This window comes from Sander lucioperca, chromosome 5 (assembly GCF_008315115.2).
Source record: "Sander lucioperca isolate FBNREF2018 chromosome 5, SLUC_FBN_1.2, whole genome shotgun sequence".
NCBI classification, from domain to species: domain Eukaryota; kingdom Metazoa; phylum Chordata; class Actinopteri; order Perciformes; family Percidae; genus Sander; species Sander lucioperca.
Window position 1 is genome coordinate 18,821,270 of NC_050177.1, and position 70,038 is coordinate 18,891,307.

At 39.9% G+C, this 70,038-nt stretch overlaps 3 long non-coding RNA genes across 3 annotated transcripts in view; 2 read left to right on the forward strand and 1 right to left on the reverse strand.

Moving 5' to 3' along the window:
• Nucleotides 1-4,842, forward strand: part of LOC116048433 — a 16,057-nt gene extending 11,215 nt beyond the window's left edge. Inside the window, exon 3 of the long non-coding RNA XR_004104632.2 lies at nucleotides 4,831-4,842. This is a non-coding gene — a long non-coding RNA (uncharacterized LOC116048433). The remainder of the gene's footprint in view (nucleotides 1-4,830) is intronic.
• Nucleotides 4,843-50,280: 45,438 nt separating this feature from the next.
• On the forward strand, nucleotides 50,281-59,259 carry LOC116048431. The gene is made up of 3 exons (XR_004104630.2): nucleotides 50,281-50,551; nucleotides 56,502-56,511; nucleotides 59,248-59,259. It is a non-coding gene; the product is annotated as an uncharacterized LOC116048431 (long non-coding RNA).
• Nucleotides 59,260-68,954: 9,695 nt separating this feature from the next.
• LOC116048429 lies at nucleotides 68,955-69,583 on the reverse strand. The gene is made up of 3 exons (XR_004104628.2): nucleotides 69,513-69,583; nucleotides 69,376-69,435; nucleotides 68,955-69,276 (listed from the first exon to the last, which is right to left on the reverse strand). It is a non-coding gene; the product is annotated as an uncharacterized LOC116048429 (long non-coding RNA).
• Between the last annotated feature and the right edge of the window lie 455 nt (nucleotides 69,584-70,038).

The following is a 70,038-nucleotide window of genomic DNA, read 5'->3' on the forward strand; positions in this document are numbered from 1 at the left end:
CATAGTAAACAAATTGCAAACTTTGTTTTACCATGATGCAAGTATCATTAATCAATCTATTTTAACAGGTGAAAAACAGATTTGAGCAACAGTGACACACAGTTTTGAGCAACAGTGACACTCAGCTTTAATCAATTGCATTGGTTCAAGAAACTGTACATGGCAAAGTAATTTAAAATCTTAACAAAATACAAGACCACAGCTTAGGTTGAGTTCAGGTTGAGTAATATTCTGAGTTGCTGTAAGAGACACTTATGGCCCGCACCTGAATGGTGGTGATAGTCTGAGTCTGTGCTGCTGTGTTGGGTTCCCATCTCACTTGAGTCCTCATCCTCATCATCAAAATAACCTGTGTAATCCATGTATGGCTCTGTGAAGCTGTCCTCGTGGGAAGTAGGCTCTATATCCAACTCAATATCACCAAAAACCTCACTAATTACTAGTAGAATTTCTCTTGCATGTCGTGCTCTGAATACTGGAAGGTTGCTAATAATGTAAGCCAAATCAAATATGTGTTCGCTGTGTTCTACCACTGCCTCAATAACTTCAGTGCTAAATCCTATACAGGCTGACCTGCTAGTGAAGAGACAAGCAGTGTCTAAAAAACTAAAAGAGCTCCTGTACTCCTCCAACATATCCCGGACTAAGGTTCTATCATCATCTGTTGAAATAAATAATGATGGGGAACATTGACAGTGCCTTATCTTTGACCTCCTTCACTACCCAGTCCATGCAGCTGAAGTCATTGGAAGGAACCTGTGTCAGTCCAAGCCTGATGTTTGTCCTGTTTGGGCTCACAGCTACGGTGGCCGACAGGGGCAAACGCCCTGCAACTTAAGAAAACACACGCAAATAGACAAAACACAAGCACATTAAGAAAACAACTTCATTAATTTGACAACACATGTGCAGCATTCAGCAAATGCGCTGCAAATACCACAACACAACCAAATACATAAATGCACTGCAAATAAAAAACGATGCAAAAAGAAAAGCACGCAAACCCCGAAAAAAGAAGCGATGCAAAAAGAAAAACAACTTCATTAATTTGACAACACATGCGCAGCATTCAGCAAACGCGCTGCAAATATCACAACACAACCAAATACATAAACGCACTGCAAATACACACAACCAAATACATAAACGCACTGCAAATACACACAACACAACCAAATACATAAACGCACTGCAAATACACACAACACAACCAAATAGATAAATGCTCTGCAAATATGAAACGATGCAAAAAGAAAAGCACACCAACCCAGAAAACAAATGCAACAAAAAAACGCTGCATCCAGATTACACAACGGAAGTTCTCCAGGCCTCTAGAGGGAGCAGCTAGTGGAACAGCTGGATTTTCGACCTCACGGGGAGAGAGGGAGAGAGAGAAACTGCATAAACTGCATAGACTGTAAATATTAAATCTATGTTTGAGATATGTTTTCTCTCGTTTGGTGGGTGTGTCTCGGCTCAGGTCCCAGGTGATACTCAATCAGCAGAGACGTCTGTAAACTCGTGGTGATAAAACATTTAAAACTGCATCAGCGTTTAACGTTGACGTTTGTTTAAGCCATATGAGAGGGTTTAATTTCGAGGTCCGAAATTACTGAAGTGTAGGCCTCCTCAAGTGTAATATTGTGATTATACAACAACGGTTACCAACAAAATAAGTGATCAATCTGTATTCATATTGTGGAGAAATTCGCTCTTGAAATACAAAAAACTGACAGGATTTCTAGTCCCTCCCTGTTAGTAAACCAGCCAATTTACCGTGGGATTTATCAAACTGAATAAATCTCGTTCGCACATATAAACACAAAACTGCTTTGCTAACTCCAACGTGTTGTAAGTAAGACATCTGCTGAAAAAGTTATTGTATTCATCAGCATGATTGCCGTACTGTTTAGTTCACAAACACCCAACACACCAAAGTACAAACACATAGCGGACCAGACGCAAGCTTTTATTTTGAAAAGCCGAAGCTCGGGGACAGCACCAGCCGGGAGGGCATGAGACGGGAGCATAGACTGTATATTAATAACATATTATGTTATTAATAATAATAACAATAATAATAATAATAATATGAATTTAATATCGGTTAATAACGGTCAAAAATATAGCTGTTCCACTAGCTACTCCCTCTAGAGGCCTGGAGAACTTCCGTTGTGTAATCTGGATGCTGCGTTTTTTTGTTGCATTTGTTTTCTGGGTTGGTGTGCTTTTCTTTTTGCATCGTTTCATATTTGCAGCGTGTTTATCTATTTGGTTGTGTTGTGTGTATTTGCAGTGCGTTTATGTATTTGGTTGTGTTGTGTGTATTTGCAGTGCGTTTATGTATTTGGTTGTGTTGTGATATTTGCAGCGCGTTTGCTGAATGCTGCGCATGTGTTGTCAAATTAATGAAGTTGTTTTTCTTTTTGCATCGCTTCTTTTTTCAGGGTTTGCGTGCTTTTCTTTTTGCATCGTTTTTTATTTGCAATGCGTTTATGTATTTGGTTGTGTTGTGGTATTTGCAGCGTGTTTGCTGAATGCTGCGCATGTGTTGTCAAATTAATTAAGTTGTTTTCTTAATTTGCTTGTGTTTTGTCTATTTGCGTGTGTTTTCTTAAGTTGCAGGGCGTCTGCCCCTGTCGGCCACCGTACACAGCCACTTCAGTTGCATTCTCCATATGCAGCAGCTTGGTCACCCGGCGTCTGTTCTTGGTATCAGCAGATGCTGTCAGCGCTAACACAGGTGTACCTGAAAGACAAAAAAGCAAACACACATAATAAGAAAAGGTAGAAACACGATGGATGACTACAGAGCTTCACTGCTTTGGCCCCCAATAACCATTTTTTTTCCATATATGTTTATTAAAATGTCAAAGATAAAACAAGAACACATATGACAGAAGCAAACATAACCTACATACAACATAAACATACATTTGGCTCACACATACATTTAAATTCAAATTTATACAGGCGAGAGATTCAGGAGTCATCCTATACAAATAAAATAATCAAGTAAAATAAAAGTAAAATAAACCAAGTGTACATTGCAGTGCATAATACGTTCATATAGTTAAAGAAAGGTACACAGAGACAAAAACATGTTAATTAAATGCTGGGACGTCATTTACGAGGCAGAGCGTTCTCAGCTATGATACAAACCCTCTTGCAAGAATGGTAGAAATATTTAAACCAACATATGACAAAAAAGGGTTCCCATGTTTTACGAAACACATCATCTTTGCTGTGTAGTTTACACGTCAGATAGTCCAAAGCAATATATTCAATATATTCATGGGATGGATGGAACTTTATCTGTTATCCAATTTAAGAGAATACACTTCCTGGCACAGAAAGCAAGTGTTTGATGGAATTTTCTTCTAACTTTATCAGTAATGGACAAATCAGATATGCCAAGTAACAGACATAAGGGATTATTATTTCTATTAGTAGATAGAATCTTATTGATTTCCTGCCCAATGACCTGCCAGAACCGCTGCACTTTTCGACAATACCACAATGTGTAAGACTACCAGTTTCTATTTTACACTTGGGGCAGAGTGGAGATGAATTAGAGTTGAATTTATGGCGTTGAGAGGGAGATATATGGGCCCTGTGTAGGAGCTTCAATTGCATGGCTCTCACTCGGTTACAAACACACAGCGTTTTTGCACTCTTCCAAGCATCACTCCAACCATCATCTGATATATTAACATTAAGTTCTTTTTCCCATAAGCCCTTCAGAAAATAGGGGTTTGTGGTGTTATATCCCTTAAGGATATTATAGAATAAACTGATAGACTTACCGGATTTCTGTAAAAAGAGCTGTCTCTCTACATGTGTAATATTTTGACACTGAGGGATTGTAGTATCCTTTGTAACGAAGTTTCTTACTTGCAAATATCGAAAGAAGTCCTGTTGCTGAATGTCATATCTCCTTTTCAACTGATTAAAGGACATCATGGTAGAACCTTCCAGTAGTTTGTGTAAAGTAGATATTCCTTTATTTACCCAAATCCGGAAGTTATTGTCCATCACTCCAGGAGGGAAATCAGGGTTATCGCATATTGGAGTAAAGACAGAGGTGAATCGAGATCTGCCCTCTAATTTTCTAATGGCATGCCATGCCTTAACTGTAGAAATTGTAATTGGGTTGGTACAAGCAGACTTCAAAGATGTATTTTTCCTAATAAACAAAAGATTACTTAAAGGGTATCTGGACATTGAACTTTCTACATCCAACCAGAGAGATGTGGCCTCACCACACAGCCAGTCAGCTATAGTACATAGATGAACACTCAGATGGAATTTTCTAATGTCTGGGAGATCAACACCCCTTTCTGTGGAAGACAGACATAATGTAGCTATTTTGAGGCGTAGTTTCTTCTTAGACCATATAAAGGAACTAAACCAGCTATTTAGCTGCTTGATGGTCTTATGGAGGAACATAACTGGGAACATTTGTATTGGGTAAAGTAGCCTGGGGAGGATGTTCATTTTCAGCAGTGCAACACGGCCTAGCCAGGAAATTGGGAGCATGTTCCATCTCTCAAGGTCCAACCTTATACATTCAAATATGGGTGGGAAATTTGCTTTATACAATTGGTCAAAGGAAGATGTTATACGTATTCCCAAATATACAAAACTTTCTGGTGACCACTTGAAAGGAAGATGGAGTTTTGGGTATTTGTTTCAGACTGCCTAGTGGCATTACTTCCGATTTACTGTAATTTATCTTGTAGCCAGAAAAAGTACTAAATATATTGATGGTCTCAATAAGGGCTGGGATAGATACCTCGGGCTTAGTCAAGACAATCAAGACATCATCAGCATACAGAGTAATCTTGTGCTGTCTCGTGCCAATGGTGAGACCGTGTTTATTTTTATTGCTCCTGATTGCCTCAGCGAGAGGCTCAATCGCCATGGCAAAAAGCAAGGGCGACAGAGGGAATCCTTGCCTTGTACCTCTTAAAATTTGGAAGTTAGAAGAACACAACCCGTTTGTAAGCACTGCTGAGAGGGGATTCGTATAGAGTAGCTTTATCCAGTTTATAATTTTTTCACCCAAGCCAAATTTATGTAGTATGTAAAACAAGTATGGCATTTCCACGCGGTTGAATGCTTTCTCCGCGTCCAGAGAAAGCACCAGACCATTCTAAGACCGCTGTTGAAAATCTTGGATTGTATTTAGTAATCTGCGCATGTTATTGTATGAATTGCGACCTTTGATGAAACCAGTTTGGTCGTCATTTATAAGAATAGGGAGTAAGCTTTCTAGTCTTGTTGCTAATATTTTAGAGAGGAGCTTCAAATCAGCATTCAACAGGGAGATGGTGTATGATGCAAAGTCCTCTGGGATTTTGCCCTTTTTTAAAATTAGAGAGATATGCGCTTCTCTCAGAGACTGCGGTAAAATACCTTTCTTAAAAGAGTCATTAAACATATTTAGAAGAGGGTCAATCAATAAGTCATGGAACTCTTTGAAGAATTCACTACTGAATCCTTCTAGACCCGGAGCTTTGCCAGATTGTAACCCTTTAATAGCATCAAGAACTTCCTTCTTAGATATAGGAGCTTGGAGAGATGTTTTCTGGTCAGCAGATAAACTAGGAAAGTTGAGAGAAGAGAAAAAAGCATCTCCCCCAGTAAAGTTTTTCTAATGTTAAGATCTATCACTTTAGAGAAAGACTTAGTCAAAAGATTACTTGGATATCCAGGTGGGTTATAAATATTCATTACAGCAATTTCTTCCCCGTAAAGTACGCCTCTCACTATCACATAGCAACCCACTGAGTCTTTTGTACAGTCTAGAAGTTTGAATGGTAAATTTCTCTGGATTAAGATGGCCACACATCTACTCCTTGAAGTGAAGAATGAAAAATAAACCTGTCCAAAACCTCCCTGTTGTAATTTCAGATGTTCACTGTCATTTAAGTGTGTTTCTTGCAACAGTGCTATGTCAACACATTCCCTTTTAAGATAAGTTAGAATATTTTTCTATTTGACAGGTGTATGAACACCATTCACGTTCCAGGTGCATAACTTCAAAACTGACATAGTTACTGACTATGAAATAAAATAATGCCTGAACACATATCGCCCGTAAAGTAGTCTATAACAGAGTGAGCCAAATAGAACCAGAACATAACACAATAACGGTTATAACAGAAAACAGTGTATCTAAAGCACACTTTGCCGAACATTGGCATTAAACATAGACACTGTCCTACTCCTACACTAACAGGAGCTCGAGTGAGAGGGTTCTCTAGCAACAAAAGAAAGACGTCCATCCGGGGGGTCGGGAGGCATTGCTTATGTGAGCCTACAAAGCTAACAAACTCAGTACTTTAGATACTGCACAAAGTATGCCCATTGTCTAAATGTAGCACATAGTAAAAGTCTGACTAATCAGCGATTCAGCATGAAAAACTTACAGAGTAATGTTCACACATCGTCACGGAGGGCCTCCTTCAGTGACTGGACGTATTTCTCCACCGCGGCTGGGTCGTGGAACACCTTGGTGGATCCGCGACAGGTGACTCTCAGAGACGCAGGGTAGATTTGCCTGTAGTCAGCGCCGAGTGCTCTCAGCTGCTTCTTCACTGCATCGTATCCCTTCCTCCTGCGGAGAACGGATGCGGAAAGGTCCTGAAATATCATCACCGTTGCGTCTTCATATTTCAGCGCTTGATTTTTCCGTCCCATCTCCCACGCCGCATTCATTACTCGCTGTTTATCTTGGTAGTTATGGAACCTAACCAGCACCGGTCGTGGTCTCTAGGTGGAGGTGGGCTTCGGGGCCAGTGAGCGGTGAGCTCTCTCCAACTTCACTCGACCCGACTTCGCTTCAATGTGAAGGATTTCAGGGAACCAGGTCTCGAAGAACTGAGTCGGGTAATTCCCCTCAGCCTCTTCTGGAAGTCCGACGATATGGATGTATTTTTAAGAGCTCTGATAGTGGGCTTAGCTTTTTGTCGATAACTCTGGAGATGTTGGCTGTAATTTCACTCACATCTTCATGAAGTGTCAGTAAACTAGCATCTGCACCGGTGTCGGCTACGGTGCTAGCGCCAGCGTGGGCATCGTCTGTCTGTTGGCTATGCTCAGAGTCAACATCATCAACAGCTTTGCTTTTCTTACGTGGCATGGCCTAACATGGCACACATTCCCTCCTTTAAATTGTTTTATCTTAACTTAACAACTTACATTTTTTAAATTATCCACTCTGAGACTATATATTTTATAAGAAACCTAGTGCAAAGCGGTAGATGATCTTCATACTTTGAGATTTTTGGTGGATACTATCTTGGCCTACTTCGTCTGCTTAAGCCTGAGGATTTCCTAGCAGAGCAAAGGACCAAAGCAGCAACCAAAGTAATGGAGAGGAGTTGGTGTCGCTTCCCCAGGTACAAGATCTAATGAGTCAACAAAGGGATCTGTTCATGCAACTTCTGCAGCAGTAAGAAAGCAACTTCAAGACTGTTGTGAAATTACTGTTGAACAATGTGAACACTTGGATTGACAAATTGACCAGGGAGACACAGGAGCTGAGAAGCAGCCTGCAATTCTCCCAGAAGGACATTGATGATCTAACAAAGAAAAATGACAAAATTGAGTCAGAGAGAACAACTGCTTGTGCTGAAACCAAAACAATGCAGGGGAAATTGGCAGAGATGACTGAGAAAGCGGACTACTTGGAGTGTCAAACAAGAAGGAATAACCTTGTTGTGGATGGCATTCCTGAGGCCCAGAATGAAAGCTGGAAGGAGACTGAAGACAAAGTCAGGTGTGTGATCAATGAGAAACTTCACCTGGACAGTAGTCAGATGGTGATTAACGTGCACATAGGACTGACAATCCATCCGGATATTCTGGAAAGAGACCTAGGGCTATCATGATCAAATTCCTCAGATACAAAGATAAAATGGCTGTTCTGGGAAAGGCTAAGGATCTGAAAGGCACCAACATCTATGTGAATGAGGCCTACACTGAAGCTGTCAGGCAAAAGTGTAAGGAACTCATTCCAGCCATGAAAGCTGCCAGAGAACAAGGTGACATAGCCTACATCCGACATGACAAGCTTATTGTCCATCCCCCTGCCCAAAAGCATAAGGATTAGAATGGCACCAATGGCCAGGAGCTGGAGCGAGAGACTAGTCCTCTGGTTTCCTTAACTTGAGCTCATATAGACTGAACTGAACTACATTGTTTATGGATAGTAGGCCCATTGATGATAAGCATCTCTTTCCTGTTTCAAATGGTCTTGTTATGGCCCATTTGAATGTCTGCAGCATCAGAAATAAGTTACATGAACTTAACTATCTGATTACAGAAAACACCATTCATATCTTGGCCATATCGGAGACCCATCTGGATGCTACTGTTCTTGACACAGAGATTTCCATTGATGGCTATAATATTTTTAGAAGGGACAGGAACAAACATGGGGGTGGCATAGCATTATATATCAGAAATAACTTTCCGGCAACACTGTGCTCTGAGTTTATCTCTGATAGTTTAGAATCTCTATGGGTCAAAGTGCATCTTCCTCACCTTCCGCACCGTGCTGATCGGCTGCTGCTATAGACCTCCTGGGACTGATGTGCAATATCTGAATGATTTATGTGTGTTAATTGACAGAGTTACAGATGTGAATGGTGATATTTTTTTACTTGGGGATATGAACATAGACTGGTTTGCGAATCAATGTCCAATGAAACAAAAGATAGTTTCATTGATCGATGCTTGTAATCTGTCGCAGATGATCTCTCAACCAACAGGAGTCTTTACTAACAGTGCTGGCCATATTTCTGCCACTTGCATAGACCATATTTACACACATATTCCTAAATGCTGCACTAAACTTCTTGATCTGTGGGTTTTAGTGACCATAATATTATAGCAATTACCAGGAAAACTAAAATTCCTAAATGTAAGGTCAATATAGTACATAAAAGGATGTTCAAGAAATTCATTCCGGAAAGTTTTTTGGCAGATGTTGGTGATATTGATTGGACTGATGTGGAGTCTGACGTCTCCTTAAATATCTTTATGGAAAGCTTCATGAAGATTGTCGATAAGCATGCCCTATGAGAAAGTCTATTGTAAAAGCGAGACCAGCTCCATGGCTGAATGAGACTATAAAGAGCCTCATGAAGGAAAGAGATGAAGCCAAATCTACATTAGTAAAGTCTGGATTAGTGGTGGACAGATTCAAGTACTGTCAACTGAGAAATCAGGTTACAAAACTGAATAGATCGATGAAAAAAGAATATTACATGCAAATAATAAATGCTGTAAAGCAAGATAGTAAAAAGCTCTGGAAAACCCTTAATGAAATAATGGTGAGACGGACAACTGGAGGGGCTTCCTTTGTGGAATCAGAAGGCATGTTTCTGACCAAACCATCTGATATAGCGAATTATTTTAATGATTTCTTCATAAATAAGGTCCATGCACTAAGGCAGAATATGGACAATATTGATTCTAATTATCTAAAGCTCATAAAAATGATGTGATGTTAGACAAGAGGTGCACTTTCCAGTTTGGAGGAGCGGGAAGTAAGGAAGTTGTTTAACTCCCTGCCTGAACACAGCTCTGTGGGTGCTTACATGCTGGACAGCAAAGTACTTGGCCTGGCAGCTGACTATGTTTGTGGTCCGTTATGTCAAATAGTAAATGCATGCTTAATGAAAGGTGTTTTTCCCACTATCTGGAAAGAAGGTAAATTATTCCCTTACCTAAAGATGGGAGACTAGCACTCACTGGGAAGAACAGTAGACCTATCACCATTCTCCCAGTTCTTAGTAAACTGATGGAGAGAATAGTCTACTCACAAATACAGGAATAATTTGACTGTAACGGCTTGAACATAGATTTCCAACATGCTTATAGACATAACCATTCAACTTGTTCCGCCCTTACAGTAATGACAGATGACTGGCTCAAGGAAATGGATAATTTAAAGATGACTGGTGCAGTTTTACTTGATTTTAGTGCGGCATTCAATGTCATAGATCAAAATCTACTCATTGTAAACTAGAATGCTATGGATTTAGTCCAACCACCATCTAATTTATGAAGAGTTATCTCACAAGTAGGACGCAACGGGTTTATTACACTGGCAGCTGGTCTCACTCTAAAGTCTTGGACCCGCAAGGGAGCTGCCTGGGACCACTCTTATACGCCATTTTCACAAATGATTTACCATCAGTTTTGTGTAAAGCAACTGTACAAATGTATGCTGATGATTCCACATTGTATTATGCTGCAAAAACTGTCAGTGAACTGGAAATTGTTTTATCAGCTGAGTTAAATATGTTTTTTGATTGGATAAAACAAAATATGTTGGTACTGAACATCTCGAAAACCAAATCAATTATCTAAAAGATCGTTTCTTGGGAAACTCATCTAAACCAAAGATGAGTTTGAACTTGTCTGGGGAACCTATAGAACAGGTAGATAAAGTAAAATTACTAGGCACAATAATAGTCAGCTGTCATGGGCAGAACATATTGATACCATAGTAAAGAAGATGGGTTGTGGTATCTCTATGGTGAGGAAATGTCTTTCTTATGTCCCTACACACATCGTGGGACAGGTGGCTAAATCTTTAATTTTATGTCACCTGGATTATTGTGCACCTGTATGGTCATCTACATATAAAGGTCAACTAAAGAAATTACAAACTGCCCAAAACAGAGCTGCCAGGTTAGTATTACATTGTCCCATAAGAACAAACACTATCAGTATGCACTGTCGACTCTCATGGTTAACAGTAGAGAACAGGCTGGTTTTCAATACAACTACATTTTTCAGAAACAGTCTTTTTTTCTCAACCCGTTTTCTTATATAACCAAATTGTTAGGTGTGATCAGGTTCATTCTCATTTGACTAGGTCAGCTGATGATGGCCAGATGATGTTACCACGCTCAAAATCAAATGCTTTAACGAGAACAGTTATTTATCGTGCTGTTAGTGCTGTCATCTTTAGGACAGGAATACCGGTTTAGCTACTTAACGGAGGAATAAACACACATGTTCATCTTTTGGTGTATCAACCAGAACGGGGGAATGTCCTCTCTTCTTTTTATTCTGCACATGCGCAGTTGTACATCTCTCATAGGGCATGACTGTACCAGTGTAAGAACACAATTTAACAACATATTATATGTTAACACGTGCCATCAATCATTGGAATAATTGCCCACTGAATATACGTAAAATGAATAGCAAAGTCTCTTTCAAATACCATCTGAGAATGCACTATTTAAAATTGTGAGTAGTGAATGGACATATTTACTGTGTGAATGTAATAATGAACGTAATACTGTAATAACTTATTCTGAATAATTTCTGATGTTTATAATGATGTCTACAATGTTTTACTGCTTTTAGATTATCATTGTTAAGTGATTCTTTTTTCCTTTTTGTTGTGGACCCCTGGAAGACTTGCTTGTCCCACTTTGGTGACAGCTAATGGGGATCCTTTTAACAATAAACAATAAACCCAGGGTTTCCCAATCCAGCGGTGCGCGTGTTCACATAAAAGAGGCAGTGTTTGCACAGCACGACCAATCGCAAACATCTACCAGAGCTACATATTTTATATAATTCTACATAAATATGAAGAACACAGACACGGTTTTACAGGCAAAACGCAATACAGTTGCTGCTTCCTAAAACAGGAAGGAAAGCTGGCAAAAAATAGCCGACGCTGTAGATGAGTAAATCACAATGCTTATCAATATCACATCCTCATCGGTCAGGCACAAGATCTGACCATAATTACACTTTTGCTTTCCATAAACGTCGTTTCTTTAGCCTATTATTTCAGTTGCAACCTGGCAGTGGTAAGCGATCGTGAGAGCAAATAAAAAATATAAAAACATAATTCAAACCGAAGTGCGCATTGGCAACACACGGCTCAACAAGCCGACAAATAGCCTATACGTATTTCCCTGCGCTGAAAATTTATAGGCTATCTTTCATTAAAAATACCCATCAGGGAATGTTAACGGGGTTGTCGGTCTCTAAGTGTTTTAACTTTTCTGAGCTCTCTCTCTCCACCGGATCTTCTAAGAATGGCGACGCCGTTATCAATCGAGTATTGATTGGTCAGTAGGTGGCGCTTTTACACCGGTTGATCTCTAATCTCCAACATAACCTGCTCCCGACCAGGTTAGGTGTTCAGCATAAGTTACCACGGCGGTAACAACTGATCCACTGCAGAAAACCTGAAGTTACCTCGTTAACGCCAAATCTCGCTTCGTAGTACAGGCCTCTGATAACGCTCATCAGCTCTGGGTAGAGAAGGGTCATATTGAAAACGGGCAGGGCTATGGTTCATCAGTAGCACAACTGGGAACCAGAGTATTAAGCATTACCAACTCTTACTGTTTACTGCTGGGAAACTACAAATCTATGAGGTGTTTTGTACTTATTTCAATCAACATTATTTTAACATAGAGTATTATTTGTTTCATAACAGCCATGCCATTATTGACCATCACAATATTTACCTGTGGAGATTCCTCTGGAGGTGTGGCTGCCTGTGCATCTGGCAGATGTTCATCAGGTGCTGTTGTTTGTGCATCTGGCAGATGTTCATCAGGTGCTGTTGTTTGTGCAACTGGCTGAGGGGGCTGCAGGTGTGGCTGCCTGTGCATCTGGGGGTAGGGGTAATTGTCTTCATCCAGCACATGCACAGGGCTCAGTGGCTGAGTTGTAATCTGCACATCATGTTACAATTTGCTCCTAGTTTGGACCCCAGAAGCAGATTCAGACTCAGGCACAATGGATTGGCGTTAGTAGTTTTATTTTATCTCAGTACTTGCAAGTAAGAGAGTAAAACAAGGTGGTGAGGTGGCAATCCTGGTGAAAGCAGATGGTGTCTGGCGGTGGGGAATTTGTGGCAGGCAATGGCAGAGGATCAGCAGGAAGGCAGGCTCAGCTTAAACAGGTGCTGGAGACGGAAGAGACACAGGTGAGGTTATTTTCAGCAGAGTCACAACAACAGGTCAAAGTCAAATTCTTCACTGGCGTTTTAAGCATGAAGAGTTACCACACGGAGAGCGGAAAACAATCTGGCGATGAGTGAGTGGAGGGCCGGGTTTCTTATCCTGAGCTTGGTGGTAAATGGAAGTCAGGTGTGCCTGGTAGTGACTGTAGAACCACGCCCCTGCTGATGAGCACACGCACACACGCGCACGCACACGCACACACACGCACACAGGGGAGGAGACAGGGAAACAAATAGGAAACACAGGGGAATCCAGAGGTCAAAGACCGGGCTGTGACACATCACATAAAATACAACATATTTACATAGTAATTGATGTATTCTCTGTTTGAAGTTAACCAAATATTTATATGTATTGAAATGTTAAAAGTCAAACCTTTTTGTGTCGATGATAGGGATGCTTTAGCCTCTTCCTATTAAGCGGGATATTTGAAATTCACAGATCTTGGCAGGCCTCACCCTAGAAAGTTTTCTCATCGTTACTTCCTCGAAGTTGAGATGCAGCCTGCAGCTTTTCAATCACTAAAGCAATATCCTTGGCTGCTATGGAAATGGCTCTGGACTAAAAATAAGTTGGGGGAAATACTTACCTTTCCAAAGGAAGGAAAAACAAAGACTCTGTAGTGAACAAAAAAAACCCACACACATGAGCCTATGTGTGTTTTTTTATTTATCGTTGCACAGCTGAGTTCATGCTATTGCTCTGTTATAGTATAAGTCAGAGATCTTGAACAGGGGGTCCGGGACCCCTAGGGGGTCCTCAGAGTTACTGCAGTGGGGGCACTGATATATATATATATATATATATATATATATATATATATATATATATATATATATATATATATATATATATATTATTTTTTTTTTTTTATTAAAATGTCTTAACATGAATCCAACATATTATTAGCAAATATAAATCAGCATATTTGTGGAAAAAAATACATTATTGATAGGCTTACTGGTCCGTGTACTTGGCGGCCAACGGATTTTCGTTTTGAAAGGAAAAAAACAAAAACGAAAAACGGCCAGTTTCCCAATTACCATTAGTAAATAGGAAAACAAAAAACGGAAAACAACCCATTATTCGTTTTTTGTTTTGATATTAAAAAACGGAAAACGAAAAACAATCTCGTTATCCGATTGTCTTTGATGTATTTGTAGATGGAACTCGGAAATTAAAATACATGTGTATAAGTCGTATTCCTTAATTTTGCATTGGTATTTTTTTCGTGACCCGGAAGTTACTCCCGCCACGCCAAGACCCGCCCTTCAATAGCATTTATTGGCCAGTACCGCCTGTAAGATCCGTTCTGTGCATGCGCATAATTACGTAGTAGAAAACTAACAATGTCCCTGTGCGATTTGTAACCATAGACCTCATGTGTCAACACTTTACGACCAAACATTACAACTTTTTTATTAAATCTTTTTTTATTAAATCTTTATTATACAATAGTCATAGCTACAAACATTCGAAACTTGTCACTGATCCAAAACCGTGTAGCGACATCGTTGTTGTGTTGTTTACGTTCATGTTTTTACCTAATACTTCGTCTTGACTAATAACCATAGACTGTCTATTATTAATGCGATGAAGTGTAAACGTACATGAGTGTCCTTTTGAAGATGGGATGACAGCTCTCCCAGCCACCACTGCTGTATACCACTATAGTAGCTACATGCTAACGGCAGTAAACACTATAGTAGCTACATGCTAACGGTCATTTTAGCTGGCAATGTTGTTAAATTCTCCCCAATTCTGGGTCACATTCCTGCTGAAACATGTCCGATTGTGTAGTGTTCGGTCTGCGATTTTTGACGTTAGAAAGTGCTGCTTCATTCCACTACAATCTAACGTTAACATACTCATAGCTAACTATTGCATATAGCTAGCTATGTACGTATGTAGCAGGACTTTGTACCGTAAAAAATCACCAATAAAGGCTTCTAAACCAAATACTAAACAAATACAAATACAGTAAAGTGACCGGAATTAGGGGTGAAATGTCCAGCATTGAGCTACATAATAGTTTGCTAGGAGTTAGCTGGTCTCTCACAGAGATCTCATTTGTAGCCCTGTTTTTACCTGATACTTTCATAAAAGTACAAACACATGAAGTGAGAGGTATACACATGCTTAAACTTTATTTAAAACATGGTTAACCTGAAGCAGGACGGAGTCATGACTTATAACACCAAAGGAAGGCTTCTAGCTCAGGCTAGCTAGTGTTAGCAAATTACCTTCAAAGTTGCAAAGAAATGACGAAACGTAAAATTTGAAGCCTTTATTTAATTTGTTACATGGTGTTGTACTGGATGGCCAGACGACCCTCCGTACATCATTAACAGATACTTTAGGCAACTCCAGCAAACACCTTGTAAACTTCATCTTTGCCATCATAACGGTCTACTGTCACTGTCTAATATTTTCTTCCGGTAACTGGGAATGTCCAAACATCCTTACGCCAATGCGTGCATAGAGCTGTGAAGTTTGCCGGTGTTCGCGCAAGCGTAGAACTGATCAGGCTACAGATCAGTGCACAGAACGGATTTTACAGGTGGTACGGATCGGGTACTGACAAAGGAATAAGATTTATACACACATTTTAATTTCCGAGTTCCATCTACAAATACATCAAAGAAAATCAGATAACGAGATTGTTTTTCGTTTTCCGTTTTTTAATATCAAAACAAAAAACGAATAATGGGTTGTTTTCCGTTTTTTGTTTTCCTATTTACTAATGGTAATTGGGAAACTGGCCATTTTTCGTTTTTGTTTTTTTCCTTTCAAAACGAAAATCCGTTGGCCACCATGTACACGGACCCTTACTGGCCTATAGGTAAGGTAGTCACTAACGTAGCCATCCATAGATCCAGTTCATCATAAGGATTCTGTGTGCCACATGTATGTTATCATTAGAACCTGATTTTAAAACCATGGCAACAATTATTATTTGAATAGCATAGTATTCTATTCACTAAAAAGGTATGTATAAAGGCTTTAGGCCACCCTACACGTTATTGTAGTTTAATATGGAACAATTTTGAACGATGTAGTTGTCTCTCTTTCAGTTAAGGGGTCCTTGGCTTAAAGTTCAAGACCCCTGGTATAAGTTAGATAAAGTGCATTCAACAATGATTTTAAGATAGAGTAAAATATGTAAGAGAGTCTTGTCTAGACAAGCTATTTTCAAATAATCACAGAATAGACGGTCTTTCAAAACCAAAAGTCTGCGTGTAAACTAATGTGACCTGCCTCTGCACATCTACAAGATGCAACAAGATAATGTGAGTTAATTTTGACGTTAACGTTACTTCTTAGCGTAGACAGCTTTCCAAGATTAAAATGTAGTTTTTAGGCCTATTGGCAACAGCACTGACATTGAGTGCTATTAGTTTTTTGTTTTTTTTCTATTAAATCTTTGCATACTTACCCTTTTCATGCTGTCATTATGAATACAGCAACTTAGTCAGATTTTATAAAAAATCAACACATTGTGTCATTGTTTCGTAGTTAAACTAATTAGTTTCACCTAAAATCTCAAGTTTAACCGTGCGCAAGCAGTTACAGTAGCCTATAGAGCTGGTAAGTCCCGCCCCTTCCGTAAAACCCCGCTGGACCTCAAAGTTGAAAAACCGTCAATGCAAGTGAATGGGAGAAAATAATTATTTTCTGGTCCCGTTTGAATTGTGCCATGAATGTGAACATATGTTGTCTGTGAATTTTTTATATAATTTTTCATGTAACGAGTTTGACAGTATATTGCATGATTCTTCGGCTAGCCGTTGTGGAAAAGACAAAACTAGAAAGACTACATGTCGCATATGTGACGTCACCCCATAACGCATTTTCCCTCCATAAATCACGGTGCGATAATCTATGAAGACAGATCGAGATGCCTGTGTGTTTTGTACCCAAATGTCACCATTCAAACAAGCTTTGCTTTTGCTACAGTAACTGCTACTAGCATTTTGCTAACGTGCTAGTTAGCTATTAGACTCACCGAAACATTATAACGCTTTTCTCTTCGACTGGCGTGGACAACGCCGACCATCTCCCCACTTGCGAACTTAAACCCCTCCACATGCCCAGACCTGAAGTGGTTTTCACCACGCTCAATTAGTTTGTCCTCTCCCTGAAAGAATGCGGTGAAGTGCACCAAAGACACAGCCATGTTTAGCGGGATCCATGTGCTAGTGGTGGTGACGTATATAAAACGCGTCGAAAGCAGCGAAGAGCTGTAGTCCACAAAGTGCTCTCACACAAAGTCTAACCGTATCAAAATTCTACCCGCTAAATTGAAGCATTCTTTACACGAAAAATTATATAAAAAATTCACACACAACATATGTTCACATTCATGGCAAAATTCAAACGGGTACAGAAAATAATTATTTTCTCCCATTCACTTGCATTGACGGTTTTTCCACTTTGAGGTCCAGGGCGATTAGCGGAAGGGGCGGGACTTACCAGCTCTATATAATCTTATCTCTTTGATTGACATTTGATTGGCGTCTTGGGAGTTGTAGCTGACTTCTCTCATTGTATACAGGCTGGAATGTTTGGCTTAAATTATTCATTTATTATATTATATTATATCAAATATGTTCCAACACAGTGTTGTGGTACCTTTCCTCTTACTATAAATAAAACCAGAACTCACACAGAACAGTCTTTATTCATTTATTTCAATAAACAGCTTTCATATTTGCAAATGCGGATCACCAAGCCTATCATACTAGAAAGAGATGCAGAATGCAGTTCAGATAAAGATATTTCATACAAAGTTTCAGAGAATCACAACTTCAGAGATGTCATTGAATCAAATATATCAGTCCTAGAATTATTATTATTAATTATAATTCTCAAAGTTCTGTAGCAAATAATTTTAAACAGTAGAAATGTTTGGTTTGGGTTTAGTCAGAGAGTCATTGTCTGGAATTATGGAGCAGTCTTTCTATAGGTCCTTCAGTTTCAGATTTCAAGTCATTTTACTATAGAAATGTGGGACTTTACTTCCAAAAATCTCGAAATTATACAGTAACAATTGTTTCTTTTTCAGTATGGGTGCAGTCAGTGATGTCCCGAGGTCACGAGGGGCGCGCTCCCTCTCCCGTTCCCGGAGGCGATTGTCTAAATCAATGGCATTGTCAATCAGACTATCGAGGCTCTCTGGCTTGTCCCTGGCAGCTAAAAGATCCTTTATCCGCTCACTGAGCCCCGCCAGGAACGCGCAACGGAGAGCCGGACTGTTCCAGCCGGACTGTTCCAGCCCGACCTAGCAGCCAAAATGCGGAAATCAACCAAATACTCTGCGACGCTGTGATCCCCCTGACGGAGAGACATGAGCCGGGAATCGGTCTCGGCCCCCCGCACAGGACGATCGAACACTCTCCTCATCTCCTCCACAAAGGCGGAGTACGAGCAGAGGAGATCGGGCTGACCCACGCTCACCGAGGTGAACCAAGAGAGGGCCCAGTCGCGGAGCAAACCGGCGATGAAACACACCCTGGCCTCGTCCGAGCTGTAGGTTACTGGCTGCCTCCTGAATACCAGGGTACACTGCACAAGTAACCCCTTGCATGTTCCCAACGTGCCGGAAAATTTGTCAGGGGAAGGACCTGGAGATTCGAGGGGAGCGAGCAGAGCCGAATTAGTCGCAGAGGAGTGAGAAGGGGAAGCGGACGGAGTGGAGTCACTGGAGGAACCGATGGGAGGGGGCTGACGAACCAGACACCAGACCTCCTCGGCCAGGGAGCAAAGTGCCTCGGCCATGGAGGGAATGGCCGAGTCATGCTGACCGAGCAACGCTCCCTGGGAGGCCACAGCGAAGGATAGATGTTGTGGTGGGGAAGCGGAGGGGTCGGGGGGTGGGGGTGAGCCTGCTGAGTCCATGATGGCTTGATCGTTCTGTGATGCGGGAAACAGAACGGACTCAAACGCTAGGCTCAAGGTAAAAGGTTTATTTGGGAAAAAGGGAAAAGGGAGTGGGGAGGTGGACGCCAGGGACAGGGGAAGAGGCAGGTAGGATGGCGAGGGCTCGGGAGCTGGGGGGTAGGATGGCGAAGGCAGATAGGATGGTGAGGGCTCGGGAGCTGGGAGCAGGATGGCAAAGGCATTTGAAGGGCGAGAGCACTCAGGGGAAACCGGGGCAGAGAAGCCGAGAGGGAGACACTGGGGCTGGGGAGCAGAGGAGCCGAGGAGTGGATGGTTGGGAGCGGAGACGGAGGCAGGTTGAAACAGGGTGCCGAGGGAGGGGGACCGAATGGTGATGCCAGCTGACTGGACATGACAAACAAGTGTAAGATGGTAACTGCGGAAAACAAACACAGGAAAAGGTAAGTAAAGGTTAGCACAAAGGCAGGGAAGTACAAGGGTCTCAAGGAAAAGCTTGCAGAGTGTTCACCAGGGTGACTGGAGCAACGATCAAGCAAAGATGGTCTGTTGGGCCGGGGTTGAAATGCTGATCTTGATTGTAGATGGGAGGCAGGTACGCGCAGCGGGAGAAGGTGATGGTGGCATCAGTAGTGGGAGGAGAGAGGGAAAAAAAAACAACAGAGACACGAGGCAGGGCCAACAGAGAACTGACAGTGGGAAAAACCAAATAGAAAAATAGTAAACAAAACAAAAACTCACAGCCAGCTGGCCCCAACCATCACAATAACGACTTTTACGAACAATTTGATCCGCGATTTGTAACGTTACTGTCGGCCGTAGCCTGATGTAGCAAGCGACCTGAACAGTGAACGGGATGCGAGATAACGTTATTCGCTGTGAAACAAAGTCAGTCCAGAGGGGAAGTATAACTTACTTCTTGCAGCTTGTGTGTTAGCGCCGTCCTGTGTTGTTCAGAAGACGAGTTGGAAATAACAGATCCACATTTCCTTTTTCATTTAATGTAGCGCATTAATTTTAAACAGTAAACAGTCAGTTTCACCAGAACTCCTTCAGTAGGTGTCCTACATCACTTTTTTATGGACACCCCACAGCCAATCATAATTGAGTATTCACCCAGACCATGGTATAAACAACTACAATACATTCAACAGATGATTTTGGTGGAAACAGTTGCTCTTTTCTCCTCTGCATTTGTCATTGCAACATAGAAGTATGCTGCTGTAGTATTGATTTAATTTAATTAATTTTAGGAATAGAGAAGAACATTTGTCTTTGATAAATATTTAAAAAATAGAAATAGGTTTTGCTTTTGCGCTTCCGGTTTCTTTTCTTTTTTTATACAGCGAAAGAGAGCTATTTTGCAGAAGTCACCACCACATTGATCTGCAGCTTGCAATTGTATGTGTCGCGTGTATTCGTAACATCACTATACCTGTTGTGTGCATGTGCTAGCACCAATTCATTACAATAGAATTGTATTGTACTGTACTTGTGTTAACTACAGTTAATATGTATTTGTCATTTTTGTTGTTTCAGTTCTGACACCAGAACAAGCGATGGATCGGTATAACCGTGTTTTGCTGGCAGTAAAACTGGGGAAAAGCAAAACGGCAGCTTACCAGAAGGTCTGAGTGGACTGGAAAACCATTTCAGACAACGCTGCAATTTCTGAACTACATGCTGTGGACCGAAAAAATTTCGACAATTTAAGGGCAAAAGTTCAGGAGGGGGACACAATTAAAACTTTTTTTCAAAAATGTAAGTTGGAGTTAATCAAAAATAACTTACACTACAAAGTGTACGAGATGAAAAAACATGGAGATCTTTTGAAAATTTCAAAGAGAAACAAGTAGGTTATGGTTTAATGAAGATTATCTGTATCTGCATTTTATTTGACGTTTTGTGTACAAAATTATATATTTGGGCATCATCATACACTCAGAGTGTGGATGGACCCCTCATCTACAGTTCCATGGAGAGAAATAGAGCAAAACCTAACTGGAAGTCTAAGACTGCAAGACCTTGCCTTTGCAGGTGTGTGTCCAAAAAAGTGTATGCTAGCCTATGGCCCTATTATCACCAACACACTGATCAACTTTAAACAGGAAACAGGTGGAGGAGCAACTACACTACACAAATAAGTGGCATTTGAATACCCCAATATGGTAAATGCACACTTACTGTCTGGTAACAAACCCTTTGCTCGTAAGCAGTGGAGTGACAGGTATTTATACTTTAGACTAGCTATTCAATGAGAAAGGTATGTCTCAGAAGAGATACGTCTCGAAAGCCATTCCCACTCCCTATTGTACATTCTGTCAACCTGAACAAACTGGAACTGTTCTATATATGGTCTGGGAGTGTGAACAGGTGCATGAGTTCTGGCATAAAACAACATCAATACTATCTGATGTGATATAATCTAATCCCTACTGACCCAATTGTTTTGTTACTTAATGATGACTCTAAATTACACCTGCTTGAGAGACAGAGGAAGATTTGGCTAGCTGGCTGAACTACAACTAAGAAAATGATAGCTCAACGCTGGCTCCCCCCCACTTTCTTTGTATAAAACAGTGGTTAGCGTATTTTCTAGACATAGAAAAGAGAGAGCTTGAGCTCTCTACAGCAAGGATTAATAAAGCCAAGTCATCAACTATCAACCTATGGAAAAGCACAGCAGCACAAATTTCAGACCTTATAACCTCAACACCACAAGAACTAGAGGAGAGCAACTAGGCAAGGTGTGATTTCTGTTTGTTTGTTTCTTTTGTTTTCCTCGAGACTGCAGAGGGTGGGAGAGGGTTTTTGTTCTTGTTTAATTTGTGTTTATCTGTTCTATGCACCACTTGACAAACCTGGCACATATTGTGGAATTTGTTCTGTATGTCTGGATGGTAAATGGTGCTAAATAATAATAAAAAATTGATCTAAAAAAAAAAAGAAAAATGCAATTAGGTCAAGCAGACAGTCCAAAACATTGCAAGTTCGCCTCGGCTCGCCTATAGATCAATAGTGACTCATGTGACTCGCACAACCCGGATCAGTTTAGTGAGTGACTCAGACTAACCCGAATCATTAAAAGGAATCGAGTTTGCCAGGCCTAGAGTGGAGTGACGGAGGGTTAGCTCCGGAGACTCCAGCCCCGTCTTCTCCCCAAAGCAGGAAAAGCTAACACTAGCTGGGTCATTCTTAGCAAATGGTGCCATTTGTGTCCCCATGATATAATCAAATATAAGTTGTGAAAAAGTGGGTTGATACTTATTTTTTCAAGCTTTCTTACTAAATGAAACCCTTCTCCACTACGTAAAACAAGGTTTATGCCCTCAGGGTAATTCTTAACCGTATGCAAATGGTATGTAGAAATTACTTACAAGATGCCTGCTCACATATTTTATCTAAATTGATTTAGCAGTTAGGAAGAAGGCTCATTTGTCTGGCACTTCACCCCAGCTGAGGAAATGACCCTTGTCTTAAACAAAGGAAGGCCTGTGATGGAAGGGATTCAGGATGGGACAGCTATTGACTCTGTTCCACCTGCAGAAGCTGCCCTCTTCATACAAGGTACATTTTACAGTACTGCACATCAAACACAATCAACCATTTATATGGGCATATGTGGACTGTCTGACCTTGTTTTTCCTTGCAGTGTCCAGCGACACAGTCACTCTCCTGCCACCAGTCGATGATACAGTGAGTATTATTTATTAAAAGCATATGGCTTGGCACATCCTGTCAATACAAATACTTTTCAATATGGCAGGGGAAAGGGACTTCTGCAGCATGGGAAGGGGCTTCTGCAGCCGATGATGAAGAGACAGTGTCACTGGACTCCAGAAGGCCTGAGGTATTATGTCAATCTTATGGAAATGTGTATTTAGCCCATAATGGATGAGAAGTCAATGATATAGCACTCATCGAAAATATATTTGTAACAGGATCCAGACGCAGTACAGCCTGACAGCCAGCCTGGCAACATAGTGATTATTGGGTAAAGGAAATCTAAACTATGCACAATTCCTGCTCTGCTAATCAATGGGTGGTTTACAGAACAAGTGACAAATGACAGCACCAAAATAAAAAGATTAAGAAGCATTGTGGCATTCCCTGTGTGATGAATGTACACTACACTACAGTGCCTGACAAAAGTCTTGTCGCTTATCTAAGTTGTAGGAACAACAAATAATAACTTGACTTGTAGTTGATCAATTGGAATCAGAAATGGCTTATATGAAAGGCAAAGGCTTCTGGATTATGCTTATTATACCAAAATAAAGTTTTGTATCATTCATTGAGTTTTATCATTGAATTAGGACAGAAAGGTCAGATTTGGCTTGGACAAAAGTCTTGTCGTATACAAAAATACCGTAATGTACGGTAGAAATTATACTTTATTGTGAATACACAAACATGCTACAATAACATCAGAGCATACGTAAAGTCACGGTGCCTTGGGAAAAAGAAAATGAGCTTGAAAGACTACATCCATACGTTTCGGCAATGATTCAAATAACGTATTGATGAAGTCATCTGGAATAGCAAAGAAAGCAGTCTTGCAGGACTCCCAGAGTTCATCAAGATTCGTTGGTTTCATCTTCCAAGCCTCCTCCTTTATCTTACCCCAGACATGCTCAATAATGTTCATGTCTGGTGACTGGGCTGGCCAATCCTGGAGCACCTTGACCTTCTTCGCTTTCAGGAACTTTGATGTGGAGGCTGAAGTATGACAAGGAGCGCCATCCTGCTGAAGAATTTGCCCTCTCTTGTGGTTTGGAATGTAATGGGCAGCAATAATTTGTTGATACTTCAGGCTGTTGATGTTGCCATCCACTCTGCAGATCTCTCGCACACCCCCATACTGCATGTAACCCCAAACCATGATTGTTCCTCCACCAAACTTGACTGTTTTCTGGGTGAATCTTGGGTCCATGTGGGTTCCAACAGGTCTTCTGCAGTATTTGCAGCAATTGGGATGCAGTTCAATGGATGATTCATCAGAAAAATCAACCTTCTGCCACTTTTCCACTGTCCATCCTTTCACCAAGCTGTGGGCCTTTGCAAATGCAACACACTTTTTTAGTTGTCTTCTGTTTAATGCTGGTTTGTGAGCACTAATTCGGCCATGGAGACCACTGCGTGAGAGAATTCGACAAACTGTTATAGATACAGGGGTTTCTGGTGGCCAGCCCAGAAAAAGGGCTGGCCCTGGACTGTCGAAGCAACAAACGGTCCTCTCGAACAGTTGTCTTACAGGGTCTGCCTGACCTGGACTTGTCATGAACTTCACCAGTTTCTTCAAATCTTTTTCTTATCCTTTCCACTTGACGTTTGGATACATTGAAGATGTCTGCCACCTCAGCAGCAGACTTGGTCTTCACGCTCTTGATGATCAGCACTTTGGTCTGTGGTTGAATCTTTGGCATGTTGTGAGAGGTCAGGTTGCACTTCACATGAAGGTCTGGTGTGCTGGAGTTCTTTTTATACACACCCAGGAATGTGTTAATTACAGTATTTGTCACAGGTAAAACTCTAATCTGTGATTGGTTGAATCATATAAAGACACGACAAGACTTTTGTCCAAGCCAAATCTAACCTTTCTGTCCTAATTCAATGATAAAACTCAATGAATGATACAAAACTTTATTTTGGCTCGCTAGCGCCCCCTACAAAGTAAAAAAAATTGAGCCCCTGCAGTGCGTTTAACATAGACTCACGAAATTTGGTACACATGTGTATCAAGTCAGGACGCACACAAAACGTCATTGGAGCCATATCCTAAACCCAACAGGAAGTACGCCATTTCGAATTGAAAGTTCGAAATTAGTGCGATTTTGGCCATTTCCACATGTCGTACTTTAACGAACTCCTCCTAGAGATTTCATCTGATCAACTTTAAATTCGGTCTGTGCCATCTTAAGACATTAAAGATGAAAAGTTGTTAAAAGAAAAACTTTTCGTCATAGGGCGTGGCTGTGGCGGGGCGGCCATTTTGTGTGTTTCGCCGCCGAAACAGGAAGTGGGTGTAACTCAAGTGTACATTGTCCGATTGGCTCGAAACTTTTCAGGATTCATAAGAGTCCAACCCTAAGGACAAATAAAGGCCGATATTTACTTAAAGTCATAGCGCCCCCTAGTGGCAACAGGAAGTAGGCCCAAAAGACAAGGTGCTATACTTTAACGAACTCCTCCTAGAGATTTCATCCGATGGACTTCAAACTTGGTCTGTATCATCCCAACACCTTGAAGATGAAAAGTTATTAAAAGAAAAACTTTTCGTGAGACGGTGTGGGCGTGGCGTGGCGGCCATTTTGAGTGTTTAGCGATGAACAAAGAAGTTGTTGTAACTTGAGTGTACATTGTCGTATCTGCCCGAAAATTCTCACAATTGACAAGGGTCCAGGCCTGCGGACACCTACAGGCCATATTTGACTTTTGGTCATAGCGCCCCCCATTGGCAACAGGAAATGCACCTTATATGACAAACATCATCTGATTTACATGAAACTTAGAATGTGTGGTCTACATGTGATAATGAGCTGGCCCCTATGATATAACCACGCCCACTTACTCAGGCCACGCCCCTTTCATAACATTTGAACCGTTTAAGGTAGAGTCTTGTGTGTGGTGTCATTGAACCCAGCAGATAGTTGTTTTTGATTGGTGATAGTTTGGCCCGCCCCCTATGCTTAAGCCACGCCCCCTTTCATAACATTTGAACCGTTTAAGGTAGACCCTTGTGTGAGGTGTCATTGAACTCAGCAGAGAGTTGCTTCTTCATTGGTGATGGTTTGGCCCGCCCCCTATGCGTAAGCCACGCCCTCTTTCACAGCTAATAAACTGTATGGCGTAGAGTCTTGTGTGAGGTGTCATTGAACTCAGCAGAGAGTTGCTTCTTCATTGGTGATGGTTTGGCCCGCCCCCTATGCGTAAGCCACGCCCTCTTTCACAGCTAATGAACTGTATGGCATAGAGTCTTGTGTGAGGTGTCATTGAACTCAGCAGAGAGTTGCTTCTTCATTGGTGATGGTGGCCCGCCCCCTATGCTTAAGTCACGCCCCCTTTCATGAATGCTGATCCATCTAAGGTAGAGTCTTGTGTGAGGTGTCATTGAACTCAGCAGAGAGTTCCTTCTTCATTAGTGATGATTAGGCCCGCCCCCATGCTTAAGCCACGCCCCCTTTCATAACATTTGAACGATTTAAGGTTGACCATTGTGTGATGTATCAATGAACTCAGCAGAGAGTTCGTTCTTCATTGGTGATGGTTTTGCCCGCCCCCTATGTTTAAGCCACGCCCCCTTTCATAAATGCTGACCCATCTGAGGTAGAGTCTTGTGTGAGGTATCATTGAACTCAGCAGGGAGCTCCCTTTTCATTGGTGACGATTTGCGGTGTCTGAGTGCCGCGCAAATGACGGTCGCAAGGAGCTGCGACCGCCGGTAACCCCGTCGTGCGCAGAGGAGCGAGGGCCCGTCCATCGCTGCTTGCAGCTTTAATTATTTGTTGTTCCTACAACTTAGATAAGCGACAAGACTTTTGTCAGGCACTGTACACTATACAGTATAGGCCAAGTTATTGGTCCAGGGATGTGAGACTAAAATTGAGGTTATGAAACCAAAGTAAGCTTCTAATACCTAATAAAAAAACAGTAGGCCTATATTATATTAAGGAGTAACACAAACTATCCTTTATTAGAGAAGGACAAGCAACAATAAAATTAAATCAGTCATCTGAAATAATTAATGTATTGGTCTCCAGTGTTGGGAGTAACGCGTTACAAAAGTAACGCAATTACAGTAATGTATTCCTTTTTGCTGTAACGCAGTAATATAACACATTACTAATTAAATTTCGGTAATATTATACTCGTTATACTCGTCTCAGTGACGCGAGTTACAACGCATTTTAACGCAACAATTAGTGGTGCGTTTTTTTTAAGAATTCACCAACACCGCGACACATTTCTTCACAGGAAAAAAAAAAAGCCGTATTATTTTCCTGTCGCTGTATTCGATGGTTGAGATGACTGCAGAGACAGATACATTTGCGAGATGGATATTATTTTCAGGAGTTATTACACTGCGTTGAAGTGAGCTGTCCTGTTTCTGTTCCCGTGGTCAGAGCCAGAACCAGAGACGGTACCGACAGCATGTATGTCCCAACAGGTGACGGTACGTCAGTGGCTGACAGATTTGGCTTGCTACACGTAAATATCATTGCATTTTATCAGCCGTAGAGAGTAACTATGCCTGTAGTGGAATGGCTTTGAATGACGACCAAAAGCGCTTGTCTTTTACTGTGACCATTTACTGTTCAATATGTTGCAGTTTTACAAACAAGAAAGTGAACAACTTGAGCCTGACGGACATGTTTCTTCTCAGTAAGCTAGCAAGAGTAGGCTACACAACAGACAACTTCCGTATAGCTTACTTCAAAATAAAAAGCACTTCCTGTGACGGTTCGCAGTAATACTAAATTACTTTGTGTAGTTGTGTAGGCTACCTTTTCACAAATCAGCTGTAAATCAAGTACTGTAAATAATGTAAATAGTGAGTTTTAATCACACTATAATTGAACATTTCCTTTAGAGTGTTTTAACAACATGAATTTCTTATTGAAGTGCTATAAACAAACATTTTACAACAATGCCGTACTTTTAATTGAGTATTTTCATTTTCTCCTAATTGCCTATTATACATTTTACTTATCTATTTTTTATAGCTTTAGTTACTTTGCATATTTATATTAATTATACAAAATATGAATAATCTATGATGTATTAAAGTGGATTCACAAGCTAGCTGCCAAATCAAACTTCCCCTGTTATTTTGGTAAAAGTAACTCAAAAGTAATGCAAAAGTAGTGTAACGCATTACAATTCAGAGACAGTAATATTGTAATATAACTAATTACTCTCAAATGACTTTAACTAGTAATCTATAATGTATTACATTTTGGAAGTAACTTGCCCAACACTGTTGGTCTCTGACCAGTCTGCAATTAATGTCATCTAGGAATATAGCTGCATTGTCCCACTCAATCTCAGTTGCCAGTGCAACCATTTCTAACCATCTAAACAACTGTGACACTTGTGACCGCAATAGTGACAAGTAATGCATGTTAATAAAAAATAAAGCAGAACACATTCAGAGGACAACGGAATAACTTTTACGGAACACATTTATTTCGGATCAGAGCGACAACTGATTTAACACATAAGACTCCGGGATTAATCTTAGCTAAGATTGCTCTGGAGCAGGCTAACAGCATAGAATACATCTCCATGGTTACTTGGCTGGGTTTAATTCAACCTGCTTTTGTGCAACCAAGTCAAAGCTAAATTCATCCAGGATAACTTGAAAATCCCGGCTTAATCCCTTATCCTGGTTTTGTGCAATAGCCCTCTGGTACCAGAGGATGATTTGCACTGGCACTTGTTGCTGTTGTTGCTTAACATTATAAACATTGTGTTCTCATACTCTATCACTGTAGGACTGATTGTGTACTTAAAGCACCTGGTTATTGAACATCCCAAACTCTTCAAAGAACTGTACCCAGATAGCAAGCACATTTGGGCCGATTCCGGCTGAAAAGCGCTACTGTCGGCTCAGTGTCGGCATCGGAGTAAAGATAATGGGCCAGAGTCGTGCCAACTGTGTACACACCACTTCTAGCTGACATACGGCTTTTTATGAAGAGCCAGTGTCGGCTAAAAGCAGTTTTACTCGCGCTGGCTCATATACAGCGTTTTATAAATGGGCCAGTGTCGGCTAAAAGCAGTTGTACTTGCGCTGGCTCAAATACGGCGTTTTATGAATGGGCCAGTGCCGGCTATAAGCGGTTGTACTAGTGTCAGTTCCGTACTCGGTGTAGCTGTGTATATTTACCGTCGGCCCGAGTTCGTTTTGTCACAGTCGGGCCACAACGAGAATTATGGAACTCAGCCGCCTGAAAAGAGATTTGCAGTCTGCAGAAGATTTCATTTTTGGGAGGAACATTTTCAGCGGCAGAAAAGGCAAGTAATTTAATTTAATGTTCATCACAGTGTTGTATTACATTTAGAAGATGTTGTAAATGTCAAGAAGAATTGTATTTTAATATCTTTATAACAATTAGATCGTTTGTGATAACATATCAGAAAACATTCTGATATGTTATCACAGGCTAGATGAGTGCGATCTCATTGTGTAAATTTAATTAACATTATCTTGTTTTATTATTATAACTGCTCCAGTGCACTATAGCTAGCTAATCCAATGATTTGGAGTTATTTTGAGTGTTAGCTCATTCAACTCCAGCGTCGATTCATCTGTTGAATGAATGGGCTATATCAGGCCTAGCATTCTGTGACCCATTGAATTACATAGCTAGCCAATTCTGTTGTCAGCTAACAATGACCTGGCGGTCCACCAGCGTTTATTTGGCGGCACAAAGTCAGCGGCTTGACACAGTCGGATCGGCAACCCGACCAATCTGAAAATGCCGTCGGTCTGCCAGAAAACACTTATTATGAACCAGCTGCTCCGTAGCGGACCACCGTCGTGAAAGCGTCGCTGGTGGTCCGCTGGAATAACGATGAGCAAAACGCCAGTGGGCCAACCTTGCTGGAGGGCTGGATCCATAGACAGTATATAAGGCTGAACCTATGTTAGCTGTTACAGTTACGTGACTACCACGGAGGCCCGGAGGGCACACGTAGCTACTACATTACGGAACTGTCAATTTTCCATTTCAAAAGAAGAAACTCAAAAACATTTTAATAAAATGCCAGTATTACATATCCAGCACCTAGCTGCTGCAGTATTTCAACTAATAAAACAGCATGACGTTCTAAAACACCCAGTGTGAAAGGTGCTTCAATTTATAACAGTGATTATAAAAGATCAAATTCAGTATAACTTACCTGATTGAAGATACTATGCAGGCAAGCAGGTGATGAACGTAACGCAAAATAGTAGGCCTAATGGTTTTATGGAAAAACACTTTGTGTTTATATTCGGGGTTTATCTGCTTTCCTGTACAGTAGGCTATGTTTAATCAATGAGTTATACTGAATTTGGTATTTTAATATAATTGTCCTACTAATTGTACAGCTGTGTACAGTAAGGATGGGACACTGTTGACTTCAACTGAGGAGGTAATAAGGCAGTGGAAGGAGCACTTTGAGGAACTCCTAAATCCGACTAATACGGTATGGTAGAGGCAGAGCTGGAGGATGATGGGGGATTGTCGTCAATTTCCCTGGTGGAAGTTGCTGAGGTAGTTAAACAACTCCACAGTGGCAAAGCCCCAGGGATTGATGAGATCCGTCCAGAAATGCTTAAAGCTCTGGGTGTGGAGGGGTTGTCTTGGTTGACACGCCTCTTCAACATTGCGTGGAAGTCGGGGACGGTGCCTAAGGAGTGGCAGACCGGGATGGTGGTTCCCCTTTTCAAAAAGGGGGACCAGAGGGTGTGTGCCAATTACAGGGGTATCACACTTCTCAGCCTCCCCGGTAAAGTCTACTCCAAGGTGCTGGAAAGGAGGGTTCGGTCGATAGTCGAACCTCAGGTTGAAGAGGAACAATGCGGATTCCGTCCTGGTCGTGGAACAACGGACCAGATCTTTACTCTCGCAAGGATCCTGGAGGGAGCCTGGGAGTATGCCCAACCGGTCTACATGTGCTTTGTGGATCTGGAGAAGGCGTATGACCGGGTCCCCCGGGAGATACTGTGGGAGGTGCTGCGGGAGTATGGGGTGAGGGGGTCCCTTCTCAGGGCCATCCAATCTCTGTACGACCAAAGCGAGAGCTGTGTCCGGGTTCTCGGCAGTAAGTCGGACTCGTTTCAGGTGAGAGTTGGCCTCCGCCAGGGCTGCGCTTTGTCACCAATCCTGTTTGTAGTATTTATGGACAGGATATCGAGGCGTAGTCGGGGTGGAGAGGGGTTGCAGTTTGGTGAGCTGGGGATCTCATCGCTGCTTTTTGCGGATGATGTGGTCCTGATGGCATCGTCGGTCTGTGACCTTCAGCACTCACTGGATCGGTTCGCAGCCGAGTGTGAAGCGGCTGGGATGAGGATCAGCACCTCTAAATCTGAGGCCATGGTTCTCAGCAGGAAACCGATGGAGTGCCTTCTCCAGGTAGGGAATGAGTCTTTAACCCAAGTGAAGGAGTTCAAGTACCTTGGGGTATTGTTCGCGAGTGAGGAGACAATGGAGCGGGAGATTGGTCGGAGAATCGGCGCAGCGGGTGCGGTATTACACTCAATTTATCGCACCGTTGTGACGAAAAGAGAGCTGAGCCAGAAGGCAAAGCTCTCAATCTACCGGTCAGTTTTCGTTCCTACCCTCACCTATGGTCATGAAGGCTGGGTCATGACCGAAAGAACGAGATCCAGGGTACAAGCGGCCGAAATGGGTTTCCTCAGGAGGGTGGCTGGCGTCTCCCTTAGAAATAGGGTGAGAAGCTCAGTCATCCGTGAGGAGCTCGGAGTAGAGCCGCTGCTCCTTCGCGTCGAAAGGAGCCAGTTGAGGTGGTTCGGGCATCCGGTAAGGATGCCCCCTGGGCGCCTCCCTAGAGAGGTGTTCCAGGCACATCCAGCTGGGAGGAGGCCTCGGGGAAGACCCAGGATTAGGTGGAGGGATTATATCTCCAACCTGGCCTGGGAACGCCTCGGGATCCCCCAGTCGGAGCTGGTTAACGTGGCTCGGGAAAGGGAAGTTGGGGGTCCCCTGCTGGAGCTGCTACCCCCGCGACCCGTTACCGGATAAGCGGAAGAAGATGGATGGATGGATGGATGTCCTACTAATTAGTAGCCTACTTAGCACTAACCTGGTAAAAATTACGGGCAATCATGGAGGAAAGCCTTTTGCCCTCCAGGAGGGCATTTCTATATATACATATTAATATTACTATATTACACGTGAAAACTATGAGTGGTAGGTGCTGTAGTGACGGCATGGTGGGTTATGTCCTCTATGGTTATGTCACTAGCACCTACTATGGTCACATAATTCAATGGGTCACATAATACATACATACATATATGCATATATATATATATATATATATATATATATATATATATATATATATATATAGATAGATAGATAGATAGATAGATAGATAGATAGATATTAATATAATATTAAGATAATATAATATTAAGAAAAGTTTGCTTACTCAAAGTGTTTTGGTTTGGCATTAATGGATGTGTGTGTGTGTGTGTGTGTGTGTGTGTGTGTGTGTGTGTCATTTCTTCCTCCAGAGTCAACATTGGAACCAGCAACAAACAGGTCATTACAAAGTCATGGATAGACGAAATGTTAGAAATTAGAATTATTTGTGTGTGTGTGTGCGGGTGCATGAGAATTATTTGTGTTTATTTTTTCTTCCTGTATTATAAATATATTTGTATTGTTATTTTTATTGTTATTGTTTAAAATGGGTTGTTAACATTATTGTTTAAAATGAGTTTATTTTTCCTTCCTGTAATATAAATATATTTCATTGTTTAAAATGGGTTGTTAATATTATTGTTTAAAATGAGTTGTTAATGTTATTAATGTTATGTTATAATGTAAATGTTCATTTTAAAGTTTATTTGATCATTGTTTAAAATAAAATTGTTAAAAAATAAAAGCCTTTAATCTTTTTTAAATGTTTGAATTTGTGTTTTCTTGTTTTCCTGCTAAAATGTCGTAGTTTCTGGACCACATCTGGCCCGGGGACCAAGCCGAGTCTCAGCCAGATCTGTCTTACAGTGTCTGGGCCAGAACTGGGCCACATAACACTGTCACTTTACAGTGTCTGGGCCAGAACTGGGCCAAATAAAACAAAGTTGCTTTACAGTGTCTGGGCCAGAACTGGGCCAAAATAAAACAATACAAGTCACTTTACAGTGTCTGGGCCAGAATTGGGCCACATAAACAAAACAAATCATTTTACAGGGTGTGGGCCTCATCTGGGCCGGAGGGACTGTTTTTGTGTCTATTTTCCATGTGTGGACCAGTTTTGGGCCAAGGTCCCAGCCAGAACTGGGCCAGAATTGTAGCAAGGATGTGGCCCTGTGGTGGGCCAGACAAATTTTGCTATGTGGGTACCCATCAAAGAACTTGTTACCAAAACATCATTTCATGATCCACTATCCAAGGTGCATTTGAAAATTCACTTCATTCATTCATATCTCTATGAGATTCAAAGCCAAACACACATTTTTCAAAGATTGTGTGAAGAACTTCAAGAATTTGTCACTTGCAAAGAAACACCAGTTTGCAGTAGCTTATCATTGGGAATGGTTAACTTCATGGCAGTTGCGTCTGGTCCAGTCAAACTGCGTTTACTTGAGACACTAGAATATGCAGAAGATATATCCGCTTATCTTCACATTGATACACAAGCCACTGTCAAGCTCACAAACTGGGTAAATTGTGGAGTTAAATATTCTGTTGGCCTCTTTGTTTGCACAAGCACTAACGGTAGGTTTCCACACAGCAAAACACCAAGCAAATTTCGGCAGCGAAATATTGCCTCGAGGGCGTGGTTGCGAAAACAACACGCCAGACCGCAACAGAACACCGGCTGCTAGGCAGCTAGCAGAGAGGGTGGAAGCTAGGTAGCATAGGTGGCTAGCAGGTAGTTTGCTAGCAAGCTATCATTGCTATGGTAGCTTGTGAAATCCGTGTTGATACAAGCGTTAATGTTCGCAAACAAAACATGTAATCAAACAAATGTACATGCAAATGCTAGCGATTAGCCTGTCTGCTAGCTGAAAAGATTGGGTGTTTAAACTAACATATACAGTCTATTTAGTGGTGTATGTGCCCTGACTAAGTTTGTGTGTCATATAAATCACAATTTGTGTTAATACAAGTACCAATGTTCGTGTAGAAACATTTTAATCACATACAAATTTTCATGATACAGCGCTGATAACCTCCACCATCTTGGTCAGACTTTTTTTGTAACTCCCGCCTCCAAACACAAACACGCGGACCTGATTGCTTCTCGAGTGGTCCTCATTTGAATAAAGTGAACTTTCGTCAACTTTGTTTCGCTTGCCTCCTTTCGTCTCCATTCAACCTCAATGAGGGCGAAGCGAAATTTCGCTGTGTGGAAACCTACCGTAGGGGTGTCACCGACTGAAATGAAGTCACAATCTCAAATTAAAAAATGGAAACGTTGATGCTGCCACGCAGCATCAACGTTAATTAAAGAACTCCACAATAACATTTTACTAGTAGAAATTGTACTTCAAGATATCTACAACTTTGATTGTATTGGTCAACTAAATAAAAGATATCAAAAATCGTTTTAAAATTGTGTTTAAACATTTAATAGCTGGACTGGATATTTATTGCAGATATCCATAATTCAACTCTTCCTAGTCAAAAAGAACAATTCAGATATGCACAATGATGTTCTTCCTATCTACAATTGTCATTTCAGATATCCGCAAGGTCATTCTTACTAGTACAAATGACGTCACGTTTACCATTTACAGTATGTGTATTGGGCTTTCAATTTAAGATATCTACAATGTCATTCTTCCTATCCAGAATGAACATTCCAGATATCTGCAATATAATTATTACTAGGAAGAACTCCCATTTCAGATATCTACAATACAATTCTTACTAGTCAAAACTCTAACTTCAGATATCCAAAATGAAACAAACATTCCAGATATGTATCTATATTGTAATGTTGACTATCCAAAATACATTCTGACTAGTTAAAATGTAATTACGGATACGAACAACTGCAATTTTACTAGGAAAAATACAATTGACGATATCTATAATAGTAATGCTTCCCATCCAGAATGTAATGAAATAGTAACTGATGCAGTGTTTGACGTTAAGCAAAAAGATAATAATGAATCCCAAAATGGCTCACTTTAGTTTTGACCAGTAACAACTGTATTGTAGATATCTGAAATGGGAGTTCTGCCTAGTAAGAATTATATTGCAGATATTTGGAATGTTCATTCTAGATAAGAAGAATGACATTGTGGATATCTGAAATTGAAAGCCCCATACACATGAATGGGAACGTGACGTCATTTGTACTAAGAATGACGTTGTAGAAAGAATAATTGTAGATAGGAAGAATGTCATTGTGGATATCTGAATTGTTCTTTTTAACTAGGTAGAGTTGAATTACGGATATCTGCAATAAATATCTAGTCTAGCTGTTGGTGTGGTGGAGGACGAGGTGAGGTCTCTGCTCTCAGATTCCAGGATCCGTGCCGGGGTGTCTGGCTGACGGCGGGCCGATCCGGAGCGGCTCCAGACTCAGGTTAGGCGGCAGGACGCATTGACAGGGCGGAGGAAACCCGCCGCTACTCAGGGACACCGCTGACATTTTTGGCTGTCACAGTGAAGCAGCATGCCAGCGATCACTCACACCGGCCGTGGGGTGTGAGGGGGTGGAGGCTATGGAGGACAAGTCGCTGTTAAAGAACCAAACGGAACACGGACCGGAGCCGAGCCAGGGGGCAACGCGCCCCGCATGGGCAGTCACGGCGCTAGCAAGCGTGCTGATCTTCACCACCGTGGTGGATGTGCTCGGAAACCTGCTGGTTATCGTGTCCGTGCTGAGGAACCGTAAACTACGAAATGCCGGTAAGAATCTGTATTACACGGTTTACTGGCGTGCTCGTGTGTGTGTGTGTGTGTGTGTGTGTGTGTGTGTGTGTGTGTGTGTGTGTGTGTGTGTGTGTGTGTGTGTGTGTGTGTGTGTGTGTGTGGAGCTCAGATGTGTGGAGAAATGACATGCAGAGGTGAGCTGGGCTTTATAATGTTATTGAGCACGGATCAGACAATGCTGAACATCAGTGTGTTGGTAGGGAAGCGGCGACAACAACAACAACAACAATAACAACAACAACAACAACAAGGTAAACTAATGTAACACGGTGTTTGATTTAAATGGAATTGTCTCCATATGTGAATTGGCAGAGAATGACTGAATGAAGGCCATTAATGAAAACATTTGTAGGGATCCTGCTAAATGAATACGTTTTAATTCATTCCTGCTCTATTTTCAACACTGCGTCCATCACTGTCTTATTCTTTATTTTATAAAGGCCAACACACATTAATCAACATTTCTGTAAACTAGTGCAGTGCCCGTTGTAAATGTGCCTGTTTGGAACGGGCGATTGCTTGGCCTGTGGTATTGCTGCTTGTAGAATTTTTCAAAACCAAATTGTACCCCAAAATTACTTACAGAAGAACCCCAAACCACTTAATGTGCAACTCCACTGTATAGCCTACTACGTAGGCTACACGACGATCAGAGGAAGACATTGTAGCCTACTACTATATTTACCTGACAGAGAATGCTGGAGATTCAGAATGTAATCACAAAATATCACAATGACAATGTGGAGTAATCAGACATTAGCCTCATGGACTCATGGCAGTGCGCAACCCACCCGGCCCGTTATGAGAGCTAATCAGCACATATCTGCGTTCATCAACCACCAGAACTGGACCATGTGTGTCTGTGTGTGTGTGTGTGTGTGTGTGTGTGTGTGTGTGCAGAGAGAGAGAGAGAGAGAGAGAGAGAGACGGTGTTGTCTCGTGTAGTATGAGACGGTGTTGTCTCGTGTAGTATGATCGTTAAAGAATTTAACACTTCAGCAGAGGTGTTCATTTCCATACAGGTTTAGTGGCTTGTTAACGGTGAAGTATGGATTTGATTCGCGGGGTATTTTGGCGACGGTAATGTTATTAGTATTGTAAGTTAGCAGTAGACTTGATTAACCTGACCCGGGGTGAGTCTGATGAAAACTGATGTGTCTGCCCGGTTCAACTCTTGAGATTTTCTCGCATTGCACAGCGCTGTGAAGGAATAATCTCCGAGATTATGTTATGTTCTGACAGCTCACAGCAATTTAATACAATAGCAGGAAAAGAGTTCCCCCCCGCCCGCTGTTGTAAAGCGTTCTGCTTGTGGCGTCTGCGTGTGATGTGCAGGTTACCTTCCCCCCAAACACGCCCAAGCCAGTCGGCTAATTTTCAACTGGCCAAATGATTTTAGACCAGAGCAACAGGAAACAGCAATACATTAGTACAGGTTAAACTATACAGACAGAAGTCAACAAGACACTTAAGCAACATATACGCTTTCTCAGTAATGTAGAGCTACAGGAAGCAGCAAGACATTAGCACAGTTAGGGCCCTGACACACCAACCAGACGGCCGACCGTCGGCAGAAAAGTCAGTCGGACTGATCAGTCGGGACCCCGAGGTCCAAAAAATGCCTCAGAACACACTGAGGCGACGCTGACTTGAGCGTACGCTCTGCGCGAAACGTAATACGTCTCCATACCAGCAGGCGGCGCTGCTCTGTATTGTTTCCATTAACAGTGATTATTTCCCAGAAAATGAAAACCGGCAGCTGAATGGACGAACGCGTCACGTGGTTCTTTTTTCTCCGGAAATTCTCATCTTATCTAATCTCATATTGTACTAAAATAGTTCACCGAAACGTGTTTCTGAAAACATTTTAAGCGAGTAATAGGCCATGCAGTTGCTGAATCTGTCTTCATTTCAGATTGACAAAGGTCAGTTTAAAAGATTTTCGTCAGATTTTGAGCGGCTCATCCGCTCCCCATTTCCGGGCGAGTCCTGACTGCCCTGTCTCCAGACTGAACATGTCGGGTCGGCCCAAATGAAGGCCGACGGCTCCTCGGACAGCCGACGGCACGGGACACACCAAACAGACTCGAGTCACCGACCTCGCCAGACGGTCCGACGCCCGATTATTGGGCTGGTGTGTCTTCTCTCTTACACATCAACAGTATCCACATTCAGTATAAGAAGCCATGCAAGCATAAAAACACAGCCAAGCAACACAGACCCGAGCCATCTTCTTGCAACGTTCAACCATGCAAAGCGGTAACAAGCAGTAATAAAAAGATGAAATAGGCTACATCACTCATGAGGGAGGCGTTAATATAGCACAGGTTAATAAGATGGTAAATTAGTTAAAATACAAATACATTTTTCATACATACCCAAGAAATGCAGGGCGGGCTAAATTTGATACTGGGCAAGATATCAAACATCAAACATGTTAGCAGCAGGTCAGCAGTGATAACAACAATACTATAAAAGTACCAGGAGATTAAAAATGTTCACAAGTCTGACTATCCAAGAGCCAGGCCTTGAGACTTTGTGTGATGTTATGGTAGGTGGTGCAGTTTCTTGTTTCATTTGGTAGTGTTCCACCTATTAGGGCGTTTTTCCATTACATGGTACCTACTCGACTCGCCTCGACTCTCGCCTCGACTCTCGCCTCACTGTGTGTCCGTTTTCCATTGCAGATTTTAGTACCGCCTCAGCATGGCTGGTTGTCATAGCGGCACCGGAGTAAACTGCCGTGACCTAACGCAACACGCACACAGAACGTTGAAGGTGTGTTGTTATTGCCACAACCAGAAGACACATTTTGTTTCAAATGAAGCTGGAGGCAGCAAAAAAAAAAAACACAGCTGGCTAAACTATTTAAAAATGGCGGGTTTGTTCAGGACACCCCCCTCTGTCGCTTTCATGTCACCTTTTGGTATCGGCTCGGCTCGCTTGGAACCTCGACTGAGGTGGTACTAAAAAAAGTACCTGTTAGCAGGTACCAGGTACTTTTTTTCGTAATGGAAAACCAAAAAAGGCGAGTAGAGTCAAGGCGAGTCGAGCAGGTACCATGTAATGGAAAAGCTCCATTAGAGGCTCTAACAGAAAAGCATGATTGACTAAAGGAGCAGGACCTGTAAGGGGTTACACAGTCCCCTCTCAGAACAGAGTGGTTTTTTTTCTTTTAGAATTTTTTTGCTTCTCAACAAACTTATCAGTCAAATGGATCCATTTCCATTCCATCCAATGTTTGTAGGTTGTTGGGTACTCGTAGGTGTACAGATTCAATTATTGGCATATTATCAAAGATGTTTATCAATATTAATAAAGTTATGAATATGGTTATTAATAACTTTATCAAATCAACAAACAATCAAAACGGGGCACCACCCTGAAACTTCAGGGGCCAATATTGAACTGTGGAATAGTCTCATTTGTCAGTGGAAGGGTGAAATCCGAGCACTGACCTGTGTTTAACCAGCAATTAATACAATAATACACAAATAATCACAAACAACTGCTAATTAAAGTATAGTAGAATGTATTAACTTCAAAATTATCAATGGCCAATCAATAATCCTTTGATCAATTAAAACCAATATACGTTTCTTTTAAGTACAACAAAACAAAGCAAAAACAAAACAGCATGTGGAGAGACCCTCTCTGTGTGTGTGTGTGTGTGTGTGTGTGTGTGTGTGTGTGTGTGTGTGTGTGGGTGTGAGAGAGTGAGTGTGAAAGAGTAGGGGGGGTTGACGAGGTGTAGTCTAGCCAAAGACTACAAAAATGGCTACTCCTGTGAGCTGCACAAAACTGTTTCACCCCAAGAGGGCGGTATTGCTAGGCTAGGCCCAAGATTAGCCGTTAGCTCATTCAGGTTACCGTGTGGTTGACACAAAAGGGACACCCTGAGGAGCGCAGTTGTTAAGCAGTGTGCGTTCTGTAGCTAGCTACGTGACTAGCTGTTGGCCAGCTGTTCACCTTAGCACGTGTATGTAACTAGCTATGTGTTCATATATGTGTGTGTGTGAGAGAAAGGTTAGAGAAAGAGATATATTTTTACTTGGATCTTGGTTACCGATAATGACCAACCCTCTCAGTCAACTCATGTCTGGACTAAAGTGGAATTAGGCGCAGACTCTGAGAATTTCGTCTGACTGAGGGGACGTTCATTATAACCACTCCGGTGTACAGCACCTAAACTCCGTGGAAGGAGCTAGCAATGTAGCATACACATATATACATATACATACATACATACATATTCAACACAACATATCAACAATGCACTGTGATCAGAGTACATTCACAGAATAGATTTGACTCAGCGGTCACAATCCTAGATTAATACATTACACGCGCAGCAGTAGCGCTGTATTAATCAGATCACATTAATGGTAACACAAAGTAGCAGCAATAGCAAATTACTCATTAATAAAACACACTATTTATCTCTGCCCAGACGTAAGCCTTCTTACTGTGTGTTCAGTTCGTTTGTTCCTGTCCATGGATTTCCACAGAAAGAAACGGGGGTCCGTGTCTGCTCGTCAGCAGATCAGAGGAAGCTTTCCTTCCAAAAAGAGCAGAAGGAAGGGAGCTAGAGTCGACTTGAGAAGAAAAACGTTGTTTCCTTCTCCTGCAGATATGAAAACACTGCACTGTAAAAAAAAAAAAGTTATTTCACTGGAATTCACTGTATAATTTTACGGATTTTTTCCGTTTTTTCTACATTAAGTGTTAATGCCAGAAAAATACAGAAGAATACTTTTATTTTAAAAAACCCCCATTAAATTAAGGTTTTAGTCTGTAAATTGATATAATGAGATAATATAGTTGTTTAACAGGATAATTCCATTGCTTAACGGTCTTGAAAGTTAAATTACATTGAATTTTATGTAAAAAGACAAAAAAACCCCATAATTTTATGGTGTGTAAAATTGAGGCCTCTTTCTGGTTTTTTACTGTTAAACCTTAAATTTAATGTAAAGAAACATTAAAAAACAATCGTGAAAAAACGGTAAAAAGTCTGGCAGCAAAAGTTGCCAAACACTTACCGTGACATGACAGTAAAAAACCTTTTGTTATTCTACAAAGAATTTATTTTTAAAATACAGATATCTACTGTACATTTTCTGTATTTTCACAGTCCAACTACTGTAGATTTAAAAAGAATTGTAATCAAAAAACATATTTAGAATGTTAAACAAATGTATAAATCTGTACAAACACTGAAAAATATTGCAAAATACCTTAAAATTACATAATTTAAATGAAAACTGCTGTTTTCATACGATTTTCTTTGGTAAATTCACAAGATTATTCAATCCATCCACAAGAACTCCCTGTTAAAGTACAGATTCCTGGATGTAAAACACATAAAAAATATGTAAAATGACTTTCAAATACCCTCCTTTAGGCGTTTATTTTATGATTATCCAATCTATTTACGGTAAATTCCTGTTTAATACTGTGTTTTTACTGTACAAAAAAGAGAAGATAATGGGATAATACCTTCCAGAAACATTGTAATAATAGTCATTACTTTATATAAACAATATTTGAGAGTATTTACAAGCAACTCTCCAATATATCTACATACTTTTACCATTAATGTATGTTGTTTACTTTAAATAAACATTCATTTATAGTTATTTACATGTCAAATTAATGTAAAATTACCCTATTTGACAGCCCATTAATAGTATCTTAAAAGCTTTAGGCATTTATTTTACATGATTATCCAATCAATTTACAGTAAATTCCTGTTTAATACTGGTTTTCTACTGTACAAAAAACAATATGTGATAATAACTTGCAGAACCATTATTTTATAGTCATTACTTTATATAAACGTTACAATCAACTCTTCATTATGTCTCAGGCTTTTCCCCATAAATGTATAAGGGTTTACTTTATATAAACAATATTCTATAGTGTTAAAAAGAAACTATCTAATATACTGTACTTTAATCATTAATATATCAGGTTTACTTCATACAAAAATACTTTATAGTGATTAAAAGCAACTATTCAATATATCTACAGACTTATCCCATTAATGTACTGTGTGTTTACTTTGTAAAAATATTTGACAATATTTACAATTAACTATCCAATATATGCATCAGAGACTCTTCATAGGGTAAATATTGGTATAATGTATAGGGGTCCATTTTAGCTTATTCAATGTGGTCTCATACTGTGTGTTAGTGTTTTAATCGCTGTCAAACTTCATCCTGGCCAGTGTCTCTTAATGCAAGTCTACTAAATTCTAGCAATAGAGTAGGACTTGTATTTAGCTTTGCAGTTATTTGAAGAGGGGTTAACAGAGGTACTGAGACAGGTAGGACCAGCCATACCCGTTTAATGCATTGAATGAGGCTGACATGAACCCTCACTGCATGCAACAACTCCACAGCAAAAACCCACAAGCAATTGTTCTCAATTATAGTTGGATCAATGTAATTATATTAGAAACTACACTACTGTAATATTTTGCAAGCATATTTATGGTAATACAAACAGTAAAACAACTTGGCAGCACACAAGCTTAAAAAGCTATAGGACTACTGCACCAAATCACCACTGGTGACAAAGATGCTGTATTTAGATCTGTCTTTGTAAAAATAAACATTCTTTCACCTAAATATTTGTGGAAACAAAGCCATAGCTTCAGTTATGGGAATGCATAAGAGACAAGAGTCAACCTAAACTACAGGCCTTGGATGTACATGATGTCTATTTTAGTCCAAGTCTGTGATATGCTCATCACTATATAATCATGTTTTGGTCTGGCAAATTAGTTGACAAAAGAATCGTGCAGCCACAGTTCACATCACATAGGCCCACAACCCTGTAGGCCTACAGGATGACGATACAGTACACAGAGAGCCAGGCAGTCTGCAGCCTGGGTAAGCCTACATCTTCACCATCCTAATATTTTAGGGGACATCTGACGTTCTTGCCTCATTTCACTTCCGTGGAGGCCATGGGCCTATTTCAGATTCATGGCCCAACATCTTTTTCCATTGACTGCTTACTTTGCTGATGTCTGCGGTGATGTCTCATACTGTGTCCACTCTGGCTTTTGATGTTTGTTCCTGTCTATGTCATGCAAACAGCTCAGAGCATGAGCTTCCCTCTTATGTGGGGTAGAATGAATATTCATGCATGTCCGGTACCTTAAATGCCTCACGAAGACCTCGGTGATCTGACCACCCCTGCCTCTGAAATTACACTACAATTTCCATTGACTTGCAATGGTTACACAGGCATTGATGCACATATTGGGCAATGTGTGTTTCATTAAGGTGTAACATTAATAAGTTAAATGGATTGCCTGTGCCACAGCTATGCTACACTTTTATAAGGGGTGGAAAATCAATATTAATGCACACCAGTACCTCAAATACAGTATTACCTGCTTGCCTAACTTGCACACCACCTAACCTAACTTGTTCCGCTAGTTCCAACCCTCATACAGTTTAATTCAACCCTGCGTTGATAGGAAAGTGTGTCCCCTCCTATGAAAGTCATGCCTCCCGACAAACAGTATGGACATCTGCAACATTATGCTTATTTGAGAAATTATCTGTGATTTCATTTCAAAACTGAAGGAGTAGGCTTTTCATAAAAGGCTGTTAATCCACTTTAAAAATGTTGGAGTCTTCCAATACAAACTCCAAACTGTTTTAGGCAAGGCTCAGTGAATGTTATGAAAATAAGCAATTCAGAAATTTGGGGACGTTTTTACTGTTTTTCTCAATTCCCCACAGTCAGAAACTAATATGCATGCGGGACAGACCTCTTTTTAATGTATTTGGTGTACTTCAAATAGAATATGTAGCATACACGTTCTTTTCCTTATGAAGTTAAAATTGTTAAAACAATTTTTCTTAATATTAAGACCCAAAGTGAGTCACAGTGTTCAACAAAATGCAAGGTCATTGTGCAGTCTACTGCTCCCTCAAATCATGTTGCCTCTCCCCACTTTCTACAGGTCAAAGGGAACAAAGAGTTTTTCATGGGCTGAGGTAATATACGGTGAATAAAGACAGGGAGGACACCGTATGAATAAAGCTTTACATTGGTGTGCAATATATTTTTTTTCAATTTAGCAATACATGCAATGTGTGAAAGACTGGGGAAGGGATGCTAGGGCTCAACAGTTCAACCAAGGCTTCTAGCATCAACGTGAACATTCATAATCAGGGCGTGAAGCGATGTAAGACCTTAAAATGGTTGAAAAAACAGAAATGTAAACAGAAATGGTCTCTTTAGTCTAGGCTATGTGCTTCAGGAAAGTGCGCGCAGATTCAAATAATTGAATGTTGCACAATCATTGGATGAATCATGCCGGGCAGAAACGATCTTGACCAATGATATTGTTTGACTTCATGGGGGGCTGTGCTAACGTCAAACTCATCTCGACGCAGAGACAGTGTGGATAATAATGTAACGCAGGAGTCAGGACTTCTCCACGATGATTCAAATTCAGCTTTCACTTAAGGTAAAGTAATACTTTTCTTTTTATGTACATGCAGTTTCCTCACGAGATATCAACTGGACACGAGTTAAGATAACACTTGCATACGTTTCACAATTTTAAAATGTCAGCAGGGATAACGTTAGCATTTGCCGTTTATGTGCCTTATCAAAGTGTGTCTGGCGTTAGCTAACGTTACATTAAGACTGTCCTTATGTAATGTTAGCCTTGAATGTGAACCATGCACCAATCGTAATTTTAGCTAACTAGCTAGCTAGCTAAATATATAACAGTTAACTAGACAGTTAGACAGTTTAGCAGGTCAGCTTGATTTGCTGGGTACTAGCTAATACTAGTAATTAAAGAAACGTTATAACGCTCCGTTGCTCCTAACGCTAGTAGTTAACATTACTGTTAACTAACCGGTAACCCGCCGTTTAACGTTACCACCTAGCTAGGTTATGCCTCAAGTTTACATAAGCTATCTCAGCTGACTAACTTTACGTTGGTTCTACTTTATGAACAGTGAACCACACGTTGTAACAACAACAAGTTACAACTTGACATTAAACGGAGCGTCTGCTTTGTGGACCACAACATCTTAATTTGAACGTGATCGTTATTTTCACTCATGATTCAGTGTGTCCAACTTAACATTACCATTCTGTCTTTCCAGAGAGAATATTTCCATTCCCGCTTTCCACATAAAATAAATGGACAGGGAATTGAACAAACTCAGAAATAAGATATAGGCTACCTGCTCTATTTATAAGTGTTTCTTCCTCCAGACAATTGCACTCAGTCTGTAATTAAATATGTATTTTAAGTTTAATTTTTGCTGTAAATCAAAATAAATAAATACCTGGTGGTCAATGCTGGCAAGCCTCCACAAATAAATCTATGTATACTACTGTTACAGTAATGTTCAAATCTCACCCTAATTCTTTAATCCTTGTTTAGGCAAGATGGAAGTAAGAATACCAAGATAAGAAGATCAAGAAGATAAAGAAAGCTAAAGTAAATAGATGTTCACCCTACAGTATCACACGTTATCATCTGTACCTTACCACATCTTTCTCACCCATGTTATGGCTCTCATTCTGTGTTCAGTTTGACAAGGATCAACAGACCAGACAGCTCTCCCACAGCCAGCCTGAGAACCTGCTTTACGGTCTGAATAGCCTGGGTGAAGTTGAAGACTCGTGCATCAGATGGCTGAGAAAAGGATAGCCCAGAGCAAGAGGGAGCCCAGCAGAGGCTAAGAAGGAGGCAGCAAAGGAGTTCACAAACCCACATACAGCTAATGGAGGTACCGAATGACAGGTCCATTTCAGAAAGCAGGTTTAGTGAAAACTCTGAGTTTGTTAACCCTGAAATGAGGGTAATTCTGGGTTTTCCGTTTCAGAAAGAGAGGTAACCTAACCTCGGACTCTGTGAACCTAACCTAGTCGGGAACAGGTTTTCTTCTTTCAATCTCCTCCCTCTGACACAGCTCTCTTTCATTTCATCATTCATAATTGCAGTCTGTATCAGGCACATTTTAGCGCAGTTTGTTATCGGCATGAATAAAAAAACAGGGTTGGTTTATTAACCATGTTAGGCAGATTATAAAACGTTTTTTTTTCTCAAAACATGCAATGTCCTTTTGTCGACGATCCCGGTGATGTAGAAGCTGTATTACTTTGCAGGGAGTTAAACATACGTCAGGAGATGATATTGAGGCCCCGACGCATTTTAATTTCCAGATAAATACCTATTTGAGCGGTACCGTTTTTTTCTTCCCAGTCTATCAGTTATGTAGCTTACATAACCTTATCATCCTCATATCACTAACGTCACCCATTGTGGACATGTTCTACATCCATGCACATTATTTGTGTCACATTACATTTCTTTGCAAACAACAGTTTTCTTTACAACATTGGTGATGCGGAGCATATTGGTAAAGCTACTGTAGCAAAGCGCCGTCAGAAGAGTGTGACTCTCTCTGAAACGTTTTTTAAACTTTTGTGTAGTGTTCCCTGGACACAAACCAGTAAGAGCCATTAAAAAAGAGTTCCACAGTATTGCAGGTGAATGATGTAAACCCTTTGAAATATAAGATTATGAATTATAGTTCTGTTGATGATGGTGCTGCAGCCTCAGAATGGGATTAGTAGGCCTAGGACTTTTATAGATTATAGGTTCAATACCATTTCACCAGTAATATTATACTTATGATTAAATATGATATACACTATATTGGAACTAACGCATTTACTCTAGCAGCAATTTTCTCCCACGCAAATTCTCTCTTTTAAAGCAGCCGCTGTGTTGCTTTTTTAACTAAATACATGTTCAAACTCGCTGTATGTGCAGTATTTCTGCCCACCAGTTTGTTTGTGGTTGTTACCATGGTGAATCGTAGTATCATGGCTCCATTCATGCTGCCTGAAACTGAAAACTCAGAGTTTCCCATCTCAGGGTAAATCAACTCAGATATCAGGGTTACACTCAGAGTTTGTTAAACCTCCTTCCTGAAATGGGCCCCTGCATTGTTAACGGTTGCTTTACCTGGTCTGTGCTTGTAAATAAAAACGAACCGGATTTGGATTTGTAACATTGTTACACCCCTTTATGTTGATACAGCCTTACTTGAGTCTAAACACAGTGACTTGGGACTTGTTCAAGACGGTGAAGGTTAAGATTTGTGACTTGCACATGTGTGACTTAAGACCGTTACACACTGGGGGCGTGACGAATAAGCGACGCCAATATGCAAAATAATCGCCTGTGAATATTTCACATCAAAACTATTCACACCGGCAGCGATGCAAATTTGTGACAGTTTTCAATATAAGGTTTGGATATACACGCCAGCTCATCTACAATGTCAGTAGGACAGATGCTGAAGAGAGCGAGAAAGTGACGGAAGATGTGGTGTGAGCGGACGAGAAAGAGAGAGCAGTCGGAGCAGAGGAGAGTTAACGTTTAGTGGTGAAGATATGAAGTGATTGTACAGCAGCTAGATTCTGCAGTTTGACAACAAATAAATGCAGCAGCTCCTCAAAAGCACCAAAAGGTGTCCTGTCTGGTTTCCAGGCTGCTGAGTGGAGGGACGGGGGCTAGCTTCGGATACGTCCCAGGAAAAGCTGTAACACTAAGCTACTGTAAGCTATTTATTGAGTTTCCTCTAACTCTAATTGAGTATACAGTTAATACTCAATTGAATTCCCTCTGCAAAACAGTGTAGCATATGTCTCGGGCTTATTGTGAAAGGTAAAAACGGAAAGAATGTTTCTGGCATACGCTGCCATTGTAAAGGTTGAAAGGAGTAATAAAGTTTGCTGACGTACAGTCTGTAGTTGGGACAGCAGCCTCCGTGTTGTTGTTTGGTGATCCTCATAAGTAAACACTACTTGTGACAAAAACAACAGTTTGAAAAAATATATTGACATGCGAAATAATCGTCCCTGGTGTGCAATGGTCTTTAATCTCACCTCTGATATTTTTGATTAAGAGCTACTCTCTGGCGAAGCCACAAACCAGAAATGTAAGACTCAAACTATGATGTCATCAGGTTACAAAGCTGCTTCATAGACAATGAATGTGAACCTAATTTTGTAGAATAAAAAAAAAACAAATGAGGTTTATTCTATGTTAGCATTTTATTTCTGAAACAGAAACTCTACCCGTTACCTCTGAACATACCCCTGGGTGATCTCAGTGTCATCTTTCAAATATTTCTCAATTCATTGTTTTTGGAAAAGCTCCAGACATTATATCAGATGACATCACAAATTTGAGTTTTTAGATTTTGGAGAGAGTTGTTCATGTTTACTGACATTTTTAATACACATGTATGAATTCCCAAATTGCCCATAGTTCCCCTTTTGCTATAATTCAATGTACCAGACAGTTTTTGCTCCCATAAGTTTATTCATATGTGAACTTTAAGGATAGCACTGTTTAAATAGTGCATTTCTTTGTAAAGCATGCAGTAAATGGTCATTCTATAATACTTTCTGGTTATGATACATCTTAAAATCTCATACATCTCAAATAGGGATCTTCAGTGAATGGATTGGACAATGCTGTAAAATGTCAGCAGAAAAAATTATATATTTATTGCGTGTAAAAGTAGTTGATGCAATTGCACTTTTACATAGCCCTTTTGGTTTTTGTACATTCAAAACCCCATTTACTAATGAGGAAGTTGTGAACATATATTGGTTAGTAATAGTAATTACTGTCAAATAATGTTTATGAAGTAAATCCCATGCACTTATAAGAAAAGTCTGTAGATATATTGGTGTTGCTTGTTATTACTGTCAAATGAAGTTTATATAAAATAAACATGTATGTACATATAATGGAGAGTTGCTTGTTATTACTGTCAAATAATGTTTATATAAAGTAAACTCCCTACTTCAATGAGGAAAAGTCTGTAGATATACCAGATAGTTGCTTTTAAGTTACTATAAAACAATGTTTATATAAAGTAACCTCATATATTAAAGCAGCCATATTATGCTCATTTTCAGGTTCATAATTGTATTTTAAGGTTGTACCAGAATAGGTTTACATGGTTTAATTTTCAAAAAACACCATATTTTTGTTGTACTGCAGTGCTCTCTCTCACTGCTGCAGATCCTCTTTTCACCTGGTCTCTGTTTTAGCTACAGAGTGAGACCTCTTTTCTTCTTCTGTACTATCTTTGATTGCACTGCACATGCGCAGTAGCTCAGATGTAGATCATGTCAGCTAGCTAGCTCCATAGACAGTAAAAGAAAGGCTGTTTTTACAACTTTGGTCAGTTACAAGGCAGGATTAGCTGGGAGACTTCTAAATGAGGGCGCACATGTAAGTAGTTCTTTTGTAGATTATGGTGAACTTGTGTGTGTTGTAGCAGTGCTTTGCTATTGAGAACGAGGTAGCATGCTAACGCTACGAGCTAATGGTTGCGGTTAGCCTGCTCGTTTTGGCTTGTGACATCACAAGCCGTGCCGATTTTGAACAGCTCACCCAGAGACTGAAGGCAGGACACATTCAGAAACCGTATCTCACTCTAAACAGCATGGATGGATTTTTTTCAAAGTTTGTATGTGTGTGGAAGCACCAGAGACACAACATAACACCCCAAATCCCAGAAAAAGTGATTTTTTCATAATATGGGCACTTTAATAGTAAAGGTATGTAGATATATTGGAGAGTTGCTTCTAAATTACTATAAAACTATGTTTATATAAAGTAAACCCCGTACAATAATGGTAAAAGTATATATATATATATATTGGATAGTTGTTTGTAATTACTATAAAGAACAGTTTATATAAAGTAAGCCCCCATACAATAATGAGGTACAGTCTGTAGATATACTGGATAGTTGCTTGTTATTACGGGCAAATAATGTTTATATAAAGTGAACACCCATACAATAATGGTAAAACTATGTGTATATATTGGATATTTGCTTGTATATATAAAGTAAACCTCGTATATTAATGGTAAAGGTATGTAAATATATTGGAGAGTTGCCTTTTATAACTATAAATGAATGTTTATTTAAAGTAAACAACATACATTAATGGTAAAAGTATGTAGATATATTGGAGAGTTGCTTGTAAATACTCTCAAATATTGTTTATATAAAGTAATGACTATTATTACAATGTTTCTGGAAGGTATTATCCCATTATCTTCTCTTTTTTGTACAGTAAAAAAACAGTATTAAACAGGAATTTACCGTAAATAGATTGGATAATCATAAAATAAATGCCTAAAGGAGGGTATTTGAAAGTCATTTTACATAATTTTTATGTGTTTTACATCCAGGAATCTGTACTTTAACAGGGAGTTCTTGTGGATGGATTGAATAATCTTGTGAATTTACCAAAGAAAACCGTATGAAAACAGCAGTTTTCATTTAAATTATGTAATTTTAAGGTATTTCTGCAATATTTCTTAGTTTTGATAAAGATTTATACAGTTGTTTAACATTCTAGAAATGTTTTATAACAAGAATTTGTTTTAATTCTACAATAGTTAGACTGTAAAAATACAGAAAATATTTACAGGAAATTTCTGTATTTAAAAAAAGAATTTTTCTGTAAAATAATGTAAGGTTTTTTACTGTAATTTGACGGTAAGTGTTTGGCAACTTTGCTGCCAGACTTTTTACCGTTTTTTTACGATTTTTTTTTTTTACAGTGTGGCGAGTGGTTTCAGGGTGTGGCCTTGACCAACTGCCATGCTTCACTTGTTTTTTAAGCCATGATGTCTCGCTTTCTCATGGGCGGGCCAAATTCTCTGGGCAGGCAAAGCAGAGAAAGGGGAGGTAACCTTCCTCCTTATGACCTCATAAGGAGGAGATTCCAGATCGGCCCATCTGAGCTTTAATTTTCTCAAAGGCAGAGCAGGATACCCAGAGCTTGGTTTACATCTATTGCCATTTCTAGCCACTGTGGGACCATAGGCAGGCTAGGGGAACTCACATTAATGTTAAAAAACCGCATGAAGTGAAATTTTAATGCCATGGGACTTTTAAAGTTTATTCAAGTTACATTTAGTAATGTTTACTCATGTCATTCTAATAAAATAGCTGCAGTTTCCCCAACATAATTACATTTTTCTTGAATTGATTTGTATTGGTGGCTGACCAGTTAGCTAGCTAGTGAGCAAGCAAGCTAACATTAGCCAGTAGCTAAAACCACAATATATTTCACATGACAATGTCACCTTTTGGATATTTTCAACACTGGGGCGAAAGGGGTTTGTTGTAACGGTACTCAACGAGGCTGAGAGATGGGTCTGGGTGGGGATGGCTGGCCAAATCTCTGGTCGGCGAGGACGTCCGATAGCCGATGTTGTGCAGCAGCAGAATATCTCCCAGCTGGTCAGAATTAGCTCCCCTTCACTTTTTTGTAATCTTATCTAGTCGTTTTGGTGCCTAACAAACCTTTTGTCGGGTTCATTTAGCTAACTGTAAAGACAGCTAAACGCGAAGGGGGGAGAAATTTGGCAGGGTGGAGATTTTCGGCACGAACAGCGGTAATGCTAACAGAGATGTATCATTACAGATGGCCGCTGTTCTGACTTGGGTGCCTGGGTCTGATATGGTCTGTTTCCTGACGGTTCATTAAACTGCTGTTAGCATCGTTAGCACCCGGCGCTAGAGTGAAGTGCTGGCCAGGTGTGGATTGCTGTAATGATAGTGGCTGGCTGCTAGCTGGCTGGGGGCTAACGTTAACTATATGTCCCAGGGCTGTTGTCAGCTCTCATAGCAACTGAAGTCACTTAGCGCCGCTGGCTAAATTAGCATTAGATTAGTCGTCTATCTATACAGCTAACGTTACTGATGAAGTTATTCGTGGGTTAGCCCAGTGCTGTTAACCGTGGTCAAAACAATCATACTAAAAATAACTTTATGAGCGTGTTGAACAATGTCGTAACCTTATAATGTTACCCACCAAGCATTAGCATTAGCTACTTGTCAAGCAGCACATTGTAGTAGCCTATCATTAAGCTGGACTGATAGTGAAATCAATCAATATCAATAAATATGGTTTCTGCTGTATTACTGTGTTGCAAAGTGGCATAATCAATGAAAAAATGATGCCATGTGGCAGAAAAAAGTTGTAGGTTACAGTTACTGAGTATAACTCTTTCTGTGGCATTGTATGATTTACAATTACTCTCGAACATATTATTTGGGTTCTGTTTTGATGGAAGCATGGAAGTTAGAGTAACTAGAGGGGTCAAAGATTATATGTCACCACTGACAGGTGACTAAACAAAACGCCCCATGTCAAAAATAAAATTAGAGATTTGTCTAGGTTTGAAAAATTTTGATAACATTTGGGATAGTGTACACAACTCAACAAAATATATAACATAGGTATAGTCATTTTTAGACATTATTTTTTTGATAATTTTTTTATTGAGAAAGGCACAAGATTAACAACATCACAGATTTAGCCCTTTCTTTCTTTTCTTTTTTTTCAGCCCCCCTATCCCTTAACACATACAATGTAAAACATTCCAAAACTAAAACCAAATAGTGTGCCTTCCTCACTGTGTCCCAACAGATATTTTCAACATTTATAGCAGCTAAGTCTCTATGCCATGTGGCTTATCGTTTGCCAGGATCAGAAATTAATTTGTAAAGTGAGTTGGTCCCACTGAGGCTAATATTAGGCTATATGAAGAGGATGTGTGGGGAGTGCTGATCCCCATGGGATACCATATGCCCTGGCTGACCTTAACTGCAGGTAGAAGAAAAAAGATGATCCCAGAAGATCATACTCAGCCTGTAAATCATTAAAGGCTATTAAGCCATGGTCACAATACAGGTCTTTTAAAACATAAACCCCTTTTCTTCCAATGTGGAAATGAAAAAGGTATATTGCCCTTAAGAAGTGAAAATTCTTTTGAAAATTGGGGAGTGATTGTGCCATTTGGGATCTGCGTGCACATGTTTCATTACAGTACGGAAAGTTGTGAGTAGAAATGAAATTATAGGGTCTTAACGTAATTTGGCTTTTTTCAATGGTATGTTGGAATACTAGGTCCTACAGTCTGTGAGGCAGCGACAAATTTTCTTCAATTGGTCTCCAGGGTTTCCCGCAGCACTTTGCAACACGCGCCTGCCGCCTTAACTACGTTGTCAAAAATAAATAATTATATGAGCGATAGCCGCCGTGTTACTCTGTCCTGTTTTCTCCCTTTCATTCCAAACCACACAGTTGATAACGTGCAGGTGGAGGCGGTGGATACAGGCTCGGACATAAACGCAACGGGCTGCTGTGGACTTGTCAGTCTCGCTAGCGGTTTCAACACACAGAACATTAACCGGTACAAGCCTACAGCTGTCCGCGGACACGGAGTGCGGAAAGTGTGTCAGTGCCTGTGTGTTCACCCTGACAGGTGAACTGAGACTCCGTTTCTCTGGAATAGAAAATAGTTCTAATGTAAATTTTCCACAGTGATGTCTGGATTATTCAGAATATATATATATATATATATATATATATATATATATATATATATATATATCTGTTTGTCTGTGAAGTTAGACTCCATCTCCTCTCAGCAGATGTTACTATGCTGCTGTGGCACTGACCCAAATTGCTGTTTTCACACTACTTGCTGCTGTGCTCCGGTCCACACACTGCTGGCATTTTAGTGAATGACCCTTCAGGTGAGGAAACACTATGAAGGACCTCCTCGAGCGCTACTCATCCAGGCTTTCTGTGAATGGTTTTGCAAAGATCAGTCCATTCAACTCAGGCACCCTGTCCAGTGTGATGCCACTGCATAGTTATTATATAAAATGTTACACAATATAACAGAAACTTAGGCATTGTGGCCTTGTGTTCTCACATAATATAACATATGTTGTACAAACATATTAACCCTCTACGTCTGAGGGTGTTTTCAAACATGATTTTAGCATGCTCTGATATTGTTGTCAATGTAAACAAGTCCAAGCAACTTTCAAAGTACCATGACTTTCTTCTATTCTGCACAAGTTCAGCTACAATAATATCTAAGTAGAATGTATTTCATGATTCTACTTTTTTTAAATTACTGGTTAATAAACAAGTTGTAAAAAGTAGTTTTAGAGGTTTGCTGGTATTTGTCTCTGTTTGGGTCACTTGAGGGGATTGTGTAAAGTCTTAAGTATGTAACAAGCACAACCACTTTTATCTGCTCCATTGTTTATACAACTAAGACAAAGAAAGCTCAGTGCCTCGGGCTGGATATTCCCGGAGCTATTGTCAATAAAATAAATCATATTCCTGATATCAAAATACTGAGTTAAGTTTAGAAATAATGAAGGTCTAAACATGACGATGACGTCATTCACGTGCATATTAAGTAGCCATGTGGATTTAAAGGGTAACTACCGTTTTTTTCAACATGGACTCTATTTTCCTATGCTTTTTTTGTATAAGTGACTGATAGGAACAACAATCTTTCCAGTATTAAGTGTGAACGCTGTTAACTGGCAGCCACAGAACGTGCTTTAATTTAACCCCATAGGGCAAATGTTCAGCTTCAATTTGGTCCACTAAAAGTGCTGTTTTTGCCACTAAAAGGCTTAAATTATTATTCTAAGTTTGTTGTGATGGTTGGAAAAGTGGAAAGACGATCCAAAACGGCTTTTCATAGTTTTTTTGGTTTCGGTCGACTTTGAATGAAGTGTATTTTACGATGCTAAAATTACTGTTTATTTACATGAAGTCTGGTGGGTTTAGTGAATGCAATTTCACGGATGTTTTATGTTTAAAAAAAGGATCTAACTCTTTAACAGAAAGGTTGTTGTCAGACCCTTAGAATATTAATCTGAGCCTGTCAATGGCAAAACGAGCACTTTTGTGAAGGTAAATACAAGCTGCACAATTGCCCCATAACTTACACTGTAGCTTGTTTCGCCGCTGCCGACTGCAGCGATCTCGCTTAATACTGGACCAATGTCAAAGATTGTTCCCATCAGTCACTTAGACACAAAAAGATAGGAAAATAGGGTCGTTATCCTTTAAGGCTCTAGCGGAGAGGATGGTGTGTTTATGGAAGGCAGCAGCTAAATTCTCAAGAATTTGTCCAAATTTCAAGATTCATGGCAAACAAAGATAAACAGTTAGACTACAAATCGACAGCTTTTGTTTTAGACTGTAAAGATTCGCTGTATTGCAGAGCAGCATGCTGTGGTTGTGTAACGATGACAGAAGGTGCATGCAGACGGAGCAGATTGAAATATCGTTTCCTACATGTTTATACCTTTTATCAGGTAAGTAAGTATTGATAAATTATGTGTGTGTGTATATATATATATATATATAGGCTTTTATTCATGACGGTTTTATTGTACTTACAGTAACGAGCGTAGTGTTACTTAATCTGCACCAGGGGCCGTTGATAATCGTCTCTGTATCGTTCCCAGTTGCTGCAGTTTAACACACTATACCTCTCGGCTCTGCTGTGTGCAGCGCGGACATCGGGTTCAGAATCCCGTCTATCTTCCAAAATACAACACTTGTATCCAAATGAATTATGCTTAAAGCTGCATGGTATTTTCTCAGGTTTACCTGGGCGTAGTCCAGTGTGATTAGCTCCTCATACACTACCAAACTAATCGGCATGTGAATAGAGATGCAAATACGGGGGGCTGGGTTACCGCTCTCCTTGTGGAATGTTACCTGCTGTTATGTGAAAAGATTTATGTTTTATCTAATTCACGTAATTTTAAAAATAACATTATTTGGCAGTGGACACCTTGAAAAGTGTAAAATATAAGGATTCTGTCAATATTTTCACCATGGTTGTATGATTAAAATCTCATGAAGCTATTATTCTAAATACATGCCATATTCATTTTATCCTGCTGAGCTCTGGCGCCAGAGCTCTTGTCTCCAGAGGGTTAAACGTGTTTTTCAGAATGAGACTTTACTGTGATTGTATGAATGGCAGTCTACACTCCCTTGAACCTTTTCTGATTCACACACATTGATTATGTTGGTATTCAATCAGCTGTAAAGACATTACTGGCCAAGACACAGTGAAAGCAGATGGAGCTAATGGAGTAGGATGTCATTGTTCAGAGGGAGATTCATCATTGCTACATTATTAATGCATGCCCTGTGGGATCGAGTGTTGACTAGTTAGAGGGAGTAGTTGATTGCTCACAATCATTTGGCATGTCTCAAATGATAGGCTTCTCTGAGATAAAAGCTGCAGCCCTGAATGAATATCCCCCCCAGAAGTACAGTATATCCCCAGCAACTTATTAGCACCTCCACCCTTACCTCACATTAAAAAGGTGCAGCTTTTACTTAAAGGTCCCAAATCATGCTCATTTTCAGGTTCATACTTGTATTTTGTACATTGCATCCGTGAAATAACAGTAATGGCACTGTAGCGGCACTTTCTAGCTATATATAGCATAGGTGTGACATCACAACCGTATCGGCCGTAACAGCTTGTTTAAAGGCACGGTTAGTGAATACGGGCTGTATGCATTTCTATGTGGATTAAGCGTGATACTTTCAGTATTTATACATCACCTTCACCTGCTTTATAATCAAACAAGACATGGATTTTGTTTTACAATATGGGACCTTAAATACCACGAGCAATATACCAAAGTCTATAATACATTCTAGTTAACAACATATAACAAATAGACTTCAGGGTGAAAGTCTGTCCAGATGTTGAACATTTGTATTTCAACAGATACAAATGTGTAATGCATACTGCAGTCTGGCAGATGGGGTGGTTACATTTTGTATTATTTTCTCCGATTTAGAGACCCACGTCTGCATGGACATTTCACTCCCTCTCTACCAGTCCTTGTAAGCTATGATGCTTTTTAAATTGTGTATAGTATTGATGTATGAGAGTTTCCTTAACGACTTGTAGGGAGCCTGCTTTCAGTAATTGTTAACATTTCCATGAACGCAGTAATATCACTGCAGCTAATATCGTGGGACATTTAAGCAGAAAAACTGTAGTTATAAACGTGACCGGAAAAACTTTTAGCTTCCGAACATAGTCAATGAAGTTGCACTGCTGTTCCATGATGCAAAACGCATCTCTCTAATTGGAGTCGCACTTGCCTGTCAACTAATGAAGCTAAGAAAAGAGCAGGAATAGGGGGACAACAAGACTTCCCCCCCACTTTCAGGTGTTAATAAAGTGGTACGTCTACTCTACAGTAAGCCAAGTGTTCTCCCTCGGCACACCTGCACTGTAATAAGTGCTACATCCATCATGTAGGTTTAATGTACTTTAAATATTTGTGATCTAGTTTATTTTATCTGTTTTATCCTAAAAAGTATCAATATACTTTTGCCTTTACTTTATTAACTTACTTTTTGTGTCAGTATATATATATACAACATATATTTTAAATAAAACTACCACAGTTTATTTTAGTAGTGGTATTATATATATAATGATTGGTGATGTAAAGGCGCGCTAAACCTATGATTCGAGAGGTCCTGTTCGGCAGGTAACGTTGACTTAGCAAATTGTACTAGCTGCCCTGCATGCATGGCATGCTAAGTTTGCTGCCCGGGCTAAACAACAGTCCTATAAGTAACCTTGGCAGTTGGGTCTGTCACCGTGTTTAGCTAAGGTGACCAGATTTCTGAGACAAAATCAGCTCAAAAGCGTAAATACCTCCAAAAAAGGTAATGTTTTTATCTTTGTAAAACTTAAAACGGGGACACCATCCATGGGCATGCTCCCCTGTAAGAAAATGTTGTCTACTTTAACGTTTAAATGCATCAATCTGGTGCACTTTGAAAAGAAATTCAGAGGTTAGACTTGATTATTCTTATCTATGGATGGAAATATTTGTGTGGTAGCCTGAACTATTTTGCACTTCAGAATTATAACCATGCACACACACAGGTGGATGTAAGTGGGATTGTCTGGAATTTGACAGTATAATAACCATTATGGTGGGATACACTGGCTAAGCAATTAACAAAAATGTCTGTGCTGACATAAATAGTTTACATGAGAATACATTATAATTTTGGAACTTTGGCTGAATCTCTATCTGTCTGTCGGCTGTGAAGAAGTTGGTAATTTCATGGTGCAGATAACACTTTTGCATGCACAATATCTGTGTCACATTCTCATTAGGGGCTGAGCCCCCCTAAAGGTCTGATCCTAGAATCGCCCCTGCTGCTACTTCATACTTGTACTCCACTACACCTCAGAGGGAAATGTTGTAATGTTTGCTGCACTACATTTATCGGACAGCTTTTGCTTTATTGCTTCACGCTGGGCTTGTTTATGCAACAGCTCATTGAGTATCGGATACAATTAAAACTATTGAAGAAATATTTTCCTTTGAAATTGGTCCAGTATTTTAAAACAAAATCGCTGCAGTCGTCCATGGTGAAACAAGCTACAATGTAAGTTAATTAAAAAAAAAATGTGTCCTGCCTTCAGTCTCAGTCTCTGGGTGAGCTGTTCAAAATCGGCACGGCTTGTGACGTCACAAGCCGAAACGAGCAGGCTAACCGCAACCATTAGCTCGTAGCGTTAGCATGCTAATGCTAACGCTAGCATGCTACCTCGTTCTCAATAGCAAAGCACTGCTACAACACACACAAGTTCACCATAATCTACAAAAGAACTACTTACATGTGCACCCTCATTTAGAAGTCTCCCAGCTAATCCTGCCTTGTAACTGACCGAAGTTGTAGAAACAGCCTTTCTTTTACTGTCTATGGAGCTAGCTAGCTGACATGATCTACATCTGAGCTACTGCACATGTGCGAGTGCAATCAAAGATAGTACAGAAGAAGAAGAAGAAAAAAAGAGGTCTCACTCTGTAGCTAAAACAGAGACCAGTTGAAAAGAGGATCTGCAGCAGTGAGAGAGAGTGGTGCAGTACAACAAAAATATGGTGTTTTTTGAAAATTAAACCATGTAAACCTATTCTGGTACAACCTTAAAATACAATTATGAACCTGAAAATGAGCATAATATGGCTGCTTTAAAGAGTAATTTTTTAAAACATAAAAAGTAAATTGCATTTGCTAAACCCACCAGACTGTAATTTTAGCATCGTAAAATGGGCATTCTAGAACATCTCTGAGCTCTGAGGCTTGCTCTGGCTGTCTTGAGCCTGTGCGTGTAGGGTGCACGACTATTTCATTCCAATTTCGGGTCTGTCAGGCACAGTGAAAACCGGGGACATTTCCGGGGACAGCTCCAGCCGGGGACAGGTCACCGAAACCAGGGACTGTCCCCAGAAACCGGGGACGTCTGGTCACCCTATGTTTAGCGCACCCTAACCCTAACATTACACTGAAAACAGACACCCGAAGCGAAGCCCGTAGAGATTCACTGTAGGCTAGGCAAGCCAATTCAATGAAGACATGCTAGCAGACATGCTAGCTAAAGTATGCCTTAGCTAACGTTATCACGTTTCAGTTGTGAATATTATGCACTTCATTGTGTCTGCCATATAGCTTCCCCTTTGCCTCTGAGCAGGAAACGTGGTGCGTTGCTGTACACAAACAATATGATAAAACCCAGAAAAAAGACACTAATGCGAGCTAATTTTCACTAGCTTTTAATGTTAGCTAAACACAGAGATGTGATTGTTGATGTTTAAGTTATGTTTGCTGTCATTTCAACAGGAAACGACCTAAGGTGCTAACATAAATAACAAAATACAGCATAACGAACATCACAAGGTTACACAGGAAAAAGGAGAAAGAAAAGTACAATTACACTATGAGTAAATATTAACATAAATAATGTTGTACAAATGAATTATGAAAAACTATTAGAATGTTGATAATGCCTATATAATATAGCAAGAACAAAAAAACTGATTATCTCATTGTTGGGAGTTTTTGGCAGACATTACTATGAGCAATGTTAGAAATGTTAATATATAAAAAAATATAGATGTAAGTTTAAATAATGCTGTGCAACTGAATGATAAAAACTATTGAAATGGCAATAATGTAAATGATAGCTAATGTTAACTGGTGACCTCAGTGGTATTGTACATAGTATAAAGGAAGGTTGCATAAAGGAAGGTTGCTTTTGATATAGTGTCCCAATCCTTGCAAAATTTGTGGAGTCTTACGCGGTCTATGATTTAGTGTCTTTTTGGAGACTTAGTAAAGTAAATCCATGATGATACATCCATCACTGAATGTCTTCTGTGATTATTTATCAATTTCCGTGTTGAAAACTATAAAAGTTATTACTTAAGTAAGTCATTAAATGTACCACTGATGCCTGCAGAAACTCTTTAACCATATTTTAACCTGCTCTTTTATTTAGATACCCAAGTGCTTATGTTCCCTTCAGTCTGGATTTATCAAATAACAGATGCAGGTAAGAGGAACTTGAGATTGGATTGTATGAATAGTTGAAATACAGAGGTGTGCGTGGTTTGTGCTGGTGTCATCAGGCATTGAATTTTGAACAGGTTTTACTTTTTACTTTTTGATAGGATCCATCTGCCTCTGTGGAGAAAAGGAGGGAAGGGCTACAGACATGTCTCATCGAGTACATAGGGGATGGACAAGAAGAACTCATTAGTGACCACCATGTGTGTCAGGTATGTTAGGCTTAAGCTATGTGTCTGTCTGATCAACAGTCTAAATGATCACCTGTTTTGGAGCAGTATTTTTAAGAAAATATCTTAATGTAATGATATTGTGATGATTTTAGGGATTATTATCTTTGCTCTCGAACTATATATTTACAAACTGTAGATTAGTGATGAAAAGGCATTAACAATGTTTTCATGACAAATTTAAAATTGGCGACCACAGCAGGCTTCAATATGTTGTAGTAGTTAGGTCCATGGCTTGGAATTTCAAATTGGAGCACAGAAAACCAACTTGAAAATGAACTTGGATGTGTAGCTTACATGTAACTGAGACACTGGTAATAGGGGTCTTCAACTTTGATGAATCAGACTTGAACGCAAAAAGCTAAACCAACTTAAGATCCAGTGATACAAAAACATTACTGCAACTTATTACAAGGCTTGGTAAATACTCGATTCTGATTAGTCAATCACAGCATTCTGCGGTCTGCTATTTCAATTCAATTTAAATTTTCCCCTAAGTTAGTAACAAGCATTTCTGGGAACATGAATGCAAGCAGATGGAAAGAGAGAGGAGATCAGTGTGTCAAAGGAAGTCCCCCGGCAATCTAAAACTATAGCAGCATAACTAAGAGCTGGTTCAAGTCAAACCTGAGCCAGCCCTACAAGGGTTGGTAGATGAATCTGACGACTATGAAGTGAAGAGAAGCAGAGAAGAGGAGGGGTGCAGTGTCCGTAGAAATACACCCCCCCCCCGCTGGTCTAGGCAAACAATATTATTTCTGTATAACAGACCGTTGCCATGGACGAAGTTCTGATCATAGACTCTGGAGGACCATTTTTAAATACCTGAAATTCTTTTTAAATCAATAATTGTGATCGTACAGAGTTCATACCAAGGGAGAGAGGGTGGAGGAAACAGGGATCGCTAACAGTGCTATTGACAACAGTGCAAACAGAGTATTAGTTAGTTAAACCTGGTTTGCTTACTCACCGGGGCCACCTGGCTTTCCGCCAGAGAACCGTGCTCATCAGCATTAAAGTTAACTGTTTATTCTGGTCCATCTTATTACCTGCCTGATCTGTTTATCATGCTCTTTATTCTTCTTTGTCTTCACCAATATAGTCATGATGAAACTGAGGTACACGCAGTTGCACAACGAAAATTTACATATAACCTGATGCCATCAGCATTATCACAGAAGGACATCCAGTGGTCAGAGATCTGACCAACCTGTCACGAGCATGCTGCCTTCTCTTTGGACTTACCTATGGCCTGGAACTTAAGGACTTAAGTTTGTAATGTGCCTTAAATGAAAATGGACTTAACATTTTTACCGGTGTGCACAATCTAGCAGTTCTTCAAAATGAATATGTTCAAAATAGCAACAATATGGTTACAAATAATACTTACTGCAATTATGTTAATATTGCAGTATCAATGTGATGCTGTTAAGTCCCACATTTACCTTTTATTTCAGGTAATGGTTACATTTATGGCCTGTTTTGTAAAGTACTGATACTGTTAGAAGTGAAACCTTTGAAACCTTGGGTTAAGAGTCAAATAAATTGTATAATCTTAAATCTGTCTTTCCATGTTGTTATTCTTAATTTGAAATTGTTATTGACAGGACAGTCTATTTATCTAAAATGAATCAAAACGTAGTGCTTGGGATATAGAAATAACATTTTATAGAAGTTAATGCAGAATCATTGATTCACCAGAAGTTGTAGCCTGGCCTCAATGTAATGTAGTGATTATGTTAATTTATTAAGAAAATGAAGGTAATCAAACTTAAATTATAGGTTGAGAGAAGTATCTGTACACGTTTTCTTATTTGGAGTCATCACAGAGCCAGTACAACAGAGGTCACCATATCTGACAAGTAACAGCCGTCAGAATATGTGACCTCACTGTAACTGCTTAATTAATGAGTCAAACTTCAAAATATTGTTTGGGGTAGTTATGTCATACCTTCGCACTAATCTGGACACATGTGTTCTTATTTATAGTCATCACAGAGCCAGTACCTCAGAGGTCACCATATTTTATTGTAGGCTATTTTAATAGGCAGCCACAAAACAAAAAGCAAAGCAAATGAATGACAAACTTCTATAAAAGCCAATTAACAGCCAAACACTTTTGACAACAAATATGATAAAATATCATATTTGCGCTCCTTACCCTTACCCCAACTTTATAAATAAGTTAAACATGTAAGATTGTTTGTCAGGATTACAAATAGGATTGTAGATTTAAACAGACAGGGCCAGGAACCAATCACAGGTCTCTGTTCATCTGTCAATTAATAGGTGAAACATTGTGCAAAGTCGAAGCAATTAGCCTCCTGGTCCCATTCACTTTTTCGTCGCTATAGTTTTGTTGGACAGTACAGGCTTCACTATGGATGCACAAATATTCAAAGAGTTGCTGGATTATCTTGTTAAAGGACAATATCCAGAAATTTCAAAACAGCGCTTCACCATTCGAAGAAGGGCTGGAAACTACTACGAAGGTAGGCTACAGTAAGGTATTTTACAAAATGCGTTACTATTATAAAACAATTCCTTTTTGAAGTACAGCATCCCCACTCAATAATTGTTATTATCCCTTCTAGATGACCAATTACATTACATAAGACACAAGGGTTCTGACAAAGAAGTCAAAGCCAAAGTTGTGTGTGGTGCAGCCGACACAGACTCCATATTTAGAGAATTTCACGTCAGTGAAATAGGTGCACACTGCGGCCAAATTAAAACAAGGGATGCCATTTCTCTTAGGTATTATTGGCCTTCCATGACATCTGACATCGAGAAATGGGTACGTTGGTTTTTCCATATTTCTATCTGCAACTTTACTTTTAAAAGTGTCAACTATTGCGCACCAGAAATTGAGAAAGGGAACGTTATCAATTTTGATTGTGAAACGTTTCTTATTAGATGTTAGCTAACTTTATTTAGACTACCTAATTAGAAGGTCATTCAGTCATTAACAGGTGCAGCACAGGCATCTCTTATCAGCCTGTTTACAGTTCACCATAAATAAAGGTCTATCCATAGGTATCAGAATGCAGTGTTTGCCAGCAGAACTAAGCTGAAATAAAGGTTACCACTGATTACATGCCTATCAAGGTAAATGTTTATCACTTATTCACTTATTATAGCTTTATTTTATCACTAAAGTAACATTTACTAGATTTCCAATGTTATTCTATGACATAATCACAACCAGGTGATATTAATTGTTTGTATTTGTTCTCTAGATAACCCCTGAAATGGGAAATTAAATAAAGGCTATTTGTAGGGCTCTCATGTGTTAATAACAGTGATTGTGACTTTTTTTTCTTCTTTTTCTTTATTTTTTAATAGGTCAAAAGTCCATTTGAACTAATTGGTATGGATTTGGTTGGCAAGCTTGTTGAAACAGAACAGGGGAACCAGTACATCTGTGTAACTATAGATTACTGCACAAGATGGGCACAGGCGTATGCCATTAAAAATAAATCTGCAGCGGAGGTAACTGCATGTCTACTTAAATTCATCTACCAGTTTGAGGTTCCCCAAAGGATACTCATAGACCAGGGAAAAGATTGTGTGAACAATGTATGTATTTCCATTTGTGTTTGTTTAAAAAAACTTGAAAACAATAATTATTATTGAATGTTATGTCCTTTCGATTTCTTACAGGTTGAGTCGTTATTGCCCATAACACGCTTGCATTCTGCTAATGAATGCTGATTGGTCAGTGAAGGACTGATTACGATCGCAGATCCCGCTTGACGGCATCCGAAGCCAGAATGTCGGAGTGAATATTTCGGCGTGGTCTTTAAAACACCTCTTTCTAGTACGTGCATTAACAGGGAGTTTGCACTTAGCAAAGAAATTCAGATCCCATTTGATTTTTACAGCCATGACCTACATGTTTTAACCTCTGTCTTCTCATTTTACACATCCCACTCCTCTGTTATGGTGTCGTGGCCATTTCAGTAGATTTATTTACTAACATTGTTGTGGAAACACAATAAGCATGGAAACTAAATGCACACTTCATGCATTACTGCATTACTTCAAATACTAAGTTACTCCTCTAGTATAGTAGTATTCATATGAAATAAAACAATAAAACATTGAGACCATTCAGCAAAGGACGCTGGGATATAACCAATTCAACACTGGTTGCTATGGACTTGTCACTATCGTCATTGTATATTTTAGCACATAGGTAAAGCTGCCGAAGCTGAACATTATATTCCAAAACACATATGTTTATTTTTAAAGTTTTTAAGTTACATTGTAACAATTTAACAATTCGCCCTTATATCCAATCGCGACACGGCTGTTTTGGAACGCAATAACAGACGCTTAAATTCAACTAAAATGTAACGGTGAACAATCAGTGTTGGACCTACAGTCTGTTGAGATGCCTCTCCAAACTCACCATAAAACGTTAAGACGCGTTGAGAAAAAAAAATCCGTATTTTGCCGTAATCCAATGACACGGAAAAAAAAGTAATCCACAGCGATCAGTAGATCCACAAAAAGGTAAATGATACGGTGTATCCAGAAAGGCCGATATGAGCGTCACATACGAGGCCTCTCCACTTCGCCGTTTAAACAAAGTGGAATAAACGTATAAAAGTCCAAATCTACACAAAACCCGCAATCAATTAGTAAGCTGACATCACATTTATATACATGGCATTTAGGAAACCGTTATTGCAAGGTTGGCACGGCAAGATGTCCAGACTAGTGCAACAGTAATTTTCGTTTTTTTGCGTCCTGCTGCTCCCATCGTCAGCCAGGTAATATTTTTTTTACTAAAGCAGTATATGAAATCAGATGTCACCATTTAGTTGTTTTGTGTTATTTAAGATATTTATTTAATATCTGGTCATGCCAGATGTAATTATTCCACTAATTTTTTAAACAATGCAATTACCCGTTTGAGCCACCAGGGGGCAGTGCTCCTCCTGCCCCAGCAAACTCCGCGTATGGGGTCAGACCATCTGCTAGGGGGTCGAGACTGAGAGCTACATGGATAAATATGCACCAAACAAGCCACTTTGAAATGTTGCTCTTTTCATGAATAAAAATGTTGGGTGACCCCCCCACCCAGACTAAAAAATGTTGGATGACCCTCCCCTCAGCAGAAAATAAAAAGACATGACCCTCCCCTATTTTCCTCCGGTGGTCCATTCCATAAATACCGAATGGTCCCTAACCAGATGATCTCAGTGAGCTCTGCTTCTATTGCGGATTGAAACAAGTGAAGAGGAGAGAGAGGAAGGCTTACCAAGCGACAACACTGACTGGGTAAGATGTTAGGATAAGGGTTTTAGGTTTTTCTATTGAGAGCTCAGGCAGAGCTTGAGTTCAAGGCTCGGATATTAGACAGAGGTTAGACCGTAAACAATGGCAACCGAGAGAAGTCTAAATTTATGTGAACTACTGTATGTTTGGGTCTTAATTTCAAACAGCTGCTGTACAAAGGTTTCGCACAGATCCTTAAAACATGTTAAAAGGCATTGGATGTATTAAAGCAAAAGTATGGTCTTTATTGATTTGAAACTTAAGTCAGTCTTTATATTTGTACTGGACCTAAATAGTCAAGTTTTATTTTAAGATAAACATTTTTCCTAATGTTGCTATTGCTAACCATACGTAGTTGTTTCCGTCTTGCAACTTGGCATACTACTTATCTTAAATTTAACTTTTAATTGGGAACCCTGTTTATGTTAGATGTATTCTTACAGTGTGTCTTTTTGACATACGTTAACTTAAGGTTCCCAGGTCGCCATATTACAAATATATATAAAACCGGTCATGATTTCTTTAAATACATATAACGTATTTAACTAATTTTTATTTTAACATAATAATATGTTTTAATATATCCTATCTTAAGCCATTTAAATGTTTATCAGGCTTTGAAGAAGACAGATATATAAACTCAGCAAAAAAAGAAACGCTTTTTCAGGACACTGTATTTTAAAGATACTTTTGTAAAAATCAAAATAACTTTAGAGATCTTCATTTGAAAGGGTTTAAACAATGCTTTCCATGCTTGTTCAATGAACCATAAACAATTAATCAACATGCACCTGTTGAACGGTCGAAAAGACAATAACAGCTTAAGGGCGGTAGGCAATTAAGGTCACAGTTATAAGAAAATTAGGAAAGTAAAGAGACCTTTCTACTGACTCTGAAAAACACCAAAAGAAAGATGCCCAGGGTCCCTGCTAATCTGCGTGAACATGCCTTAGGCATGGTGCAAGGAGGCATGAGGACAGCAGATGTGGCCAGGACAATACATTGCAATGTCCCTACTGTGAGACGCCTAAGACAGCGTTACAGGGTGACAGGAAGCACAGCTGATCGTCCTTGCAGTGGCAGACCACGTGTAACAACACCTGCATAGGATCGGTACATCCAAATATCACACCTGCGGGACAGGTACAGGATGGCAAAAACAACTGCAAGAACTGGCCAGTCTGGTGCAGTACATGACGAGGAGATGTACTGCAGTACTTAATGCAGCTGGTGGCCACACCAGATACTGAGGGCTACTTTTGATTTTGACCCCCCCCCCCTTTGTTCAGGGACACATTATTCCATTTCTGTTAGTCACATGTCTGTGAAAATTGTTCAGTTTATGTCTTAGTTGTTAAATCTTTTAATGTTCATACAAATATTTGCATATGTTATGTTTGCTTGAAATATAAAAGCAGTTGAAAGTGGCAGGACGTTTCTTTTTTTGCTGAGTATAGAACCTTTGTCCCATTCAATATGACCTTGTTTCAGATCCAGTGTGACCGGTGTGAGCGCTGGTACCACAACAGCTGCGTTGTATTCCAAGATGGTAGCTGTCCGGCATGCATCCCTGACCAATAATGGAAATACATCTGTAAACAGCATTGCCAGCTACATTGCTAGTTACATTTTGATTAATACAGAAAGTAATTTTGAGTTGTTGTAAATAGTTAAATTTTTATTAATACAGAGAGTAATTTTGAGTTATTGTAAATAGTTTAATTTAAAAAAAAAAAAGTGTAAAGTGTTTATTATTATTTTTGTGAATAATTAGTTTTACAATTGTAAAGTGCTTAATTTGGGTTTATTGTAAATATTTAAAGCTCCAAAAAATATTTTGAAGTTTGACATGATTAATTAAGCAGTTACAGTGGGGTCACATATTCTGACAGCTGCTACTTGTCAGATATGGTGACCTCTGTGGTACTGGCTCTGTGATGACTCCAAATAAGAAAACGTGTCCAGATTAGTGTGAAGGGATGACATAACTACCCCAAACAATATTTTGAAGTTTAACTCCTTTATTAAGCAGTTACAGTGGGGTCACATATTCTGACAACTTACCCAATGTGCTGGTCCATTACATATTTAGTTCTTTCTTTTCTTTACAGTAGAATATGATTATTTTAAGTTTTAAATGTAGGTCTAGTGTAAGGTTTTAGGTAGGTTATTACAAATGTAACTCGTGCATGCAGTCACAAACAAAATACATGTTTAGAAACATTTCAGAGAAAATGTACCTTAATATATTTTATTTACTTTCAGATAAACATATGTTACTATGCCTGAGGTGGTTAATATGGTCACCAGCAGTTTACTCTTTCTCCTTATGAAGCAATAACAAAGGATAAATATGTCATGTATTTAGATTAATAGCTTCATTAGTTTTTATCATACAAGGATGACAAAAAATATTGGCAGAAACCTAATTTCCTATTTCCAATTAAAAGTATGTGAATTAAAACTTTTCACATTACTCACTCACAGCAGGTAACATTCCAGAGGGAGAGTGCTAACCCCCCCCTATTTGCATCTCTATTCACATGTCGATTAGTTTCGGTATTGCAGGAGAATCTAATCACACTACGCCCAGGGAAACCTGATATGTCATGCAGGCAAGCATTATTCATTGTGAACAGGGCTGCAGTGAAGCGAAGATGACAACTGGTGTTATAGCGTAGTAGGTGCAATAAAACCTTTGTGAGTAGCAAGCCAATACATTATCAATATAGAGACATGTAGAAAAGCCACATTTTAATCTGCTCTGTTTGTCTCTCTGCCGCTGTTTTGCACAAGCTCAGCTCGCTACTCTGTAAATTGTTACAAACAAGTTAAAACAAAAGCTGCCTGTATGTAGTCTAGTCTGGTAAGTGGAGTGTATGGATGAATGGAGAATGTGTGGGTGAATGTTGACTGCAACAAAAATAGCAAAACAAACCCAAACCAGGAGAGATGTGGAGCCTAGGAGAGAGAAGGACAATGAGACAGTGCTGGTAGATATAGGGCATTTTCACCCCTATAGTTTGTTTGCTTTGGTCCGAATCAGTTGATGAGTTTGTAAACTTGGAGCATTTCCCCCTTGGTTTGGTTTGGTTTCACACCTGGTAAAATCCAAGCGTACCAAAATGTGTCACCCCAATTATTGGTCAGATATGTCTGGGGCGGGAGTGTCGAAATGAGGATCTGGTGGTTCACTGTGTCAAAGGCAGCAGAAAGGTCCAGAAGGATGACAACAGAAGAGAGAGAGGTTGCTCTAGAGATGTGAAGCTGCTCAGTGACAGCAAGGAAGGCAGTTTCTGTTGAGTGGCCAGCCTTGAAGCCAGACTGGTGGGGATTAAAAATGTTGTTCTGGTGGAGATAAGTAGAGAGTTGATTATAAATGGCACGCTCAAGAGTTTAGGATAGAAATGGATGAAGGGAGACGGGTCTGTAGTTATTTTATTTGTAACCCAAACGTTAGTTCATACACAAGTGCCAGAATGAACCGGGACCAGAGGCTGCTATACCAGGTGTAGAAATATACATTTTATTTATATTACATCAGAACAAAACAAAAAGAAAACACACAATTCAGAACTAGACTGCATTACCTGGGAAACTGGTGTAGAGATGAGCACCAAAATAAGTTATAACCAAACCGAGGAAACAATTAAATCAAATCCCATTAAACACTGTATTTAACTGCACACAGCACACTAAGTTGCCCCAAACTTACACAAAACACCCATGCAAAATGGTTACTCCACCCTTCAGTTCCCCCCTTCAATACAGCCAGAAACACGAGATATGGCCCATTCAATGACTTAGTGGGAGTGCAATAAATCTAACATAAGTGGGAAAAACAGTGGTTGGCTCTCCCAATTACGTCTATTTAAAACAGAAGAAAACAAAAACACATTAGGATACAGAATGAAAACTTTAAAAGACACATTTCACAAAACATGACCAATGTAACAAATATCATACCTTGCTTGACTTAGAAGCACATTACCCTCCCCCAGTTGAAGACAGGCAGGTGACTGGAATCTATATTTTCAAATCTTCATGTTAAATTTATATTAAAAAAAAGGCTAATATCTTGTTTAAAACCACCTTGAGCATACCTGTGCTTTAGCTGATGTGCTTAAACAACCACTCCAAGCTTCGGACCCTCACCACCATGAAGATTCTAATAAATAACAGGTTTAACAATTATTTAACTTATCTTTAATAAAATGAGCTAGGTAATCAAAGTAAGAATTTGATTTGGAGATAAAGGGGTGAAAGAGGAAAGAGTACTGGATGTGATGGATGGAAAGATGATTTCAGGAAGTGTGGTGGAGAATGAAGAGCGTATGTCATCTATCTCTTTTACAAAGTAGTTGACAAAGTGGGTTGGTAGGAGGGAGGTGGTGGACTGGGGGAATCTAGGAGGTTAGAGAAGATGGAGAAAAGTTTTTTGGGGTTGGAGAAAGAGGATTCTATTTTGGTTTGATAGAAAGAGCTTTTTGCTGCAGAAATAGAGGCAGCCAAAGGGGAAAGAAGAGACTGATAGGTAAGCAGATCATCTGCCAGGACAGGACTTGAATCGGTCACCTGAGAGCAGAGGCACTATCTTCCCCCTACTGGCATGGGGGTGCAACGGTTGGA